This window comes from Periplaneta americana, chromosome 15, assembly GCF_040183065.1.
Source record: "Periplaneta americana isolate PAMFEO1 chromosome 15, P.americana_PAMFEO1_priV1, whole genome shotgun sequence".
Taxonomy (NCBI): domain Eukaryota; kingdom Metazoa; phylum Arthropoda; class Insecta; order Blattodea; family Blattidae; genus Periplaneta; species Periplaneta americana.
This window is the reverse complement of record NC_091131.1, coordinates 140130981-140191928: the sequence shown is the minus strand read 5'-3', so window position 1 is coordinate 140191928 and position 60948 is coordinate 140130981. Positions and strand designations below refer to the sequence as shown.

General features: G+C 36.3%; 1 protein-coding gene and 1 non-coding gene across 2 annotated transcripts; one reads left to right on the top strand and one right to left on the bottom strand.

Moving 5' to 3' along the window:
• Positions 1-270: 270 nt before the first annotated feature.
• On the top strand, positions 271-25739 carry LOC138715407 (junction-mediating and -regulatory protein-like). The gene is made up of 3 exons (XM_069848269.1): positions 271-1656; positions 3544-3726; positions 25070-25739. The coding sequence occupies exons 1-3, from the start codon at positions 1497-1499 to the stop codon at positions 25303-25305; spliced, it is 579 nt and encodes a 192-aa protein (XP_069704370.1). The 5' UTR covers positions 271-1496; the 3' UTR covers positions 25306-25739.
• Positions 25740-30230: 4491 nt separating this feature from the next.
• Positions 30231-30302, bottom strand: TRNAY-AUA (transfer RNA tyrosine (anticodon AUA)). The gene has a single exon. It is a non-coding gene; the product is annotated as a tRNA-Tyr (tRNA).
• Positions 30303-60948: the final 30646 nt, after the last annotated feature.

Below are 60948 nucleotides of genomic sequence, written 5' to 3'. Positions count from 1 at the left end.
AATTTATACCGATTTTTTTATAGCTTGTATATTCGAATGTGTGGAAATATGTAGATTTTAACGACTACAAAATAGTATGTGTCTTTTGGAGTTTAGGCAACACCAGTTGTTACAAACACAGATCTACGAGTATGTACAGATACGGAAAAAATCTGGAGTTTCCTTATTGTATAAGTTTCGCCTACAACATACTGCGCATGCGCAGTAAACAAGAACCCCTATATGCTATTTGTGGACAGTCGTGTGACATTGTTGCCTAGATACAGGTGGACTCCCATGAAGACTCACTCCATGAAAGAATTTTGAGTAGAATAAGTACTTAGTGCGTATGAGAATGCGTAATATTTCTTTTTTATTACGATTTTGTTGAGACGGGCTGTTCGCTCTTTGTAACGCCTGTTCAATCTGGTTAACATTTTAGTGTAACTTTAATGGATCAGTCGTGGAAATGAAAAGTGCTGTAATTTTAAGTATGCTTTTTATGATGTACACAACAAACACAAACAGCGAGAGTAAGATTATTCCAGTATTCATATTAAACAGTGTAACGTACACGAATTTACAACATGAATACTTAATACTAAGACTGGGGAATTCTGCAAAACATAACCTATAGAAAGTGTTGTCTGAGCGGTAGTTGTGTTTGTGCTGATCATCATGATGACTTGCAATGTTTGGACCTACCTGTCTTTAGTGTCAGTCCAAAGACAAGTGCACAGCACATAAAATAATTTTCACATGCAATTTCTCATCCACTCAAATGTGAGCTCTGCTAGACATATTTTCACTCAGGGACACCAAGATTCAAGGGGCTTTCATAGAACAATACAAATTATCCCAAGCCTACCTGTGTGCCCCCAATCCACACAGCATTTGTTTCAAAATCTCTCTTATCACTGCATAAATTAATAATATTGAAGTGCTAGTTTCTTTAATCTTCACATAAGTTTAACTTCATCTTGTTCCTGTTTCACATCTAGGTATTGCGCAAACTGAAAATTAATAATTAATGGTATTTGTGAATTTAAAAATGGTGTCGTTCTAATTATTTTATTCTTAATGTAGCCAGAACATCATGTTTATTTCTTAGTAGGTAATAATGTTAATTTCACATATCTAGTATTTCAATGACATAACTTTAATCATAAATCATCCTGGAAGCCTAACTTTCTTGGTATCATGTTCGATAAGGATCTTAGTTGGCCTTTTCACATCGATGACCTTCATAATGCTTTAGACTCAATAAGGGGGGCAAAGACTAATTGGGATTTCCCGGTCTCTGATCGGGTCAAAAACCCTGATGGAACTGATATTTAACCCTTGTGGTGAATTTCGGTGAAGTCCGGAGGGCCTAATTAGTCAAATCCACTCTCCTCACCTCCACGCTGGGGCCCCCTGGGATCTTTTAAGATGCGAAAGAGAGAGTGGTGTGCGGAAAGCAATGGGAAGCTTCCGCATTTATTTATCCCAAGAAGAATAGTATTACAAATAACTGCATGATGAGTTTTTCTCCCGTAAAAAATTCCGGACGTAAACTATCCCCCCAATCGGATGTCCGGGTGGGGGATACAGGAGAAGGACGATTCATGCCAGAACACGAAAAAGAAGAAAGAAGACTGACGACTGCAACTGGAACAGGAGCTACTCTGCAGCCAGGTAAGTTGGAAAATTTGAAGAAAGCAATAAGAACAAACAGAGTGGATGTGATGGGAATATCAGGAGGGAGGTGGGAAAATAGTGGGGAGTTGCAAAAGGAGGCTAGCAATAGCGAAGGAAGCTTTTAATAGAAAAAGGAACATCTTCTGCGGACCTTTGGGAAAAGAACTAAGAAAGATAGTAAAGTGCTTCGTATGGAGTTTAGCATTTTGTAGAGCAGAAATATGGACATTACGACGAAGTGAAGAGAAGAGAATAAAAGGATTTGAAATGTAGATATGGAGAAGAATGGAACATGAGAATTGGACAGACAGAATAAGAAATGAAGCTGTGTTGGAAAGAGAGGGTGAAGAAAGAATGATGTTGAAAATGATCAGGAAGGGGAAAAGGAATTGGTTGGGTCATTGGCTGAGAAGACACTGCCTACTGAAGGATGCAATGGAAGGAAAGGAGAAAGGGAGAAGAGTTGGGGGCAGAAAAAGATCTGAGATGATAGACGAGAATAAGATATATGGATCATATGAGGAAACAAACAGGCAGGCAGAAAATAGGAAAGATTGGAGAACGCTGGGTTTGCAGTGGAAAACCTGGACTTGGGAGAACAATGAATGAATGAATGAATGAATGAATGAATGAATGAATGACTGAATGACTGAATGTATTTTTTGTTACGGTTAAAGACCGCAGATTATGTAGAGGAAGCTATTGCATATCTGGCGAGGATAAAGCAATTTTGTGCATTAATCAATGCAATTGCCCACTTTCTACTGTACTATTTCATCTTCAAGTTTTTTTATTGTAAAAATCGGAGATATGCTTCCCCTTTACCATTTTTGATATCTTCATTCGATTTTGGTATGCCTTTTTTTCTCTTTTGCCTATAATTTTTAGGGCACTAAATTCAAATGCAGCCTTTTTTAAATATATGTAAAGTTATTTCATTCTTCTTCTATGTTTCCTGAAATTTTGATTTGTTGAAGGTGTTCCTTTATTCTACATTCATAAAGCCATTGAATACTACTATCTCTCAATAAATCTATTTTAAATATAGACCTAAGCCTATTATTTTCTTGCTTGAAATTTTTATTCTTTCTTTTATTCCATGGTTATGGTATTCTAATAGGGGATACAACTAAATGATAATCCGTGTCTAATTCTTATATTTCAAAGTGTTTAATATACACAATTGAATGCTTTGTTGACGTGAAGACACTTCGAGATATACGAGTAGCTTCTAGCCACATAACTTATCCTTTTCATTTGGAAATTTGAGAACTGTAACATAACACTCTCACTTATAGCACTCTGGTAATTGCTGGTACACAATCACACAACATTTAGGAGCCATCTGTGAATAAAAGAATATGGATAAATTAATTTCATTTTAAATGAAAGTCTAAACTTCCATCATTTCAGTTCCCTGAATGTATTTTTCTTTTAGGTTGTACTGTACCTATACTAGAAGTAACCGTTACTATGCGATTCATCTTTTGATTCCTTTTCAGACTTCACTTTTATGATTCACTTATTTTTAATAGTTTGGAGACGTACAAGTTACCGTACTACTGTCCGTCCGAGTGGTTATTTCGCAGGGTCGTCCAAACAGGGGAAATCACATAGCAGTTAGGCCTACTTACTTAACCGTGCCCTTTCTTTTAAATTATTTTAAACAGTTGTATAATACTACGTAAATTTCCAATTCTGTACAGCAAATATTTGCAGGGAAGAGTATCCACTAGTTCTTACAGAGAGGACAGGAGAAACGTTTGGGGCAAACCGGGATGCGACATAAGCATTCGGCTGGACAGTAGCTACCCATTTATCCTCTTCGTAGTTACCAATCAGTGTATTACGAAGATTTTAACCAAGAATTACACTTCCTTTTAGATCGACAAGAAGAAAATGACAAGATGGAAACACCGATGATGGTGGAGGCTTCGAGCAGCGACCAACAGCGGGCATTTAACAACTGGAATGCGGAGTGGGAGAAGAGAGTCAGGCAGGGGGACCCGCAGAATCTGAAGAATTTGGAGGCTGGACTTCATTATTTCCAATTCGATAGCCGGGAAGGTACAGTAACTGTTTACATCCCGAAGTATACAATTGCTTTCAGCTATGCACAAGCAGCTCGTGGATACCCAGAGTAGCGCAATCAGCTAATCGGCCGCCATTGTTATTCCATTTCAACACTCTTGGGATAGGAATATTTAAAGTAAAGCTCAATTTAGGCAGTGTCCGTGGCCTTTAAAATTAAGAGTAGGTTATTTGATTCTGACTTAGACTATATTATTTCATTCCTATACAACTGTAGCATATACGACAAATAGCGAGCGCTGCGCTGGAATTGCAATGACTGATTTGTCGGTTTTCCGGCGCAAAGGATTGTGGTACTCTGGATATCTACGGACTCTGTGCACAAGTTCAGGAGACTTGAATTCTTATTAGTAGCGAATATGGCATTTATCCAGAGATGTCATGTAACCAGTTCTCACTAGTCGCCCGATTCACTTGTTGAATTAGTCACAATTCGTAGAATCTATTCTTAAATGTTTGAAGTTTAAAATACATTAGGTTCTTGAGAGAAAGCAAGAACATTAAACATTTTAACATGAAATTCTCTAGCTTTTTAATATGACAGTAAATATAATCGTATCATATTTTTAAATCGTTGTTTCTTAACCAAGTGTGTAGACAGTCAGAGGAGGAATACAATATCGACAGCCCATTTAGAAAAGAAAACAACTCAAAATTTAAAGTTTTGAGAAACCTGAATTTTGAAGCTTCATGTTATTGTGAAAAATCATCAAAGGATTGTTGAACTTAATCCAAATTGAAATCATGGAAATAGGCCTACGTAGATAAATTAACATGGAACAACCTAAAGCTTAGTATTCATATCATGAAATAATGTTATTTAATTACTCTGTCTATTTAGAATCCCCTATAGAAGATTTCACTTTAAGAAAAAAGCATTGAACATATGGGGCTATTCCATCAAATGACCAGTTGCCATAGAAACGTCTACCTATCACATAGCTTGTACAATGTACAGAGCGATCCAAAAGTAGCGCACATCTTAATAGGTTTCTATGGATGAATAAATGGGTAGACCTTATTATAACAATTTTTTTGGTATACCGTCTGTATTTATGTCCTAATACGTTCACATATATTTATAAAGATGAATTTGTTACATTTACTTACATCAGGTTTAACTTAAGTTACATCATTTTTCACAACATATGCTGAAAATTGCAGCCCCGTTCAGTAACGCATGTATAGCTCGCGCAAGGAACGATTACCGAAAAGCAATGGTGGCGTTGCTGTCTGTTTTGACGTGTGTATGTAGGCACGCCGAGGGGGCGAGAAATGCTGGCCGATTGAAGTACTGTCTCTTCCAACAAGATGAACATATGAGGACACAGTTGTGGAAATGAAGAACGTAGCAAGAGAAAAATTTGAAGCTAATTAAACGCGTAACATATGTTTATGAATGAAATAATAATACCGTGCGATACAAGTCACGTATTCACATGCAACGGAACAAACTAAAGTCGTGATGTAACTATCATAACGCAAGACTCATTCTATAGATGTCATTTCTCTTCCGACTGTACTCTTGAATATCATTTAATCTATCTCATGACCTTTCCTGTCCGCCGCTCTTCCTTATCGCATTGTTTCATTCGCATTCCTTCCTTCGGTATTCTCTACTTGCGAGACCTATACCACGGTAGGTAGGCTATAACACGGTACTCGCCACGCGCAGACTACGAGGCAAGCCCCGCCCTTCTCTACGTCATCCGTTGTACAAAGTGTGAAAGCTTACGCGCCACAGACATGCATTAAAAACGGAGGAAAACAGTAACACTATAATATATGCATACACGCAGCAAAATACAATGAGCACTATTACTTAAAACATTGGCGTCTGGCTACGGAAATCTCCATAGTTAGGTGGCCAGCTGTAGGTGTCGGGGGCCACGGAGATTTCTGGTTTTACGTAAGGGTTTGTTTTGTCATATGTCAACTTTTGTAGATTAAGTCACAGGCTTTTAATTGTCGTAACATATTATTGAATAGGAAGTTTCTTATTACCTTTGGATCCTTCTCCCCTCCTTCCCCTAAAAATTTATAGCGTACAGACACATTCACAAACCGTCAATAAAATTTCAGTTGAAACTGTCCCTGAATGAGGAAATTATTCTTTAGAGAAGCCGTCTAAGAGTATGGACATGCAATTCTGGAAAATTAGTAAAACACGGCATTCTCATGAGAATGGTAAGTGAGGTCATAACAACGTATATGTAACATGGAAATATACTCATATGCTACTGAAGGAAAGAGATTAGAAATAGACACGATATACACTTTCTGGAACCGAACTTCTATCTACGGCATTTTCTTGAAAGAAAGACAAGGGTTTACGGTACAATAAGAAGCAACAGAGAGCTTCCGAAGTCTTTCGTTGAAGATGAAAATAATTTAACAGTAGAAGAGAGCGTATTATATAGGGAGGATGGCGTCTTCTTTAGATTTCGAAATACGAAAGAAGAGAGGAGTTAGGATGGCCAGCACTTTGTACTTGGTGACACTAGGAAGAAAGGAAAATGCTAGAGGAGGCTGTGTGAAAGCTCTCTTGCATCATTCAATAGAACAAATATGTACACAGAGTAAGTCAATATCTGTTCTACTATTCAATTCTGAGAAAAACTATAAAATGGAGCAGAAAAGTTGTGTTGTGATTCCTAAACTGTGCTTTAGGATCTATAAATTAAAAACTCTGACATGAAGCTGTTATATAAGAATAGGTCTATCTTGCTGGAAACAGCTAGCTACTGACGGAAATGATTTAATCTAGATGTCATAAGATACTTGTAGTTGTCTCTCTTCAGTTCCTCAAACACACCTCGAACACTCTTTATAAAAATCAAAAATCCTTTCTGAAATGGCAAAATAACTTTCTTACCACTACACGCATTAAGTTGAACAATTGAAATAATTAATCTAAAACTTGATCCTGTTTTTCAGTTTCTATGCCGTAGATGATCTTTAAATTATATTTAGTGGCTGGCTAGAGTTCAACACATCGAATCCATCATTAACACATTTCATGAATTTTGATACATGCTTTTCTTCGGGAATAAGGTGCAAAATGGTTTTGGATATTGTATTAGAAAGAACTTCTGCGACCTTTCTTACATTTTGCTTCTCCATTCCACACAGAGTTAAATGATCATTTTGTATCTTGTATGTGTATTTCAGATCTCTTTTGTTGTAATTCAGAAGTTTTAAAAATGTATTCTCATTCACAAATTTCAAAACCACTATCAAGAAGATCGTTTCTTAAGAATTTCAGCGCATGTGGCACATCACAAAAAGCCCATATACTTATTTCAGGAACGTTAGTATTCTGAAATTGGGTTTTATTTTGGACACGACCCAACTTTAACAGAATCCACATATTACACGGCCCCATGTCATTTACGAATCCTCTCATCCTTAGGCCTATATTCTTCAATTCATATACAGCAGTATGAAGAATGGCAGGGGTTACTGCGCTGTCGGATCGTAAAATATTATCTATAAGAATGCATATCATCATTTCCCACCGGGCGTGAAACGCTTCTGTCAAGTATGCTTTCGTAAGCCACTATCCATGTGAACGCGGTGTAGTAAGCTTGCCGGTGACGTCAAAAGCTCACGATTCGGTCGTGACGGGATCAAACATGTTTGATTTTCAGTCGTAAGCCGCCTGGCTTTAGTGAAGCAAGATGTCTTGTTAGCTTTGTTTTTAGATTTAGTAAGAGTGATACAATACAATTTTTGGAACTATAGGTATCAAATAAAACATGTTCTGTACAATCCAACATTGGGCGAGTATCGGGATCGTGATAAACAAGCAGCAGCGGATAAACGAATGTCTGCTACCCTAAATATACCAACATTTGGACCGAAGGAATTTATAATGAAATTTAAAAACTTGAAAAGTTTTTTGCCAGGAAATGAGGAAAATTTCTGAGAGTGAGAGATCAGAAAAGTCTACCGATGAGATCTACAAACCTAAAGCTGCCTGGTTAATGAAAATAAACTATTTCAAGTGACATTCTAGTTCTGTTTTGGCAGTTATTGTTTGTTTCATACAGTTTTTGTGTCATATTTTGTTATAAGAAGTCGAACTCGCTCAAACAAATCTTCAAATTGTACCTCTGTCATTCTTAACGAATTTTTGAAATCCTCAGGATGATTTTTAAGTTCTCCTTCAATAAATCTTCAAGCTCCCAAAGCTTTGCGTTGTAGTGTCCACTGCCTAACCCACCATCTCCTTCTCTTGTGTTTTCTTCTTTGCAAGAAACGATTTCATTCGCTGAAACTGAACATATAACCCAGCCGTCGGCAATTTTGTACTCGCGATGACATCACTGGACGCAAGCCGCAGTACGTAAGATGTAATATTAGTCGAGGAGTATAGAGCACTCCGTTCGGATCCCAGTGGCGGACTCTCAACCCAATCATCTGACGTAGACTACACAATATTGTTTTATAGATGAACAGATTGTATTGTATTTCACCTTTATGTTTGCTGTGCTACAACAACCTAGGAAAATACTTCACAAATTGCCACTCTTAATACAACTCGTAAATTTTCGTCTGCTAGTCACGATCTTTGTTTAGATTTTACAAGTTTTCGTTCAGAAAAAAATTGTTCGGAAATATATCGAATGTAGAGACAAACATAGCAGCTATGTAGGGTCGCGGCAGGCGACCTATGATAATACTATAGATATTTTCTATGGAGAGCATTTTAAATAATTCTAAGCCAGTCTGGTGTGTTATACAATGACAACGTTTAATGTCCTCACTTATTTCCAGCTCTCTTAATATCACGTTAGTCCACCTAGTAGACTTTTTTAAAGTCTTATTTCGAGTCCCGTATGTTACTATAGATACTAATTACTTTCTGTTCAGATTCGTTTCTTCTATATATTTTCTTCATGCTTGGCATAACTTTTCTCTTATTGTATTTCCTTCGAGTGTAATGACATCGAGCAAATATTCTTATACAGAGAGATAATTCGTAACTCCGCGGATGAACATTACCATTTATACTGCATCAATATCTGTGTTTTCACCTGAAACGAGAGATTAGACCACTGTTCATGCATCTTTGATTTTATTTCTCGTTCAGCTAGTGTTTCAATATCCCTTATCCTCCTTTGTAATGTCTGTGTGGATAATTTCATACTGTTAAAAACATAAGATTATTCGGGACAAATAATGTTAGCAACTTTATTCTGACATGTTTTAATGAATTGTCTTTTATTTTAGCACTTCAATGATTTTGCGATTTGTATGTATGTATTGTGAGTAATTTTACGGCTGTCGCCGTCTCCCGCTTCTCAACTTCCAGGTACTCCGGTTTTGACAATCGCCCATTTGTAGACCCCTGCAGACCATATCCTCCTGAACCTCCTCGCTCCATTTCTTCATTGGCCTTCCTCTTCTCTTTTTTTCCGGGGGAGTCCAGTTGAAGACCTTATTAGGCCAGCGGTCGGCTGACATTCTCTGGAGATGCCCATACCATATCAGGCGTTTAGTTTCCACTGATTGTAAGATATCTCCTGATACCTGCATTATATTTCGGACATCCTCATTCCTAATGTGGTCCATCCTCGAAACTTGACAACTACGGCGCCAGTAATCCATTTTTAGAGCCAACAATTTCTTCTTCATCCTGTCTCTCATTTCCCAAGTTTCAGATCCATAGGTACATATACTTTCTATTATAGTTTTATATATACTTGTCTTAGTTTTCCTTGTTACCTTGTCATTCCACAGGAGTGTATTTAATTGTCTTATGGCCCGCTTTCCTTGGCCAATCTTATTATTATCTTCATCACTTTTGGCCTGACTGTTGAGGGTAACACCCAAATATTTGAATGATTCAGAATTTTCTATTTGTGTATCCCCAGTATCTAAATTTACCTTGCTGCGACTACCCACAACCATGTATTTTATTTTATTGAAATTAATTGATAGCCCCCCTTCCTTATTTTGCGATTTCCAAAGCAATAATATAACTTGCATGGAGTTCCCTTTGACTCAGTTTGTTCCATCATAATTTAATACTGGAACTGTTATTTGAATTTCGTTCTTCTATATTTTAATTGCTTGACTCCATCTAGCCCTACGAAAAGAAAATTATTTTTATACTTATTTTCTACTGCATACATTTCCGTTTACAATTACATTGGATATGTTCATGCTTACCTATGATTTCGTGATAATCTTATGACGTGTCGTAATGTCGCTAGATGTTTGATTTTTAAGTGTCTATTATAATTTTAGAATAGAAGAGGCGTCTACATTGTCACCATATGCACACCTACTGTTCCTCCCATTCTTCCTTAAACACACGTTTCCGAACAGACGTTGAAGGTTTTGAGAAAGAAACAATCTAATATAATCAGGTATCCACTGATAGATGTCTGTGTACTGGAGTTGTAGGGGAGTTGATTGGAAGGGAGAGAGTGAAGCAAAGACAGTTTACTGCGCTGCCCCTTCGACAGCACTATTGCTAATGATCACGATGACCTTTTCTCCGATCCCTGCCATACATTCTTCAGCAACTAACCATGGCTACGTCTCGACTGACTACTTTGTCCTTCCGTGTGAACGGACCACGCTTTCCAGCAAGAAGGAACTGGCGTGGAGCAATCACGATATTTTTAAATTGACGCGAGCGTTTCACGCCCCGTGGGTACACAAGCCTGCTAAACAGTCAAATGTATTGTCGTAAGAAATGCTATGCTGCACTTGCATTTATTATTATTATTATTATTATTATTATTATTATTATTATTATTATTATTATTATTATTATGTCTTTTTCCATGTCAATCGTATTATTTATATTATATTTTAAGATTTCAAAACTAAAAGAGATCAAACCTACATGCATTTTATGGTGAAGAGATGCCTTTGTAATGTTCGAGGAGAAGGTAATGGATATTTAAGTTGTCTTTTAAAATCATAGGCGTTTTAGACAGAGCTTGTAACGTGACTGCTACAGCAACATCTTCGACTTTTTCCCCCTTCAAGTTACTGCTCTTCTAGTTATTAACACGGATTTTTTTGAGGACTGAAAATGGAGGATAATTTAATACTTTCATTTTCAAAAGTCTTAATACGGGCTTCTAAGTGCATATTTTCATGTTTTAATTCCTTCAAAGTTTCTTCTAGCTCTGTAATTTGGTCCGAAAGCATCTCATTTTCGGATTTCAACAATTTTTTTTTCAAAATATCAATTTTTTCGTGTCAGAGATACTAGGATTAGTGAACACTTGTTCATTTCCATTATTAATTGCAGGACAATAATTTTCTCCCGTGTTCGAGACGCTGGAATCCAACACATTTTCTAGGATCTTTTTGTTATTTCTCCTCTCCATGCGTTGGGTCCGGCGTTCTGAAGGATCATTATTTGATTCGGGATTAGAATTCGGTATAGGCCTATTTAGTTGGGGTTCAGCTCATTCACGTAATATCCATTTATGTTTCAAAGTTGGAAGCTCCGTTTTAAGATCCCTTTCATAATAATTTTCACCAAAATGATAAGATCAGACTGTTGCGTTTTCTTCATTGAAAGAATCTTCCCTTCTACACAAATATGCCCATCTTTTCCTACGCACATCTTATTTAGGGAATCTGTGGAAAGTGATACTCGCGCGGGCAGAAATCCTTGTTGTAGGCTGTTTGAGCAGGTAGCAATAGCGCATACAAAAGGCATTTTTTCTTGTTTTGTTTTCGCAATAGCTACTTTCAATAGTACGTCATAATGTTAGTCCTTAGAACTAGACCAATTAAATTTATATTTCAGTTATGCAATATACGGTCGTATGACATATTTTGACTGAGAAAGATAGCATAAACATTATTTATATTAACATTTTCCAGAAATTATTATTAAAACAAATGACCTTATGATGAAACTTACTTGTATGTACAGAATGAAGTAGCTCTATTAAACCTAACACAAAAATATGTACAATCACTATTTACAAACACAAAAAACAAACAATTTTCACTCAAACCCTCAAACTACTGTAAGACTGGTAATCCCCGCCACTTGAAGTGTACAGTACGATTATTTAGTCCTGACAGTCGCCGGAGATGTGCGCCTAGATCAGGCGAATCCATTTAGTTACGCCAAGGGGTGTATGGGTTATTCATTCGCTTGCCTTCGAAGCGATCGGGATGTCATGCGTGCGGTGGAGCGGCATGTTTCCAGTACAATTAAGCTGTACTGCATTCCTTTACCGACCGCTCGCCCTTATCTCTACTCCGGAACTTTTCCCCTCTTTCGCGTCGCTGAGCTGTCAGGACTAAATAAGCGGTCTGTACAACGGCTGACGCCAGAGACAGAGTTTGCTACCGCGCATCCAGTTCATGACATGTACCGTGTTATACTTACAGTGGCATGTACGAACTCTTTTTACCATGTTTGCGGCCACTTTTTTGAGCACGCATACACTGATGTTGTTAATCTCCGTTGTTATGGTACTCTTTAGTTCCTCCAGAGTGTGCGGTCTGTTTTTGTATACCCTTCCTTTAAGATAACCCCACATAAAGAAATCTGGGGACGTCAAATAGGAGGTCATGGACGCTACAATCCTCGAAAAATGATACGCTCACCCAAAAGCTCGCGCAAAAACTGCATGGTTTCATTAGATGTGTGACATATGGCACTGTCCTGCTGGAACCAACAATCACATTCATCACTGTCAAGAAGCGCAATAAACTGTATAATGATATCTATGTACACAACACTGGGCACTGTAGTTTCAAAGAAAGTGGAGCCCACTATACGACGACGTGAAACGGCACACTACACTCCAATTTCTTTAGAGTGTAAGGGGGTTTCATGGAACACATGTGGATTTTCGGTGGACCAAATTCGAGAGTTTTGACTGTTCATGTAACCACTAAGGTGAAACCACGCCTCACCTGTGAAGAACACACGGTCAAGCTCTGCAATTCCATGGTTGTCAACTAATGACCGCAACCATGTAAGCTACAGTACACTACGCGATTTTGTTTATTAGGCTCCTTGAATTCTTGAACACTGCGTACATGATAAGCACGAAAATGTAACCGCTTCATCGCTCTCTGAGCACTTCCACATGAACTCTAAGAGCGGAGCTCAGAGTCTCCGCGAACGTTTTGAAGGCGAACGCTCCATCACATTTCTCACCTCAGCCAGTTTAGCAGGAGTTAAAATGGCCGGTCTCCCGGTTCTCTTCTTGTCTGCAACTGATCCACATTCCCTGAAACTGACGATTACTCTCGTTATGGTCGAATTGTTGGGCACTACCACATCCGGATAATTCCTGCGAAATTCGTCTACAACACGTGTACAAGGACGACTGGAAAAATAATGTTCAACAACGAAACCTCGTTGCTCTTTGGAAAACGACATGTTTGCCGAGCAATAAACAAAGAACTATTGCAAGCGTCAGTGTATACATACACATCACAATGACGACAAGGTTTGTTGCTGTAGCAACAAGATGCGGTAGCCAATAGTACTTTCCAACTGCATTACTCAATATAGACACCATAATTTTAATGTGAGCGACTTTTGGAGCGCTCGTATTAGGCAAGACCCATAGGCCTATAATCAATGCTTTTTTCTTAACGTGAAATCCTCTATAATTACTTTCTTCTCACAAGATCTGGGAGTTATCTTCGGCATGGAGTTCCACCTCCTTGGCCACCAAATATCTTCATTGAGTCATTCCACTTCAAACAGGACAAATATAAAGGAAATTTAACCTTGATGTTTTTTATTTCTGTCAAATTTTTTGTTCGATTGAAGGAACAAAAATAAAATTTAAGGGATACAGGGTTACATACAATCTGTGAAATCATATCTTTGTAATTTCTCAGTCGTAGATTGGCTGTTAATTTCGCAATGTTTCCACCATCAATTAACAACTTTATATTCTCATGATGACCACACACATACAGACTGAATGAGTACTACTAGCTCCAGGAAGCACACATTGTTTTGGTCTTAGTTCCGCAAATTTTTAAAAACTAATTTGTATGTCTGAATATTTAACCTTAAAAGCTCAAAATGTTTCTTTTAAATCTGATAACAATAATCTTTTCTGTTTCTGTACTTTGTGGCCGTCTTCTTTTACAGAAACGAAGTTTTACTTTCTCGCCATGATGCGACTTATATCATTATTAGTGTAATGGTCAATTAAGTATTTTTTCCACTATGGATGTGTCTAAAGTTTATCCAGTTCTAGATTCTGGATTTGAGAGAATTCCCCTCTCTGCAGCTAAGTTTTTTGCAACACTGATCATGTGATTAGATGCATCACAGTGTTCCCTAATTTTACTGTATGACCACTCTTCAAATATATAGTATTGACAGAAGTCAGTAGTGTTTCCGAAACACTCTGGTAGCTTATTAATTATGTCACCGCTACTCTTCTCATCTGGTGTTGTTTCTACTTCCTTTTTTCTCAACGCGAAAAATCTTTTCCTTATGTGTCTGTTTTATTTTCTGATATTTCTGTTAGGGATAATTCTTCTGTGATAATTTCTTCTTAATTGATGTCTCACCCTTGACATCAAACTTTCATTAAAATTATCAATGTCCGTCACTGACACCTCTGACACCTCTGAATTATTTATCAATTTCCGAATTGCCTGTTGTTTCTTCTTCAATGTTCTGGACACTAGAACCGCCTAAGATATCAACACTGCTGGTTTGAACAGCACTTGATTCACTAATATTTGACATTAACAAAATTTTCTTACGACAATTTTCACAAATCCTAAGATTGTACGACAACTTAATGTGTTGCATTTTCAATTTTTAAGCATGTTGGAAGTCACGCACCTTAATTTCCCTTTCTTAAACCTACGACTATGATTGCTTATTTTGAAAGGATTAAAACACCGATCATGTCTAGGTTCTGTTATTACTCATTGTGATTAGCCTACACACTAATTGCACCAACTAAAAACAATAACAGAAACTACGCCACACACACTCGCGGTAATACTATAGTACAGTGTTATTAATGCCCTAACGTTTGAAAATCTCGGAACAAACTGAAGAGAATTCATTCCGCCTTGGACCTGGATTAGGTATGGTATTGTATATCCCAGCCAATCTTCTCCAGACATAAACAAAGAGGACTGACAGTCGCCAGTGTGATGTCGCATGCCAGACTTCAGCCAACAGTTAACAGTGTGCCGCTACAAGGGATTAAGAGCGCAACAGAGCTCTATGCGCGTATTTATTTAGTATTTTTTTACTCTGTCATTTATTGCTTTTCCACTATGAAATTTTGGTCTACTTACACATAATTAAATGGAGAACATGCTGATAATTTAAAAATGGTATTCTAAGTTTGCTAACATTATGAACAACAAAATTAACCTATATAATAATTATGGCATAAAGTACTGTGAATACATAAAAATGGAAAGTGATTATACACAGGCTAAAAGCCTGATATTTAACCTTCCAAATGAAACTAACCTCGATTTCATACGATACACATAATGGGAGAAACGAATGTTTGTATATGCCAATATGTACAATTTTTCAATAATTTTGATGCTGTATAGATCTCAAAATAACCAGAACTGGGGCCAAGAAAAATAATATGGGTCTCTTATTTTTACCCTTAGAAAGCATACAAGAAGTTTCAAACAATTCTAAAAATATGAGATCAAAAATTTGTCCGGTCTGTCGTGGAATGACTCCATTGCATATAAAGCCGACACCTTTACATTTATACTTTGCTCCAAAACATGACGCCCTTCCTTCACACCTTTCACCAATTAACTGTAGAAACGAGCAAGGGGTAAAATTTACAAGCGTCTAGCTGTAGCAAACAGGAGTCTCAATTTCTGCGTGTCTGATGGGTCGGGAGAGATTGGTCGAGATCGGTCGTCTGCCGTTGTAAGAGCCATCTCGTGTATGTGTATATATACGCGTATTAGACTGTGGTCTATATCGTGTAGGCCAATGCCATCATCCTGGCAGCAGCCTTCGAAATCTCATAGAATTGTCTGTGTTTCTTCTGTAATTTGTTAAATTTGTTTCTCTATTTATTTGTGCTATTTAGATGTGTATTGATATAATGTAACTAGTAATAACCATACTTTTTATGTAAGTTTTGTGGTTCCTCAGTTTTCTTATAAACGTAATGTACAAACTCATAAGAAAGTAAAGCATGTTGTGAAAGTAAGCAAGTCCTTCAAGTGCGATTATTATGACGCGCAGTTCAATCATGTGAAGAATCTTAAAAGGCATGAAATTAAAAAAAAAAAAAAAAAAAAACATAATATTGTATATAATAGGTTTAAAAGTGACAAAATCTTTAAATGTGAAATGTGTGATGCTCAGTAATCAAGAAAACAAACTCTGAAATAACACGAAAGTCAGGTGCATCAGTTAGAAGCAGTGACGCGTAAGAATGTATCAAAACATCATTGCTCTCTTTGTTCATATGAAACAACCAAATATGAATGATTAAAACATTATAATGAAATTCATAATATATCACAACTAAATCGGAAACATTTCTAAACTTAGAAGTTCATAAATGGAAGAAAAACACAGAAGTGGAGACCAGAGAAAACTTTATATACAGTAAGTTAGAGCGTGTCAGAAAACAGCAAGTAACATTAAGCATCACTATTTTTCCTGTTACCACAGTTGAGTATTACATGCCTATGTGAAACAGACAAAGGCATATATACAAATACAGGGCAGCAAAAATTAATGCTTTTTGTCCGGCCAGTATGAAAATAAGAGAGTTGGAAGTTATAATTTACGGACACACATGTTGAGCATGGAAGTGACCTTGGCCATTTGTTTCTCTCTTCTTCTCAGCGCCTGGAAACAGCCAGTAAGATAGCTAACAAGATACCATTTGACACCATATTGAATGAGATACGAGACTCTGTCACAGAATCCAGTTTAGAAACAGTACATCTCTTAACTAAAAAGGACTGTATAATACTGAGAAAGCCTTCAATCTTTCGGAAGAGGGGATGCGTAATGCTGGATACAGGAAGTTACAGAAAGCAGTGATCAGTGTATTCTGTATTATAAGTAGGGAAAGGAAGTTCATGTATTTGCATATTTATTCTCTATCATTGTTTGAATATGCTGAAAGATTATCTACATAAATCACACATTTCTGAATACAATTATATTACTTTTATTGTGCATTAATGTGCATATTTTGCCTCTATTTATAAAAGCATCATATTTTAACATTTATGCAGGGAACCTGCTTATTATGTATGTTTATTTGTCTTTCCCTCATTTTTAAAAGTATGTAACCTTGTAAACACGACTAATTTATGTTTATGAATTTTGAACATAACGATGGTGCCCCCATAGGGAGCCTCTTGAGTTAGCAATTAGTATTCCTTTACTGCAGTCTTGAGCAGATTTCGATAGAACAATATCCAGTTTAACATCAGTTCCAAAAAAATGTAGGAGATAAAGTGAATGAGAAAACAGCAAATATTCTTTCCAAAAACCCTGGATATTATCAACTTAAAGAAATTCAAGATATTCTCGAAGGAAAAACACCCCAAAAACCAACAAAATGTTCTGTAGAACAGCTCACAGCTTTTGTGCAAGCCCTTCTTACTTCTTGTGACGTAGAACGAAATTTATCGCGCTACAAAGCTATGCTTAGAGACAACAGGCAAAGAATGACAACAGAAAACATACGACACTGCTTAGTTGTGAACTGTAACAGCATAAATGGAACATTCAGCAATGAGGCTAGCATTTCAAAATCCATAGACTAAACGTAAGTTACCTATACCTTATTATTCTGTTAAAATAATCTCAGACTGATAATGAATACTTTGTAGCATATTTATCAACAATTTTTACGGCATAAATGCATACATATTCTTCACATTTTTAGGGCATGAACTTCCTTTCCCTGATTATAAGCCACAAGGAACTGCTCCTGACATGACAGCACATTTTTTGAAAGAAGAAGATTTTGTTCTTATAATACAAAGCCCAGGGAGAAATTTTAAAAACATATGGCTCAGAGAAAGTAATAATTGAGGGCTTTGCCGGAAGAAAGGCGGATAGACCTATATGCCCTTCTTCGGAAAAACGGTTTAAAATGTAGTGAATAATTCGCTAATTATAATAGCGGAATTTTGTTTTGATTGTACTGTACATACCTGCAGGAAAGGGCTGCATGCGTGTATAACATTTTATTCAGGTGCGTTTTAAAATCTTAGATTGCATGTATCTCATTTAGCCATATTGACGTATACGCCCTTTTTCCGGCAAACCCCTCAATTATTGATGGTAGGGCCTACCCATGGTATGGGTGATTATGGATTTCAACTTATCGCAATAATGACAGTTGATGAAATGAATCAGGGATTTCCAGGGACTTTCTTAATATCTAATAGGACAGATGAAAATGTGCTATCTTTTGTTTTTTAATTGTGTTAAACAAGAAATTGGTATCCTGGCCACAAAATCTTCATGAGTGACATGAAAGAAGAATTTTATAAAGGTTTACGAAAATGTCCAGCTTTGGCATCAAATTTTTTGGATTAGGACTCTAAATTATACCGGGAAGCTAGAAGGCGAATGAAGAACTTCCAAGTGCCTGGGCAATAGATATTACTACAGTGCGAGCGAGAAGTTTCTCCGCAGTGCTTCTGTAGCCACGGTGCAGCCGAGAATCCACCAGGCAGAGAATTCAAGTGGCAGCACTGGCCGCTAAGCATATGATTGACTGGGGATGTGAGGTTGTCAAACCGGAATTAATGGGAAAATGTCAACTTTCTACAAGATTACGTACCAGCTGTCTACAGGATTACTACAACTAATGGAGCTGCGGAGGGACTTTTGGATCGCACTGTATAAAGCTTGGGTAACTGCGATGGGCCCTCCCGATAAACGCTTGTTTTACACCTGGCACATCGAAAAAGTATGGAGTAAGAACATTAGGAATAAAATAAACGATTTAACCTAGCAGCCAGTAACATACAAGTATTTACGAGTTCTTCATACAGAAAATGACGAGAACACTTATGCTAAACTTTTGGTAGGAATCCTTCAGTATTTAACAGGTGATACTGAATTATCATTATTTTTTTAATATTTTACTACTACTGCATGAAGAACGTAGTGTGTTGGGCCCGCTGCCGTAGGAAATAATTGTGGTATAGATATTAATATGCACATAGAACGGATGCAACGTAGTGCTCTAAAGCACATATACCTGCACTGTAAAAAAAACAAGAAGACTAGACAAAGACATATCAACTCTCATAAAATTAACCAGAGATAGACTATTCGACAGACTGACCGTTTTGAACAAAAGAGAAATACAAAAACAAATCTGATATGAGCAAGCCAATCCGCAAAGAAGTTCTAAATATTTCTCTGTCACTTTTGCAAAGAAAGGAAGCAGATCAATAAAATATATGTACAGTTCATGTTTCTTTAGTGTTGTTGTTTGTTTGTTATTTAGTAATATTGTATTTGTTAAATTCGTTTCTTCATAAGACAGTTTATTCATTTTATCCTAACATTATCTATGGGTGGCAAGATTTATATACAGTGATGTACAGTTCAGCAGTGTAAAGTGAAAAACTGGTATCTACACATTCATTTGTAGATTGGATTTAAATGGTGAGTGACCTATATGGTATTTCATAACATACTATTAATGATGTTCTTATATTAATTATTTATGTTGGATTTAATCAATTTTTTGTGGGGATATTCATATTATGTTAGTACAATATAGGAACCTTACATGCAGGAAACAAGCATCGAACCAAAATCACACATGCGCGACTGATTTCACTCGACCCAACAGTACAATCATTAATGTTTTATTGTACAATCATTACTTATTAATTATAAATAAGATACATTTTAGAAGTGTAGGTCTAAAAGCAATTGGCGTACAAATGTATGTAACACTTATTAGACCACTACACCTATTCATTTCAAGAGAAACACAATATCTGAGACTTAGAATAAATCGACGCCTAATGTCAAAGGACACTAACTCCAAAATCACAACTTTACAAGGGAGGCAAAAAACAGTTTAATTGTGTACATTTTATTGTTACTGCTTTAATTTAAGAGATATGTTGATAAAATTTAAATCATATATACTGTATATATATCAAATATAAACCTAAAGACAATACAATACAGTACATATTTTCTAGAAATATTTTAGTATTGTCTTAAAAATTAACACATTTTGGAGATAGTGTTCTTTGTTACTAACGAAGATTTCAATTTAGTAGACAGTGTTAAAAATAAATGCCAAAATATTGAATTTAAACATTTTAATAAAAAATATAGCTATTTGACAATGCAAATTTAATTATTGTGGTGAGCAGCAAATATCAATTTCTTCTTCTTCATAAAGGAATATTATCTAAACTTAGAACATATCAGTAAGATTATAAAAATACCAGTTAATATTATTTACGCAGCATAAAAGCATAATATTATCATTATTAGATCAATTTATACTATTATCTGAAATAATAATTTTAACAGTGCATTTATAAAATAATAAAAGAGCAAAGTTATCTTCATTTTTACATTGCATTTTAGAACATCAGTGTTTTTAAATATTGCTAATGTTACTTTAATATACCACAGCTGATGAGGGTTTGGACGAAAAAGTTATTCAATTAATGATCAATTTATTTAAAAAATAATGAATTCTACAAATTCAGTTCATTTAAAAGTCTGTCTGCACGTAATGAAAAGAAAACACACTTAACTCAGAATTTGTGCCCTAAATGACATTGAATAAAATTATAATATGAATATATTATATTATATTTGATTCAGTATTTTATGTTTTGAATAGTATCAATATCTACACCTCTCATATAAAAATTTGAAATTTCCTCTTAATTTTATAATCACTCATTGCTCTTCATTTTGAGTACTGTATCTTATATTACGATTTCCTGTTCTCCATTTTTAAACTATTGTAAAAGAATTGGTAATTTCCTGGTAAAATATTCTGTTTACACAGTTGCAATAGATTTTTATTTTTCTAATCTTGTATATTTTTAGTGCTCCTTGATGCTTTGGTTTAAGCTGACGATTATCCAGCCTAAATCCAAGTGTAATCTTGCTTTGTACATTGAATTTTTGGAATTCTTCATCATACTTGTATTTAAATAATAAGTGTTCACTGTTACTTTTCCGATACTGGAACCACACTATATCCAGCCATCTTACAATGTTTCCGTTAGTGTCAACTTTCTTGTTCTTTATTAATGTCTTCTGAATTTCTCTTACATAATTAAATCACTCTGTTTCACTTCTATTTTTGATACAGCTTAAAGTATAGTGTATCACCCTGATGGATCAAATATTTCTGTATGTTTGGTTGTTTTTTTTTTTCAATGTTCGCGTGGACTATGTCCATTTGTGAATGTCCTGGTTAAAAAAAATATGTTCAATTTGAGGTATGTCAAAAACATTCGCAGCGTAGAGGAGCATGGTTGATATAAGCACATTCCTCCACAAGTATCGAACATGAAATAGAACCTTTTACCATTCTGCAGTTTTTTCATTTGAGCAAAGAGACGTGATGGTACTACTGCAGCTTCCCTTTCTGCAATTATCTCGTTTCATATAAAATTTTGTGCTGTTCTGTTGACTACAGCATACACGGTCAAATTATATAGGCCTACAGCTAATCTACGTTTATAAAACACTCATTCCATTTTAAAACTTGGATTGTAGCGCACAGCTTCGAAATAAAATTAAAAAAAGTAAAGAACGTTCACTGATGCCATAATTTTGTAATTTTCTTTTACTTGAGCTGCTTCCTTTCTTTCAATGTGGGACTGACGAACTGCCTCCGTTTCTATCTTCTTAAGTTCAGACATGTGATCATATTTATAACATTTATTGCATTGATGCTTTCTGGGATTATGAAAAGCTATATTAAAATTATTTTTGAAAATATGACGTTAATATGAAAGGTTTTCTGTCTGAACATTAGCATTCCTGAATTTCCCTCCCCCCAACATTTGGGCTCATCATTGATCCGGATGCACCGCAACCTTAGGCTTACTGTGCTACCTATGTTTTATCATTTAATACCAATTCATCAACCCTGTTACCTTGATTAAGGTGTACAGTCCAGATATAGAACGTTTATTACAAACTGTAAACTTCTTACAAACTGAATTGATTTAAGAATGCGTGTTCTATTAATAAAAAAATTATCAAATCTTTAACAATAAACAGTATGGTGATTGTATTATATTCTTGGTTGTATGTTCTGAGGAAGTGTCACCAATAAAATCTTAGAAATGTTAAATAATTTAGAGACAAAGAACACTATCTCAACTCAGTGTTCTTCTAGTTTATATTTTATTATTGTCAAAGAAAACTAAGTCTAGATAGTGTTGTTTGACACTCAGCATCTGTCTAAATTAACACAACACTATCTTAAAAAAAAAAAAAACAAAAAAAAACTATTACTTGTAGAGACATATTACTTTCACACTATTATAAAGGCTACTTTGTACAACATGATACTACAATAATTCAGAAAGTCGATTTTTGGCGATAGTGTCCTTTGACACTAAGCCGTCGAAATGTCAAAGTGTTTTGTAACTAATTCTATAAGTGAAATGAATTACTTTATAATCGAAATTGAAACGTTTATCTCTCTTCAATAGCACAGAGCGTACAGCTGATCGCGAAGCCCGACCTCTCTATGACGTCACATGGAATGTTTGAGAGCGACATTTCTATTTGTCTCCGAATCACACATTAGTCGATGGTAGCCAATAAGAACTCGACATACAATATAGCTAGCTACACCTGAAAATTTCTACTCCTCACAGCGTGACCGATCTCGACCGATCTCATCCGACCCAAATTAGACGTCTCTTGTATGCTACAGATAGACACTTATATAAAATTTAGCTGAGTTGCCAATTCCTGAAGTCATTATCACATTGTATTTATGCCATGCGCCTAAGGGTTAAGAAGATAGGGATTTACGAGGGTTTACAATTCCAGGAAGAAAGACCGTCATATATTTTGGTGCAAGGTATACCCTCACCATTATTACAATCTAAAAAGCGTCACATTCCAGTACAGTGCCCCGAAAACTTACATAGTGCGAACACTGGATGAAAGATTAAGTAACAAAGTTTACTCCGAAGACCGTTTAATTGCACAACTGGACAGTATTGCACAACACAGCATGACCTAATAGTCTATTGTAATGTAACGTTTATTGTTATAATTGTAACTAACAATAAAATTACAAAAATGGATAAGCAATAAAGAAAACTGGTAATGTTTTAGGCCCATATTCGAAAAATTCTGGGTTAAAACTCCGTGCCCAGCCAATTTGACTCATGTTTTTCATGGTTTCCCTCAGTCACGAAGGCATATACTGGATTGGAAATTTGCATATCATGATTCATAACACCCTTAATCACCAATATCATGAACATTAAAATAAAATCTAAATCAATTACATGAACACAAGCCATTTATAACACACGACAATAAAAACAGAGTCAGAACAAAAGTCCATGGCCTACAGATATACCCAAAGATCCTACACACGTGATACGATCATAGATGTTAGTGTGTATGAATAAACTTATCAAAAGAGATGCCAACTGAGAATAAGTGAAACAGGAGAAGGTGGTTATGGGATTTTTAAGTCAGGTAGGATAAATTTAATTTTAGACAAAATGAATAACACGACCTCAGAATAGCTCGAAATTAACATAGGATTGAAACGGATTTGCGGTGTTTCTCTTTTTCTGTTTATAATGCACACGAAAAAAATTATTCAGGAATGGAGAGCCATGCGATATAAAGAGTTGGAGATAAACAGATATTTAAAAATATGTTAATTAATATTTGTGGATAACCTAGTTTTAATAGCACCTACAGAAAATGATCTACAATACTCAGTACATTAGTAAAATATCATTGCAAAATATAACATGGAAATAATACAGAAAAAGAAAGTTTCGCCTTCTGGCGAAAATAGCTTGTCCCTAGTAAAATATGTTTGGAAGACAAAATTTTAGAAAGAGCAAATGATATTACATATATTGGCTACAAATTAACATTTGATAATTATTTAGAATAATGAGCAAAACTGTAAAACACTCCAAGACTATGTAAATGATCAATAGAGTAATGAAACCTTCCCTGGTACAGAAAAGCACTAGAATACGACTTCAACAAACCCTGTACTCTGTTATGGCAGTTCTTTTTATTTTATTGAGTTATTTTACGACGTTGTATCAACATCTCACGTTACTTAGTGTCTGAATGAAATGGAGGTGATAATCCAGGTGAAATGAGTCCGGGGTCCAGCACCGAAAGTTACCCAGCATGTGCTCTTATTCCCTTAAGGGAAAACTCCGGAAATACCTCAACCAGGTAACTTGCCCCGATCGGGATTCGAACTCGGACCACTTGGTTTCGCGACCAAACGAGGTGACCGTTACTCCACAGGAATGGACTTATGCTAGTGAGGCAAATATATTAAGGGGAAAGAACAGCTAATGAAATAAGATTTATGCGAAGAACAGTATTATATAAAAATGAGACCATAAGCGCAGCGATGAAGTAATGGAAGAACTCGGCCTGTAATCAATACTCAATTTCATACAAAATATGAGAACAATTGCATGAGACGTTTGCGATGTATGAGATCCCACAGAATCCCAAAAGCTATGCTTCACTATCTATCTTAGGGGAAAAGATTTCTGGGAAGCCCCATAAAGAGTTTGAGAGAAAATTACTCTTTATTATGAGATCTAATAGACCACATGACCTAAAACTTGTATGGATGATGATGAAGTCAGGTAGATAGATGTCTTTGGAAATGGTTCTTGTTGCGCAGTAGTGCAATGGAACAAATGCATAGTGTGATTGTTTTGGTTTTGCCAATCCACATTGCATATGCAAGGAATTTCCGCCATCGAGTACAGTTAAGAGAAAAATATGTGCTGACAATTAAGATTATTATTGTTTTTACCAAGTATGCTAATTTGGAGCTTTATGCCATGAAGTCCTGAAAATATGCTGCATAGCATGCTCAATAGTTAATATACACAGGAACGCCTGAAATATGAAAAAAAAAAAGATACAGTTAATTTTGTATATTCGTTACTACTGTCGTTCAAAACATGTACAAAATGATTTTGTATGACTTGAAAATGGAGAGTAAATTATGCAGTTGAATACGTATCCTCGCCTTACTACTAGGTCTATGTCATTCACTGAAAGCAAGTGAATGCAGTGACACATGCATAACAATCAAGTTTATTTTGCTTCTTGCAGACTTACCAGGATACATGGAAGACAAGCCAGGTACAATACCACAAACCACGCCAGCTACCATGACAGAACCAATCCCAGCTCACATGTTAGATCCCATGCCACCACCCGTGCCACATTCCGTGCCACCACCCGTGCCTCCTCCCGTGCCACCACACGTGCCATCACCCGTGCCAGCACCATCATTACAGAACCCACCAGAAGAAGAAGATGACAATAGAACGAAGAGTTGCTGCTGACGTTTTTTAAGGTATTTATTTTGTGGGCTACTTCCCATGTCGAATCGCAGGCCAGCATCCATGCCAGCGCCTATGTCATCTCCCATGATAGATTCAATGCCAGCTCCCATGCAAGATACCATATCAGTACCTATTCCAGAAACCATGTCAACTCCCACGCCAGAACCAATCCCAGACTCCATGCGAGCTTCAATGCAAGATATCATTCCAGCTCCCATGTCAAGTCACATACTAGATCCCGTGCCAGCCCCCATGCCAACTGGAATGCCAGCTCCCACGCCAAGAGCAATGAGCCTCTGGTCTCGTTTAAGATATAGGTTTCGTGGGCCAGCTCCCATTTCATTTGACATGCCATTTCGCAGGCCAGCCCGCATGCCATCTCCCATGCCAGATCGCATGCCACCACCATATTCCAATTACCTACCAGCAGAAGATAGGCACCGAAGAAAGAATGCCTGGTGGTCTTGTTTAAGATATATATTTTTTGGGCCACGTCCCGTACTAGATGACGAGACATATTACACGCCGGCACCTATGCCAACTTCTGTGACAGCATCCTTGACAGATCCCATGCCAGTACCCAGACCAGCACCAATTCCAGATGATATGCCAGGATCCATGACAGCTCCCATGCCAGATCCAATACCACTACCAGTGCAAGATTCCATATCAGTGCCTATGCCATTACCCATGCCAGCTTCCATGCCAGCAGAAGATAGGCACCGAAGAAGGAATGCCTGGTGGTCTTGTTTAAGATATATATTTTTTGGGCCACGTCCCGTACTAGATGACGAGACATATTACACGCCGGCACCTATGCCAACTTCTGTGACAGCATCCTTGCCAGATCCCATGCCAGTACCCAGACAAACACCAATTCCAGATGATATGCCAGGACCCATGACAGCTCCCATGCCAGATCCAATACCACTACCAGTGCAAGATTCCATGTCAGCGCCTATGCCAGGTCCTATGCCATTACCCATGCCAGCTTCCATGCCAGCAGAAGGTAGGCACCGAAGAAGGAATGCCTGGTGGTCTTGTTTAAGATATATATTTTTTGGGCCACGTCCCGTACTAGATGACGAGACATATTACACGCCGGCACCTATGCCAACTTCTGTGACAGCATCCTTGCCAGATCCCATGACAGTACCCAGACCAGCAGCCATTCCAGATGATATGCCAGGACCCATGACAGCTCCCATGCCAGATCCAATACCAGTACCAGTGCAAGATTCCATATCAGTGCCTATGCCAGGTCCTATGCCACTACCCATGCCAGCTTCCATGCCAGCAGAAGATAGGCACCGAAGAAGGAATGCCTGGTGGTCTTGTTTAAGATATATATTTTTTGGGCCACGTCCCGTACTAGATGACGAGACATATTACACGCCGGCACCTATGCCAACTTCTGTGACAGCATCCTTGACAGATCCCATGCCAGTACCCAGACCAGCACCAATTCCAGATGATATGCCAGGATCCATGACAGCTCCCATGCCAGATCCAATACCACTACCAGTGCAAGATTCCATATCAGTGCCTATGCCAGGTCCTATGCCATTACCCATGCCAGCTTCCATGCCAGCAGAAGATAGGCACCGAGGAAGGAATGCCTGGTGGTCTTGTTTAAGATATATATTTTTTGGGCCACGTCCCGTACTAGATGACGAGACATATTACACGCCGGCACCTATGCCAACTTCTGTGACAGTATCCTTGCCAGATCCCATGCCAGTACCCAGACCAGCACCAATTCCAGATGATATGCCAGGACCCATGACAGCTCCCATGCCAGATCCAATACCACTACCAGTGCAAGATTCCATGTCAGCGCCTATGCCAGGTCCTATGCCATTACCCATGCCAGCTTCCATGCCAGCAGAAGGTAGGCACCGAATAAGGAATGCCTGGTGGTCTTGTTTAAGATATATATTTTTTGGGCCACGTCCCGTACTAGATGACGAGACATATTACACGCCGGCACCTATGCCAACTTCTGTGACAGCATCCTTGCCAGATCCCATGACAGTACCCAGACAAGCACCCATTCCAGATGATATGCCAGGACCCATGACAGCTCCCATGCCAGATCCAATACCACTACCAGTGCAAGATTCCATGTCAGCGCCTATGCCAGGTCCTATGCCATTACCCATGCCAGCTTCCATGCCAGCAGAAGGTAGGCACCGAATAAGGAATGCCTGGTGGTCTTGTTTAAGATATATATTTTTTGGGCCACGTCCCGTACTAGATGACGAGACATATTACACGCCGGCACCTATGCCAACTTCTGTGACAGCATCCTTGCCAGATCCCATGCCAGTACCCAGACCAGCACCAATTCCAGATGATATGCCAGGACCCATGACAGCTCCCATGCCAGATCCAATACCACTACCAGTGCAAGATTCCATGTCAGCGCCTATGCCAGGTCCTATGCCATTACCCATGCCAGCAGAAGGTAGGCACCGAAGAAGGAATGCCTGGTGGTCTTGTTTAAGATATATATTTTTTGGGCCACGTCCCGTACTAGATGACGAGACATATTACACGCCGGCACCTATGCCAACTTCTGTGACATCATCCTTGCCAGATCCCGTGCCAGTACCCAGACCAGCAGCCATTCCAGATGATATGCCGGGACCCATGACAGCTCCCATGCCAGATCCAATACCACTACCAGTGCAAGATTCCATGTCAGCGCCTATGCCAGGATCCATGCTAGACCCCATGCTGGTTCCCATGTCTGATTCCATGGCGAATTCCTTGTCAGCAACCTATTCAGATCCCATGCCAGTACCCATAGAAGTCCCTATGCCAGCTTCCATGCCACCAACCAAGCCAGACCCCATACAAGCACCTATATTAGATCCCATGTCAGATTCCTTGTCATACCCCATTCCAGCTCCAATGGCAACACCTATATCAGGTTCAATAACAGCACCCCTGCCAGATCCTATACAAGCTTCCATGTCATCACCCATTCCAGATTCCTTGCGAGAACCCATGCTAGCTCCAGTGTCTGATGCCATGCCGGCTCCCATGTCGGATTCCTTGCCATCACCCATGATAGATGCCTTGTCAGATTCCATCTCGCCAACCAAGCCAGACCCCATACCAGATTCCATGCCTACTTCCATGCCGGATTCCTTGCCATCACCCATGCTAGATGCCTTGTCAGATTCCATGCCACCAACTAAGCCAGACACCATACCGGATCCCATGCCTGCTTCCATGCCGGATTTCTTGGCATCACCCATGCTAGATGCCTTGTCAGATTCCATGCCACCAACCAAGCCAGACCCCATACCAGATCCCATGCCGGATTCCTTGCCATCACCCATGCTAGATGCCTTGTCAGATTCCATGCCACCAACCAAGCCAGACCCCATACCAGATCCCATGCCTGCTTCCATGCCGGATTCCTTGCCATCACTCATGCGAGATGCTTTGCCAGAACCCATGCCATCTCCTATACCACCAACTAAGCCAGATCGCATACCAACATCCACATCATTTTCCATGCTTACTTTCATGCAAGATTCCTTGTCATCACCCATGTCAGATGCCTTGCCATCACCCAGGCCATATCCCGTGCCGGCTCCCATGTCACCAACCAAGCAACATCCCATACCAGCACCCATATTAGATTCCATGCCTGCTTCCATGTCAGATTCCTTGCCATTACCAATATTAGCTCCAATGGTAACACCCATACCAACTCCGATACAAGATTCCTTGCCAGTTCCCATGCCAGAAACCAAGCTAGATCCCATGTCAAATGCCTTGTTAACGCCCATGCTAGATCCCATCCAAAATCCTTTACCAGCGCCTATGCGAGATCCCTTGATAACTCCTCTGCTAGCATCATCGATGGAAGATCCCATGCCTGAATCCTTGCCAGGTTCCATGCCTGGACCATCATTGGAGCACTTAGCAACGGAAGATGAAGATGAGGAAACAACAACGACGTGTTGGTCTTGTTTAAGGTATATATTTTGTTTGCTTTGTTGTCGTTTCAGGCGTAAGTAGTATAAATATTGTACTTCTAAGAGCCATTTTCAGATAGATTGCCCTCCGAGTGTTCCCATGTTTCTCTCCCCACTTGTTCATAGTAAAGCTTCTGTTAGAGTAATAGTAATTTATATATACTCCTTAATGTTACCTATCATCAAACCTTTCATTTTATTTGGCGACCTGTTTCTTTATGTTCTAACAATATGTCTGAATATCACGCTCCGTCCCTTGGTTCCACTCAATATAGCGATAAATAGACACTTGTGGTCGCATTTTCCATTTAAATATTTTGTTTCCTGATAGGCACATCACGCTTAGAAACGTTTGGACCTGTACATTATGAATTAATTATATCTTTATGGCCATACAATAGGAAAGAGATTTACGTTTTTTCTTAGTTCTTTTTTTTTAACCTCAGTCCTAAGAAATCCTTTTTTCTCTTGCTGTCACTAGAGTGCACTGAAATTAATGTTTGGATGGCAATGGACTTACTGTAAGGTAAGTTCATACATTTGCTTTGTTTTCTTGAATGTAGTTAGTAATTATGAATGGCTAGCAGTTTTTAAAATTATGTGATATTTTGTCTGAAACTACATTAACAACTCCCTCAAAATCTGTGCTTCAGTGGCTGACCATGACAATATCTTTGAAAAATATTGGAGTGCAGGAAGTCAAGTGATTTTATTGTCAAACGCCTGGTATTAGAAAACAACAGCAACATTAAAAACTCCATCCTAGCTTTCAGTTTAATAAGGAAACATGGTAAAAGTTTTGAAATATTTTTTTCTAAACTCAATGTTTTAATATATATTATTTTAATGTACCGAAGTACATATGATATTTCCATGCAGATATTCTGCGTCATCATACGATGAAAGAGTAATGGAACGGAGAAAGATTCTCTCCGGCGCCGGGATTTGAACCCGGGTTTTCAGCTCTATGTGCTGATGCTTTATCCGCTAAGCCACACCGGATACCCAACCCGGCGTTGGACAGAATCGTCTCAGTTTAAGTTCCAACTCTTGGGTTCCCTCTAGTGGCCGCCCTCTGCACTACGTCATAGACGTCTATGAACGTAGGACTGAAGTCCACACATGTGCTGAGGTGCACTCGTTATGAATGACTAGTTGGTAGGGATCCGACGGAATAATCGCCGTCTTAAATCACGAAGTGATTTACGCATATCATATATATTATTCTAATGTACCGAAGTACATATGATATTTCCATGCAGATATTCTGCATCATAATACGATGAAAGAGTAAAGGAATGGAGAAAAATTCTCTCCGGCGCCTGGATTTGAACCCGGGTTTTCAGCTCTATGTGCTGATGCTTTATCCACAAGAGCTGAAAACCCGGCGCCGGAGAGAATTTTTCCTCTGTTCCATTACTCTTTCATCGCCAATGTTTTAAGGTGAAATTATGACCACTTAACCAAACCGAACTAATTGCCAATAATGCGGGAATATATTCGTATATTTCCCAGCAACTCTCACCACTATCCACCACTTGAAATGGACAGAGGTGAAATTAACTTCGGGCGTCATATTTTCTTTTTTTTACGTACAGTTAATGGATTATTCTATAAACATTCAGATTCCTGCTTAATGTTAATTAAATAAAAATAGATAAGCAATGAGAAAATAAAACTTTAATACAAAAAGAAAAGCAATAGGAAAATTCATTGCAAATGCTACTTGCGATGTTGAGGAGGGAGGATGGCTTTAATATGGTGGAAAACCATTGAATGAAAAATAATGTTTTTGCTGTAAAATACACTTTAATATGTGAGAAATATATATGGCATGAAATTTAATGAGGATATATGCCCTTGTCAACTACTGCAGCGCTATCTTTAAAACTATGATGCATAGGGTTTTCAAAGAAAAAGAATGGTTAAAATGTGGTGGAAAACGAGTGAATTTTTAAAAAGAAAAATTCTTTGTTTAAAATAATCTTTGAAATTTCAAAATTTCATCGCACAAAATTTAATGCACATTTATATAACCCTTTAGGCTGTCATTTTTAAAGCACAGAGTTTTTAAATTACACTAAATTTTAATTGCAATTTCTGGTAACTTTAATTTTTTGCTTCATTCTCATACAAAGAGTGAATATTTTTATATCTTCGAACTATTAATACATGGATTTTATTTGAAACACACATTCTTAGATAATTAGGAAACCTTCTGTGTAACAGAGATTTGTTATTTTGTTGCATTTGATAAAATAATATCCTCACATGTTTCTCTAATGGTATCTCCAAAATTGATTCTTAAGATGTATTCTTTATTTTCACATTTTGAAAACGAATATCAAATTTATGATACAACCATTTTAAAGAATGTTCTTTTAGGAGTAAAATGACAAAGAGGTTTTGAACTTATCTTAAAAATGGCTCAGATATATTCACTATCGTGACCTACAGTGCCTTGATACTCCCCCCCCCCCCCAACATTTCTGCCCCAATTATTTTTACTAAACTCAAATGGGCGACTCCAAAATGAATATAGATTGTTAGTTGAGAGGCTTGAGAGAAATAGATCTTTGGGAAGGCCGAGACATAGATTAGAGGATAATATTAAAATGGACTTGAGTGATGTGGGATATGATGGTAGAAATTGGATTATCTTGATGAGGATAGAGGCCGATGATGAGCGTATGTGACGGCGGCCATGAATCTCTGGGTTCCTTAAAAGTCATAAGTAAGTAATCTCAAATTTAAATTGTTGCAGCAATGATATTTATATATACAAAAATGAAGAAATTATCATAAAATAGGTAAGAATTCAATTTATGCAACATCTCCCCTTAAAATAAGATTTACATGTATCGGAAATAATCTATGAAGGCCAGTGACAGCTTGTGTCTGTCGTGTGCATGGGTGGGTAAGAGTGTGTATCGGTTATGTGAAGATTATAAAACCCGTTCCATTAGTGAATTGAGGCGTATAGTTGCAAAATCAAAACATAATTTTTCAGTACGAAGGAAAAACGTTTGCAAGGAACTAAGGATTTGCAACCAATTCTCTTTTTCATTACACAAATCCATGTTATGTATCTGGCTTTGGAGCATAACAGTGCTATAACAGTTGTAGAATCATATGAAGATATGAAATACAACATTAACTCATTTCGGAAAAAAAGTGATGTATCTGATTTTGCAACTACACGTCTAAATTAAAGTATTAAATATGTTGTTGTTGTTATCTAATGCCGGGCTTTGGCAACGAAGCCATTAGCGTTCTTGCTCTCCAATATTTCTCTGTGGTGGATCCATCAGGTAGAACTTCACAGATTAGCATAAGTGTAACCGTTTTTTAAGTGGGCACCAATTTTTTGTTTGTAATGGTGGTTACATCACCCACTCACGTAAACCCCCAGTATGACTGGAAGGCCACACCTGTCGTTGGTTAATGGGTCCATCGGACCTGGCCGGGAGGAGTTTTAGAGTCCACCGACCTTTCTCACAAGTACCACTTGTGAAACATTTCTACGCAGTGGCAGGCCAGCGTAAGAGATGAAATAGCATTTCCTCTATTCCTGATGGTGTGGTTATACCGCCAATACTCGGTCCCCAGAGCCTCATCTGTAAAAGCAGGTTGCACCACGAGCAGGTTGAGGTTGGGTTTTGGATAGGAGAGGTTATGGAATGCACTTCACTGTCCCTTGCAACCCAGTATTAAATATTTAAGCCAGTATAACTGATTCAGTGAGAATATCAATTCATTTCCAGAGGGAGACGAAGACAAGAGTCACTACAGAAATTAAAAAATATATTACTATTAAGCACACGTTAGTGAGTAGCTGTTAACCGTTTTCGGAAATCACAGCACACTTAAACTTTGAGATAAGTGCAGCAAAATTCATTTTAATAACAATTATTTTCTTTTTATTTTGGTACATTGAAAAGGGTGAACTATCTGATTATGGCTCTTAAGTCGTTTCATTGTAAAAACAAATAGAAAACAACAATTTATATTAGCAGCAATAGCAGTAGTAGTTGCAATAGTAGTAGTAGCAGCAGCAGCAGCAGCAGTAGTAGTAGTAGTTGTAATACTCTTTATCTTCTGTCTATCCTATTCCTGATAACTATGCAATACTTGTGTACATTATTCTTGTTTAGAAACACTCTCGGCTACAATCCAACTAATCCTCTTCTACTGTCATTGCTATCTTTTATTACTATTATCCCTAATTTTTTATCTTCAAGCATATTTATCTGACTAAAATTCACTAATTTTTACGTATCTATATTCTATGTTTTACTGTACTACATTATTTTCCCTATTTTTCACTGACATTTTCTCAGAATTTTACTCTTGCATTCATTCAATGTTACAAAATTCGAATGTTTGTAGTAACTTCCTTAGTAGTCTTCTTCAATTCACTTATATCTCTTTCTGTTTCATTGGTATATCTTCTCCCTACTTGCACTCACTTTCATTTATTGTCTACTGCACTTCCCAGATTCTTCCTCTCTGTACTACATAAAACACTCAGTGTTGGTTATTTACCATTTATGACTTATTTTAACTCTCTTTACTAATTTCCCTTTCACTGGTTTATTCTATGCGTCTTCTCCTTAACACTTAACTAATTATTCCTAGATCTTTTCCTCAGCTCCACTTCAGTTACACTTAACGGTGGAATCCTCACATTTCAGTTCTCTAGATTAGCTCGCTCAAATTACACCACTGAAATTTATATTAGAGCAAAGGATTTTAATGAATGACATCTGAAAAACAGGGATTTTTGAAAAGTAAAAGGACGATTTCTAAGAAAATATCCCAATGTTCCCGTTCTACATAGAAACAGATAATAAGTACATTTAAATTTAGTGATACCAAGGAAAAACATAGTTTAGGCTCTTTCTCAAGTTCGCACCATTTGTATCAATGTATTTAGAGCCAACTGAAATTAGTTATACATCTTGATTACACAACTTTTAACACTGTATCACTTCGGAATATGTATGATAAGAACTTTGTGTTAAATATTAACGTACCTTGTTAACATGTTTCGACCTATTTTCAGTAATCTTCGGAACTGGTCGTTGTTGGTCTTGGCGCCTCTTGTTTCCTGTGTTGGTGCGTTCGTAGTGTAGAGTCAACACACAACTCAATTTCAAAACACATACACTCTTTGACTCTACACTACGAACGCACCAACACAGGAAACAAGAGGCGCCAAGACCAACAACGACCAGTTCCGAAGATTACTGAAAATAGGTCGAAACATGTTAACAGGGTACGTTAATATTTAACACAAGGAAGTTCTTATCATACATATTCCGAAGATGAAATTAGTTGTACAATCTATTCCACTCTACAAAGATGTTTTTTAAAATAAAGGTTAAGTAACTGTATTAGATGTAGTGAAACCGTTGAAAGCATACAGTTCGTACAGTTTATTTTTGCAAATTAAATAAGTTACAAAGAATAAAGAAAAGGGACTCTGTCAACTTCCCTTTACTATCATAACTAGTTTCAGAAAACTTACAAATCATTTTTATTGAACATGAGTTCCGTAATATTTTATAATTTACGAAATATCATGCAATACTCGCAGATCAATGTTTTAAAAAATTACCCATCAATGGAGCACCACAGCGAACTCTGAGCAGCCGTTACAAAAACAATTAGATATATAGTTAAATATAAATTATTTACATAATTATGAGAAGAAAACAGCGTCCAGAATTTTCTTTGAATATTAGGCCTATTTGGATTAAAAATCATTTAAAGTAAGTTGATAAATCTCTTTGTCATGTTCTTTTTTTTTTTTTTGGAAATGTAAATTAAAGGGAACAATTAAAGAGCGATTAATAGTCATAAATGTAATTTCGGACTAACAATGTTATATCAAAGGCAACTGAAGCATGTATCCTTTCGAGAAACGCTAATAAAAATAAATTATTTGCGTTTATATAATCTAAATGGTTACTGTACCAATATTTTAAGTATAACACTGGATGTTACTTAATGTTACCGATATTAAATTTACATTGTACACAAAATATTGAGTTTTCTTGCAATTAAAAAAAAAAAACATACGAAATGGCTTTGGGCAGATGGTAGGTGCCTGAAATAATATACAATAATCGGCATTAACATAACAACATTAGAACAGTTAAATAAATTATTATCAGCTACACAATGTAGTTTCCTATTCGTATCCATTAGGCCTACATGAGTGCATATGTACTGTACATATGTGTGAAATAATTTTGAAAAGACCAATTTAATAAAGACAAATTCTAGAAAAATTAAATATACAGCTACAATTGTAATCGCACCTTAAATACAGGAAGATAAAATAGTTTTATAATATTATAAAATTAGTATAATGTTTGAATGTTGTTAAATCATAATTTCATTTTCCAGATAATATTAAATGCTTTGGCATATCATAGTGTTATAGAAGTTTCCCGTTTTCTGAATTACTGTTGTGAACACTGCATCTTGCTAACTGAGAATTAACTGCATTCTGCTATTGCCTTCTCGTGCCGTCGTAGTTCTGTAGCTAAAATTGCCCTCAATTCCACACAAGCTTCTATTCAGTAAAATTTGTAATTTTTATTTACCTTACTCTAAATTACTGTACTTCCTTGATAATTAATCTCTTAGTATTATTTCTCGAAAAACTTATTGCTATATAATTCCTAATCAATAGGGAAAACTCGGCTAATTTCGATACACGGATAATTTCCTGGTATTTATTTTTAAATTTACCATGAAATTAAACTAGAAATAAGTGTAACTTTGGTGACATATATAAGTGACAGAAGTTGTACTATAAAATAGATTTTGTTCACTGCGCTCTTGCAATAACATGAGCGGTTCTTTTGGAAATTACTTCAAGAGATTTGTAGCTTTGAATTTGTGAGTGAATACAACATCCGATTTCCTTTGTTAAATGAAGAATATTTGCTGCTTTTTGTGGTCCAAATAATTTTAAATGATAAGTATTACCATTGTATACTTCTTCGTGAAAAATATATGCTTATCAATGCACTGATTATGTAGCAGTATTATCTTGGGATGTTATTTTCTTAGCGTTTTTCTCATTCCACAAGACCATTTTTTTTTCTTTAAATTTCTTTATGGTATAACAATACTGTCTGGTGGAAGAAATAAAAACTGCATGAAACGTACTTACAAATTACAGGTAATCAGGGTAAAACGTAGAAAGAAATACAACAAAAATGATATGAAAGGGCAATTTAATATGTTTGAACAAAGGAAAACTGCTGTATCCAGGACCAGAACCAGGACCAGGACCAGGACCCAGATCAGGACCAGGACCAGGACCCGGACCAGGACCAGAACCAGGATCCGGACCAGGACCAGGATCTGGACCCGGACCAGGACCAGGACCCGGGCCAGGACCAGGGCCAGGACCCGGACCGGGACCAGGACCAGGACCCGGACCAGGATCCGGGCCCGGACCAGGACCAGGACAGGACCCGGAACGGGACCAGGACCAGGACCCGGACCAGGACTCGGACCAGGACCCGGACCAGGACCAGGATCCGAACCAGGACCAGGATCCGGACCAGGACCAGAAGCAGGACCAGGACCAGGACCTGGACCGGGACCAGGACCAGGACCTGGACCGGGACCAGGACCAGGACCAGGACCCGGACCAGGATCAGGACCAGGGCCAGGACCAGAACCAGGATCCGGACCAGGACCAGGACCAGGACCGGGACCAGGACCAGGACCAGGACCCGTACCAGGACCAGGACCAGGACTCGGACCCGGACAAGGACCAGGACGAGGACCAGAGATAATACATAGGCTACTTCTTTCAACCCCCCCTTTTTCTCTAATATTCACTAAAATCTTAATTTCACTTTGTCTATACATTATCATATTCTGTCATTTACCCTAATTTTTTCATTGACCTTTTCTCCTATTTTTCTTTTATATTATTTTACTGTTACAAAGTTCAAATTTTAGCACCACTTTCTTGTTGTCACTTATTCAATTCTCTTAACACTTTTTCGCTATTATTATTCACTCTTGCTATTTGCGCTCATTTTCAGTTTTTCACTACTCCACCTACACATAAGTTTTCTTTCTCATTATTCTCACTTCCAATAAATAGGCCTACTTATATTTTTTCTCTATTCATTTGATTCTACACTTCCTCTCTCTCTCTCTCTCTCTCTCTCTCTCTCAAACTTATCGATCTTTATACAGTTCCACTTTAGTTGCATTTCTTGATCACATCCCTACATTTCTTTTATCGCATCCTTTGCAATTTTAATATCCAAATCCTTAGTTATCGCAGATTTCTGGCCTTCCCCTACTCTTAATCTGAGCTTCATTTCTATATCTGTCTTTTTTTCTATTTGTTTGTTTTTATGTATTGCTTGTTTGTAACTTCTGTATAAATTTATTTGTGGTAAAAATGCTGACATGTAACTTCGTGATATCTAATAATTTACGTACATTAAATACACCCTTTATTTTAATCTGAACCTTATTTTTGCACCAAAACCTTAGTGTCTGATCTGATCTGCCCTATATTAATTTTAAATTTCTACAATCCAGTAATGTATCATTACACAATCAGTTTTGTCGATTTAAAAATAAATTGTAGTCTTTTCAATAACTGGATCTTTATGAGATATTTTTATTCCACTGCACGTTTCCTTTATTAAAATTGTAAACATTTCAAGTTGTGGCAGCAAAGGTACTGGGCTGCATCTGTTCTAAGTTCTTCAAGTTGAAGTTGACTTTACTACAGTGATTACTGAGTGGACAAAAGTGCAGAGAGCTTTTACTGGACGTGTAACTGTGATAATCAGATATCGCCAATTCATATTAATATTACGCAGCTCATGAAGTAAGATTATGTAAGTAACAAAAATTACATCATATTAATTGAATGTTTTGATAAACTAAATTTGAAAATCGGAGGTGTGCTCAGGCGTGGGTTCGATTACCACTTGAGTTGATTATCTGTTTACTATTTTCCAGAGGTTTATACTAACTATAAAACGATTGTCAGGTAATAAAATGACAAATCTCAGAATCAACTTCGCCAAATATCATCTCGCTGACACTAATTACATTGAAGTGAAATAAATTATATTTCAAATTCTTAAAAAAATGTGTCGTTTATTTTCTGTAATAGTTTAATAGTAATAGCTCCTTAAAAATAATTATTATAAGGAATCTTCGGTTTATGAAGCGTCAGCTGAATATTTTGTTGCCCAGTCAATTTACCCCAAAATGATACACACGACACAATTTTTATCAAGAATAAATCAATTCTTATTTGAAATTAAAACATACAATGGCCATCCACTTTGTGACACGACGATTTCGTCATGAAAAATAATCAGTGATATTTCATGTTATTCTTACGCATCTACCACATTTTTCGACATTCAAAGAAGTTCCTTGCAGTGTAAGCACTATTTAAGTGATCACTTCATTTAAATTTCGGCTATTTTCATTTGTACAGACACCATTGTTTACTGCAACCCTAATGTAGAGCATAGCTACCAGGTGGCCCATCTGCGTCCTCTTTTGTTGAACGTGACTTCCTTTCGTACATAAAACGCTAAATAGCTGCCTAGTTCTGAGGCTTAGGGAACGGATTGACTCGACTGTCCTACTGGTTGAAATGTCAAGTACAACTAGTAACAGGATTATGAGCCCGGTCCATTTACTTTGTTCCTGTTTTGTTACTAATAAATGATAAAAAGGAAGATCCTGGTGCATTTACGAATGATGAGGACACTGACTTTGTTCTGCTCTACGGTGAAACAAAGCAAAATGCAACTGCAACTCGAAGGCTTTACCGGCAGTAGCTTGAAAGTGATGTTAATAAATAATAATAATAATAATAATAATAATAATAATAATAATGATAATAATAACAATAATAATAATAATGATGATTATAATAATAAACATAATAATAATAACATTAATAATAATAATAATAATAATAATAATAATAATAATAATAATAATAATTACAAACTACAATTCTTTTTCGGTATATTTAGCCATGGATCTAAACCAGCAACAATCGCTATCACATTGATTTAATGAAAGCATTGTCCCTGAAATTTAGAAAATCCTTTGTGCTCTCTTGTTGATAGGTTTTCTATAACCGTTTTCAAAACGGCGCAGATGGGACACCTGGTATAATTCTCTTCAAATATGTTGATCGATAGCGATCGTTATAGTGAAAGTGGTTGGTACCTAATGCGAATGCGTTACATTTACATCTACATTAGCTACAATACTTCAGTTGAAGTATGTACTATTTAAGTTTACAATATGTACTTGATGGTAAGCTGTTAATAAATTAAACTGACTCTTTTATAGTGTCTAGTTTCTTTGGATACGACTGTACGATCGATAAAGGAAAGAGTGTAATGCTTTTGTTTTCACATGGACGAGTAATAGTAAACTGCAGAGTTAACTTCAGAGTTTACAATTCCGCTCTCTAAATTATTTCATCGAGTATTCACTGAATAGTCACTGTCACTGCAATTTTGTAACAAAAAAATTTGTTTACCTAAATTTTGAGGAATGACTTCAAGAAATCTCATTACATGTTATACAAATGTATTAATCTTGTATTCGAGAACACTTATTTTACTGAAGAAATATATGGACGTAATAACGGAAATTGGAATAAGAAACAGAACTAAAATTGTACCCAACAGAGACATACAATTCACAGTGTATACAACTTGAAATATTAAACAGTTGATCATTTATCGACCTACACCATCGCAATGCAAACTTTAAACTTTGATATTGCAACACCATAATAAAGGACATAATCGTAATTTCTAAAATTACAATAAATTTTACTATTGTCTGCAATAATCAATAATCTTTTATGCTACAAGAATGCAGAAATTTTAGATACAAATAATTATTATTAATACATCCGTCTACCATGATAGATGACCATATAGGTCCGGAAAACAATGCCAGAAAAATACATATATGGAATGGAGACAAATAAGGGATATATCAGTACAATAGGTGGTTATCATAGTAGCCCACAATATGCAATTTAGAAAGTTTAAAAATTAAATATTATATAAATGATTATGTAAAATGCCTATGGATTTAAGAATATTAATTTTTTTAATCAGTATCATTTGCATCATCAAGAAAGTTAGAATATCTAACATTGAAGATTTGTTCGAAATTTTATACTTGCAATCGAAAATTACGATTCTTCTGCTGAAACAGAAAAATCACAAGAATTTATTAAACGTGTAACTAATTCTGAATTTGGACTGAACTGCTATAATGTTCAACGGAAATGTGACTTACGAAAGAGAACAAATGAACTCTGGATGAAAGATTGTTGTAAAACAAGGAGAGACTTCGTCGTTTTATTCATAATGACAAAATATAGTGTGAACTACATGGAAAACATCTTCATCGTCTCAATATAACATACTCTGAAAGTAACTCCTGATGGTATTGTGATTAGGACCATCTTGTACAGTACGACAACCTGGATCAGTAATAAAAGGAATTAAACTTACCTAAATTCATGTAAAAAATATTGTCCATCGTACCGAAAGTTACCTTACATTTAACTATGGTGTATACATTTATATGCACGGTCCTACAGAAGGGAAACAAATATATGACAGACTAAAAGCATGACATCAAGCATTTCTTCATATTTTTCGTTGTACTGACATGCAGTGCTTGATTATAGTACCTTAATCATGTGACTTTTATAAATTGAAACAAAAAAGATATGAAATGGAAACCTAAATACTGATTCAAGTCGAACATTAATTGAAAATGACGAAGAAGGAATGATGGAATGCACTTGCCCACATGGTAGGGAGGTTGGGATGGGCAGGGCGGGACTCGACATGCAGCCACCTCCACGTGGTGAGTTCTGGGTTGTTTCAGTTCAAGAGAATGAAACAAGCAAAGAGCTGCATCTCTTCTGTGAATGGTGGTACGAAAATTCATGCAGAGTGGAAGGTGTTCAATAACAGTAACTTCTCACACTAATTCCTTAAGATAAGAGGAATAGGATCTTCCTTCGCCAATATGTGTTCTTTTTTTATTTACTACGAAATCGATTTTGTTTCTAGCAGTATTCTTCCTTTCTTTCCTTTTTATCTTTTTCCTTCAACAACAACAAACAAGGTTTATTTTTATTTAAATTTGTTTTGCACCACATTACTACTTAAGCATTTATGTTGCACATATCAGGATGCAATAGAAACTCGCATTTTAAGATTATCTGTCAAGAAAATTGTCAGCGATGCTGTAGGTATCTCGGTAAGCTATATCTTTATTTAAAACTTCCTTTCTTTCAATATAATTTCTTATCGAAAAAGGACACTCTAACAATGGATTAAATACATCATCATTATTCCTAGCGTCTATTTCTGTTTATATTTTCCGAAACACATAACAACATTGAACCACCTCACTACTGTACTATGAAATACAATAGTACAACACTCTCGCTTAAGTCATAAACTAAGACATAACGGGTGAGAACAATGTGGGTCTCTGCCTGCTAAAAAGCGGAAATTTTTATGTTCTTTATGGCCTATTTAGGAAGACAAGTCATCACTGCTATACCCAATCCATTCCACCCTTGAGACAGTCCTTGGATGGGAGGAGGGAAAGCTGACCAGGCCACGAGGCCAGACGAATTGTTTCTCAGATACAACGTTTCAATTTCAACCACAAAGCCCGCGAAAACTTATGAAATGCAGAAGTCAGAGTCGACACGAGCGATTCTGGCCGCAGGAACAAATTTTTACTGCAAAACAGGTCTATATACATCACAAAGTTTTCAAATACTTCTGCAGCAATATATGCTTCATTCAAATGACTAATACAGAATATTATATAAAAACACAAAATTTCATTTCAGTTAAGCCAATTGACTGAGACCTGGCCTCACTTGCCTCAGTTAATCAGCAGCCACTGGTTTATAGAAAAAACTGCTACATGGCAGTGAATTCAGTAGCACTTGCCACTAGACGGAAACAATCTTCCCTGCAGCATTGATGGCAGTGATGAGGAGACTGCCATTACACTCTGTCCCCGCGGTACTCTGGCTTAGGGTGAAGTACGCATCTTGTAACAGCGTTGCAAACTATTCATTACTTAAACTGAATTATTATTAATGAAAGTATTAAAATAGTTACTCTTAAAGGCCTTGTCAACTTAAAAAAAATGCACTTTTAGGTAGAAAATGATTCTAACAGAGTAGGTGTAGAGATTAGTTTCTGTGAAAACCCGAGCGTCGTACTATTAATAGTACAGTGACAATCCACAGTTAAAACCCCAGAGTTACAGAAGTGACGTCACAACTCCACTATGCCGAGTATGCCAGGCCCTGAGTAGCAGCAAACGGTAATTGTAAGCTTCTTCCCGCATCAGTCTCTTCCTATTATTAGTGTAAATTTCTGGTGTCTGGTGTCATGTCTTACATGAAATAGTTATTTCCATGAATCACGGCTGGAATCAGGCCATATCAATTTGAGCCCAGGAAATATAAAATTGTAAGAATATGGAAAGAAAGCAGTGAGAATATAGAGCGGACTGGTGTTTCTTCAGCAACTCATCGAGAGTGTTTCTGTTGCTGTGGAAGTGCAATGGTAAGGTATGTAAAGGAAAGTGTTGAGTGTACGAGTATTATGAGTACATAATTTTCATAATGCATTTCACGCTGTTGTACTAAACAGAGACACGTTGAATACTACTAGGCATGTTATGATGGTGAGGACGAAGTCTTAATTTTGAAAGGGAAGATTTACGGGAGGTAAATAACAGGAACATACGATATGTAGCTTACAAACTGTTTACTGGATTAATTCTTGGAATACCCTCGGAATAGGAAACAGAAAAGTCATACCTTCATGTGTAATAAAATAAATTCGTCACGAATACCCCGACCTGACAATGAGTAGAGAAACTTTCAAACTGCCGATAGAAGGGAAATTTAGAATTTTTATTAATTAGAAATTGTTCTTAATTTAAAAAAATCACCATAATTTATTATATTTTGCAACCAACACTCAGAACATTAAAAAATTACCTTAATTGATACATTTTTAACCAATAAATTGCTCCTTCCATTTATAAGGTTTTAATAACTTTACCTCCTATAAACATATTGTTGGCCATTTATAATAATTGTTTCAATGTTAGTGTTAACTCGATCAGAAAAAAGTAATCAATTTCAAAAACTTGTTACAACCTGCATTTTTTAAAGCAAATTCAAAGTTTTAACTGATAAATTTGTATCAATATACACATCGAAATTTTTATTGGACAAAGGCCGAATAGAGAGAATAAACATTTCTACACAATAAAAAATATGGCACTCTTGTCTATTTTTAAATTGTTATATTTCGGTAAAACCTCTTCTCCTATGGAGTCAGTGCACTCGTCACTACTGCTACTAGTTGTTTCACAGAAGGATACATCGATATCATTTACTTCCTCACTTTCACAGTTTGAAATACCCCTAAAAATTTCACTCCCCAGCCCACACTGCACACCTAATTCATTGCAATTTGTATGTGTGTTTAAATTGGTATCATCACTTGTTGGTCCCTGCTTCTTCGTTCACTGCCTCACAAAGTTCGCTGCATGAACTTGTAAATGACTAGTCTATTGCTTGTTTTATAATCTTCTTCCTTACATATGCACCAGTCTTTCTCTGGCATTGATGAGGTCCAATAATTTCATCCGGTTTCAATTTTGAAAGAAGGAATTGCACTTTTTTTAAACCGATCTATTTATTTTGATACGCAGAAGTTCATTTCTAAGCCGAGATGTAATTTCAAAGTCTTCTGGTGTGAAGTGTTCAGAATAAACGACAGAATTCCGGGTGGGTTCGAAATTACACCGATTTATTCGATTCACACACGCTTTGAATCTAATCGGTGATCTTTGGCGATTAGGAAATACATGAATGTGTTCGTAATATTTGAACACCCAAAAATAAGACAATGAGGCATTTCCGATAGAATAGCACACAAACTTATGTATAAAATAATAAGACACTAGTTGCTTCACCGTACGAAACGCTATTGAGTGAAGCTCAAGAATCGCAGTGAACTACCTGGAGTTGTGACGTCACGACTACAGTCTGTGTATCATTATACACGCAGTTTTAAGAGAACGGAAAGTCGTAGAAACTTGCGATTTTCACTGTTATATTTCTCTAAACGAAACCTTTATTTTGAACACCTCTTTATTTTTAAGTTAACAGGGCTTTTAAGCCATAAATGTAACAAAACCATTATGAAAAATTATTTTGTTGCAACTTAAAAGTGTTATATAGACGTAAATGTGTTTAAAACAAAAGGCCCGGTTAAGGAAGTAACTGACATGTGATTTCCCCTGTTTGGACGACCCTGCGACATAAACACTCGGACGGACAGTAGTATGACAACATGTACGTCACCAAACTGTTAACAATAAGTGAATCATAAAAGTAAAGTCTAAAAAGGAATCAAAAGATGAATTACACAATAACGGTTACTTCTAGTATAGGTACAGTATAACCTAAAAGAAAAATAAATTCAGGGAACTGAAATAAAGGAAGTTTAGACTTTTATTTAAAAAATGAAATTAATTTATCCATATTCTTTTATTTACAGATGACTCCTAAATGTTGTGTGCTTGTGTGTACCAGCAATTACAGAGCGTACTGTGAGACTGTTATGTCACAGTTCTCAAATTTCCAAATGAAAAGGATAAGTTATGTGGCTAGAAGCTATTTGTATACCACGAAATGTCTTCACTTCAACAAAGCATTCAATTGTGTGTATTAAACTGTTTGGAGTAAATGAAGTATCCCTATTAGAATACCATCACTATGGAATAAAAGAAACAATAAAAAAATTCCAAGCAAGAAAATAATTGACTTATTTTTAAAGTAGCTTTATTGAGAGATAGTAGTATTCAATGTCTTTATACTTGTAGAATAAAGAAACAACTTCAACAAATCAAAATTTCAGAAAATATAGAAAAAGAATGGAAGAACTTAACAGATATTTAAAAAAAGGCTGCAGTTGAAAGTATTGGCCTAAAATATTCTAGGCAGAAGAGAAAATGAAGTATACTAAAATGGGTTGAGGATATCAAAAATGATAAACCAGAAGCATATCTCCGATTTTTACAATAAAAAATTAAAGATGAAATAGAAAATAAAAGAAAGTGGGCAATTGCATCGATTAATGCACAAAATCACTTTATCCCGCCAGATATGCAATAGCTCTCTCTGCATAATCTGCGGCCCTTTACCGAAACAAAATAATAATAATAATAATAATAATAATAATAATGTATGTATGTGTGTATTTATTTACACTGCAAGTGGGCAAGCACCCGGTGGCAGTGATATACAACAATATAAACAATACACAAAAAAAATGATAAGCAATACACAATAAATTTACAATACACAATACAATTATACAATACACAATACAATTTTATACACAATACAATAAGAATACACAATATAATTTAACACAATAATAATAAAACATAAATAAAATACCTAATTTTACATTACAACCTACATAATTATGTATAGGCCCTACATAAGTTTCAATAGTCTTTCACTTTATTCTCATCTCACTCACTGTAGTGGCACTTTGACGCATTTCACTGACACTTTAGGGCACATTTTACTGACACACTATAACACATTTCACTGACACTATAGAACACATTTCATTGACGCTATAAATTATCACTGATAGGAACTATTCACTGCACTATAGAACCATAACTTCACTGACTCACCTCGCTTCACTGATACAACAGTTCAAATAAGTCAAATAATTACACCCTTATGCATACTGTACATATAAACAGAACTACATTTAAACTAAACATTTCTAGTCTAAGGCCCTCTTACACGCTTTTTTTTTTAAATAATTTACAATTCAAACCAAGGAAGTAACTCGTCAGGCTAAATAAATACATGTCACCTTAAAAAATTAATGTTAAATGTCACCTTAATTTTAATTTGCACTTGATACACAACTTTTTAAATTATTCTTGAAACTCCTTAAGGAAGGACAGCCCTCAAAGACCGCTGCAGGTAGGTCATTCCAATCATTTATAGTTCTATTTAAAAATGAGAATTTGCCTACATCCGTTTTCTGTTTCCTACATTTGATTTTAAAATCATGATCGTTCCTACCATAGTACGTTGGCTTTTCTAACCGAGCCGTTATGTCTACCCATGCTTTCTGACCTAGATGTGCTCTATACAATGATGTTATTCTAGTTTTCTTACGTCTGTTTTCCAAAGTTTCCCATTTAAGTTCTTTTATCGTATCGTTTCCATCTTCTCTTTTACCTTTAACAAATTTCGCTGCCCTATACTGGATTCTTTCTAAGTAATTTATCTGATATATTCTATAGGGATCCCAACATGTAGTTCCGTATTCCATTAACGGTCGCATTAACGTTAGATATGCTATTTCCCTCGATTTGGGGCTAGCCTTTCTCAAGATTTTCATAATAAAGTGAAGTGCCCTCCATGCCTTACCCGTAACATTATCAACATGCTCTCCCCAAGAAAGTTTGGAGTTTAAATACACTCCTAGGTATTTACAACATTGTACTTGCGGAATTACAACACCACTGAATTCGTAATTAAGACTAGTTTCCCCTCGGGTTTTACAAAATGTTATAGATTTACTTTTAGAACCATTTATTTTCATCTTATGCATTAACGCCCAGTTATAAATTTTATTCAAGTCTGTTTGAATAGCATCTACATCTGAATTATTTCTAATCTTTCTATAGATAATGCAGTCATCTGCAAATAGCCTCACATTTGATGTAATATTAATATTCTGGCATAGGTCATTTACGTATATTATAAAGAGTAATGGACCCAGAATGCTGTGGCACCCCTGAACTTATATTTCCAATTTCCGATATTTCATGACCTACTCTAACTCTCTGGGTTCTACCTTTTAAGAATTCTTGGATCCATAGCACCACTCTTTTATCTATTCCTAGCCTACTTAACTTATCTATTAATATGTCATGTGGCACCAAATCAAATGCTTTCGAAAAATCAATCACAACTGCATCGATTCTTCTGCCTCTATCTACCCCTTCAGCTAGATCCTGAACCAGCGACGTAATTTGACTATCACGTGAGAAGCCTTCCCTAATAATAATAATAATAATAATAATAATAATATATAAACTACTAAAAATAGGGATTTTGCAATATCAATTACTTCCAAATATTTTCTCGAAATAATTATGGTATTATCATAGTCTAATATCATACAGTCACGAAGCTTGAGGTGAATTTTTGCATTTCTCTCGATACAATGCTCCAAGCGGTTAGCAACTGAGAGTACTAGGAACAATAGACTCCGCCGGTACTATTTCATATTGTCTGTGATGAGGCGATAGTATCGACCCTAGTGGCTAGCAACTAAAGTACAACTGTTATTTGCTAAATATTCCCTACGTATTAAGCTTCGTGACTGTATAGCCTATACTAGACTGTGGTGTTTGGATATGAAAACAACTGAATGTTGCATATCAACAAGAATTTGAAGCCTAATTCAATTGTTTATTTGTAAATAATCACAATTTGTGCCATCAGATTTCACACATCCAAGTTCTAATTTAATTTTAAATTGTGTTTTAACATCAAGATTGCTGTTTTCATTAATATGCTTTGAATGAACATGCAGAGGCATCATTTGTCAAGCGATCAGATAGAAATGGTAGTTCGATTAGAGCAGCGAGGTGAACGTCAGGTTGATATAGCAGATTTGATACGTACATCCCAGAGTGTGATTTCTAGAGTAGGAATACTTTCTCGTTTTCGGGGGACAGGTTTGGTAACCAGAAGACCTGGCAGTGGATAAAATCGTAAGGCTACGCCTCGACAGGACCAGCAAGAAGAACACAATTTGCTACAGTTAGACATATACAACAAGACCTTCAGAACGTCACTGGCCTTTTGGTATCTGATCAAAAGATTAAGAAATAGATTCTGGGAAGAAGGTTTGACGTCCTATAGACCGCTAAGATGTCTATCACTTGAACCAATACATCGCAGACAAAAATTAGCATGGGTCAATCAGAGGATCGAAGAAGGTATTCTTAGGGGAAATGTCCTTTATACTGGCGAGTCCAGATATTGCCTCTTTAATGACAACAGACGTCAGAGAGTATACAGGTCTGCTGGCAATCGCAGTTAGCCGCAATATGTCCAACGAGTAGTTTCTTATGGTGGAGAAGGTGTTATGGTTTGGGCAGGTTTGTCCTTAGGCTGTCGAACTGAACTTCATATAAACGATGGAGCACTGAGAGGTCAAAGTACGCAGAAGAGATGGTGAGGGAGTGCATTTTGAACAGGCGTGATGCCGTTGGTCAAGAGAGATTTATATTTCTTGATGATGATGCACGTGCACATCGAGCTGCAGTAGTTATGGAAGCCTTGGAAGATTTTCAGATCAAAATAAATTAAATTATGATTTATTTAAAGACGCTCGCAACTGCCGAGTTTATACCAGCGTCGCCGATGTGCCGGAATTTTGTCCCGCAGGGGTTCTTTTACATGCAGTAAATTTACTGATATGGGCCTGTCGCATTTAAACACACTTAAATGCCATCGACCTGGGCCTGGATCGAACCCGCAACTTCGAGTACAGAAGGCTAGCGCTATACTAACTGCGCTACCCAGGTCGACTCTTCAGATCAATCATCTTCTACTTCCACCTCGCCCAGACCTAAATGCAATTGAACATGTCTGAGAATTTGCTTCAGAGGCAACTTGACAACCATCTACCACACGCAGCTATCATCAGAGATACTACCCATAGCATTCAATGAAATGTCATAAGACCAGATTGATAATTGCATTCGAAGCATGCCAAAGAGATGTCAAGCTGTTGCAAATGCCCGAGTAAATCAAACTAGTTAATAATGTGACAAAAGACCTGTCAATCTGGTTCTTATTGTAATAAATACTTAACACAGATACATCCCAACTTTTGTCCCTTGTTTTTTTTTTCTTTCTGTTTGGTAGTATTGTGTAACAAATACTCTAGAAAACCTTCAATTTAGTTTATTATTTAATTAGCCTATATGTAAAAATAAATAACAAGTGATTAAGATTTTTATTTTGATTGCAATGTCCCTATTCATTCATTCAATGTTCTGCCCAAGGCCAGGTATTTCACTGCAAAACTAGTGTGTTCTCCAATCTTTCCTATTTCCTGCCTTCCACTTTATTTCCTCATATGATCCGTATATCTTAATGTCGTCTACCATCTGATATCTTCTTCTGCCCTGAACTCTTCATCCGTTCACCATTTCTTCCAGCGCATCTTTCAGTAGACAGTTTCTTCTCAGCCAGTGATCCAACCAATTTCTTTTTCTCTTCATGATCAGTTTCAGCATCATTCTTTCTTCGTCCACTCTTTCCAACACAGCTTCATTTCTTATTCTGCCTGTCCAATTCACACTTTCCATTCTTCTCCATATACATATTTCAAATACTTTTCTCTTCACTTCGTCGTAATGTCCATGTTTCTGCCCTATACAATGCCACACTCCATACGAAACACTTTACAAGTCTCTTCCTGAGTTTTTTTTTTTTTCAGAGGTCCGCAGAAGATGTTCCTTTTTCTATTAACAATTTCCTTGGAGAATACATAAAGCTCTATCATCATCATCATCATCATCATCATCATCATCATCCTTAGCTCGACAACCCATCATGGGTCCTGGCTGTCCATAGGAGTTTCCGCCATTCATCCCTATTTCTAGCAACACTCATCCAGTTTTAACCCAATAGTTCTGGCAAGCTCTATCATTAATTATACGAAAACTACTTTCATGGTCCTAACTCGAAGAGGACAATCGGTACCAACTAGATTTACTAATGTCAATAAAATGAAAATTTTAGGGATGGTATTTACATCCAATGTCATGGATGTTATACAGATAAACTGGAAGGATATTGTTAGAAAAGTCAGATATGGAATCCAAAGATATCTCAGTCGAAATTTAAATGTTATTCAAAAAGTGTGGCATATAAACACGTTTATTTTATCCAAAATATGGTACCTTGGACAAGTTCTTCCGATATCCGAACATACAGCTCAACAAATTGAAAAGATTTTAGGATTCTATTTATGGAAAGTTTTCGTATTTCGTATCGCCCGACCTCAGTGCAGATTGTCGATCAAGGAAGGAGGTTTACAGTTGATTAATGTAAAATCTAAATGTGATGCTGTATTTATAAAAGATATATTACGCGCTGACCACAATATAGACACAGTATAGTCGGGTAGGCGCTCGGATTTTTCCGTTTGGGGCTCAATTTATTGTTGAAATAACAGTCAGCTTTCCTTTTATATGGTATCTATGAATCTTTGTTTATTAACCTGTAAGTTAAGAATTAAAATGTATTGTGAAAAACTCATTAATCTCGTGGAGAAATATTCATTTTTATGACGAAATTTGGTAAATTGTTTTATGAAATTAGGTTCAAGAAAATTACACAGTTCTTGAAACTCAGCTATGATTATACGAACAAAACAATAGTGATACAATATTAATAGGCCAAATCTTCATTTCATATAAGGTGACTCAGTATATCAACGAACACAACACAAAATACTTTCGCGCCCCGACCACTGATTGGTTCCTATGTTCCCATCTCTTGTGTTTGAGTTATATTGTGAGTGGTGTCGCAGCTGCATGTCATGTCATCATACCTCATTTCCAACAACAGTTCGTTCTTGCCCCACCTGCAAATTATATTCTTTCTTCACAGACATATTAATTAGTTTTCGGGTTTTCATATATTATATTTAATTTCCTTGTTTAGAAAAACAGTACGTTTCCTATTAGGTCTTCATAAAAATATTGGGAACTAATTAACTTAGCGTTCTGTGTGCCATAGAGAGATTTTTTTTGGCTCTGCAGCCAAGAGGATTCTATTCAAACATTTGTTTACATGCGGAGTCACGTTGTATGGAATGATGATTATATTCTTAATATATTGAGTATTTATCACAAATAATAGTAACCCCAACACAAACAAGAAATTTAATTGAATGATTACAAAATGTAATCGAACATAGTATATTAGAGAAGTGCGCTAAATTTATTAAGCTAATGGGTTCGTCTAGTATCGTGCGTTACTGGCGCTATGTTCGTTTCAAGTTTGTCGAGTACGGTAAAGTTCGATATTCGCCGATGTTCACTCTGCAGGAGGAGGAGATCTGTCGTATTTGTTTCAACCTGTTATAAAAATATTCGCTATCTTCCATTTCCACCCCTTGCCCTTAACCACACACCAGAAAAAATTTTGGAAATATTCAACAGTTTTTCCCTCCATTACTGTATCTTGTACAACAATGAAAATTTGTATGTGTAAAAAACTGTCCTTCTGCTATATTAAAAATTATTTTTGCGATTTAAATATATATATATACATATATATATATTTTTCAAAATTCATAATGATGGCCAGTCGTGAAATCTGTTCTGCTCTATACTGTTCACCCAGTATATTAAGAAATTAGGTATGGATACTTTCTATAAATAGAGGAAACAGTACGTATATACTGCAAATTGTATCATATGATAGACATAAATATTGTATTCAGAGACTTTCTTACAGTGAAAGACACCGTGAAGATCCAAATATGAAGACATAGGATCACTTTCTCAAGCAGTTTCGCTTAGTCAGAAAGACTTGTGCGATATGATGGTACATGCTAATATTCCGTTCAATAAGGTGGAGAAAAAACATTTAAAAGAATTTCTTGAAAATTTCGAGAGTCAACAATATGGAAAAACGTGTTTACCCGCTTGCTATGACGACACTCTAAATAACTTGTGTGCGGCTGTAGGGGGAGACGGTAAAATTTGGATTTCTATGAATAAAACGGAAGTTGTTTGTGTCATACTTATCCCAAATCTTATAATGTGTATATTGTCACCTTATCGTGCTGCTATTACAAGATCGAGAATGAAAGTAGAAAATATTTTGAAGAAAATGTTGGCAATGCAACTCTGTGCGATATTCCTTATTTCCGATATGTACCAGTACCGTCATGTGATATAGAGAGAAGTTCTTCTCGATACAGTGTTTAAGGGATAATAGGATACTTTTAATACAACAATATATTGTAACTCATCGTAATTAATTTCATTGTAAGGCAATCAGCACTAAATGAGCATTATTTTTTCAATATATTAACTTATAATAAGTAAGTTTCTGTAGAAAAGTACAAAGTTATGCCTTATAAAGTTAAATATCCAACAAGAAGTAAAATTTGTATTGAAAACAGAATCCTACAAAAAGTGAACACATTTAACTGTTTAGGGTACCACCTTTCATACGAAAACAAAAAGGATGTTGATACTAAAATTACTAATTTTGTAAAAGTTATCGGCATTAACTTATAAATTCAGTTTTGAAATCTAATTTTGTACAGAAACATACAAGATTAAAGGTGTAGAACATTTTAGCACGACTTATAGATCAGAAACTTGAACCCGTGGGGGGGGGGGGGAGATTCATAGGAAAATGGTGGGATAAACACTTTGCGATATAAAACGAAATACAGAAATTTTGGAAGAATTGAACGTCCAACTTTATAAAATTGTAATGAATAACTTCAATAATTTCAAGGGAAAAATTTTTCCGGGGCCGGGTATCGATCCCGGGCCCTCTGGTTGAACGTACCAGCGCTCTACCAACTGAGCTAACCGGGAACTCCACCCAACACCGTCTCAACTTTTCCCTTTATATCCACACAACTCTTTATATCCACACAACTCGCGTGGGCTGACGAAACGCCAGAGACCCACATCGAGTGCACACAATCTCTGTGTGACTTGGAATTGTGGTTTTCTGTTAACGTACACAGTGACGTATATATTATGCAAATCTAGTCTTTCAGGTAAAGCTCCCTGTAAAGCAGATTTGAATAATTTCAAGGGAAAAGGTGTCCGGTGGAGTTCCCGGGTAACTCAGTTGGTAGAGCGCTGGTACGTTCAACCAGAGGTCCCGGGATCGATACCCGGCCCCGGAACAATTTTTCCCTTGAAATGATTCAAATCTGCTATTCAGGGAGCTTTACCTGAAAGACTAGATCTGCTTTATAAAACTGTATTCAAAACTACAGAATTAATTGGAAATAGCATGTCGAGAGAGTGCCAACAGAAAGATGGCCAAAGGCGGTAGTGCTACATTACCGCCCTTCTGGACGACGATCTGTTAGAAGACCATTAAAAGTATTGCATGAGACCATTGAGACCGCAGTAAACTATGCTGGGTTGCAAGAAAGCATTTATAGGTTCGTTAAACACTATCGGTTCTAACTGTTCATTTAGCGTCAGTAAGCGATGCAAGAATGATCTTTAAAGCTATTGGTTCGTTAAAGCACTCTGTAAACTATAGGTCGAAAATCGGAGCTGTAAACTGTTAGTGAATCGTTAGCCGCCATATTGTACGTAGGCCTATATTTCTTGTTTTTGTATCTGACAGTATTAAGTAAATTCGTGGAAATCATCAGAAACAGGTAAGTAAAATGTAATATAACTTACATATCACAATGAACCCGAGATTCATGTGTGTATAGGAAACGTTTTGTGAATAAAACAATTTTATTACTATTATAGAATCGTCTGACGTATAGGTTATGTTTGATATGGTACAACATCTAACAAAACCAAGAATACTGAGAGACAGATCGAATCCTCTAGAAGAATACGATAATATTGATTTTAAGGTTACATTTAGATTATCGAAAGACACATTCATGACTCTCTTGAATGAAATAGGGCATCATATTGGAAAACAAAGCGCACGCAGTAAGACAGTATCAGTAAGTAACAGCTGTTGAGTGCCTTGCGCTATTACGCAATAGGAGCGTTTCAGAATGTGAAAGTGAATCATATTCACGTTTATAAATCTACAGTTTGTAGAATAATAAGATGTGTGACTGCATTGAAGAATGAGAGAACAATACATTACTATGCCTCAAGGAAATTCTGTACAAACAGTAAAACAGAATTTCTTCTCAATTTGCAATTTTCCCAAGTTATTGGTGCATAGACTGTAGCCATATGAAAATTCAAAGCCCTAATGGACACTTGAATGAGATGTACCGAAACAGGAAGGGTTATTTCTCTATCAATCTGTACTAAGAATCGTTGCAAGTTGGCCTGGGTCAGTATTTGAAGCCTGTCTTCTACTTGCGAAGTTTGAAAACAATGAATATCCAAAAACACAATATTACCACAGTCTAGTATATACAGTCACGAAGCTCAATACGAAGTAAATATGCATCCATAGATAGTTGCTAACTACTAGGATCGCTACTATCGCCTCATTACAGACAATGCGAAATAGTATCTGCACAGTCTATTGTTCCTAGTACCCTCATAAACTCAAGCTTCGTGACTGTATATACTGCCGGTGACTCGGGAGAAGACAAGAGCGGACTGAGGAGGAAGGGATGTGAACAGATAACGTATGACAACACGTGCAATATTTGTATTGCAGTAAGCGGAAACATTAGGTCTCCTTCTGTTCAACTTAGCTATAATTTCCATACGCATTGTTACTCATGTTTCCTGCACGAGTAATAACCTGGCTACTGGGATGCTTATCTGAGAGATGTTTATAATAATCAACAGCGATAATCAAGAAGGTCACATTCTTTCCGCTCGTCTTCTCCTGAGTAACGGACAGTAGTAGACTGTGATATTACCATAGCGACACGCACGTATAATAAGGGAATTATTTGCACCGGCTACGATGGCTCTGTCGTTTTGATTTTTTTCCGTTTAAAGATGAAATAGCTAACAGATCGTTAAATATCACATTTGCAATTACCTATACTTTAAAGACTGAAATAGTTTAAAGGTCATTTATTTAACGAGAGAATAGTAATTTATGGAACAGTATAGATCCCAGTATAGATCTAGTGCTTGAATTGGATGATGATGATGATGATGATGATAAAGTAAGTTTAAGAACTTGGAAAGTTGTTTTCGGGTGTTTAATATAATATATACAGAATGTAGCGAAAATAGTGGGTAAAACTTCAGGTAACGCTTCCTCATATGTAGAGAAGAAAAAAAGGTTATATAAACATAAGTCCGGAAATGCCTGGTTGCCGCTCTATAGGGGTTACAAGGAGGATTATTTCGAACTACAAAACTGATGTATTAGTTTCAGTTTCTGTATATTTGTTTACAGGAACTGTTCAATATGTCACCTCCTGCCTGAATACAGGCACCAGTTCGTCGCATTGACATCTGGACCTGCTCCCAAATTCCTGGCGTAGCACATATTGTCCGACAGTGTTGCTCCATTAGCACACATTTCAGTTTGGATGTACGTAGACATCTTAATGCAACATTCCCTGGCCGATGGATAGGGCGAGGTGGAACTGCTTGGCCTCCACGCTCACCAGATCTCAACTCACTGGACTTCTACTTGTGGGGACACTTGAAGTTGCTTGTGTATTCGACTCCTGTGAACGATGTAGAAACTCTCCGCCTGCGAATTGAACAATTTTGCTCGATTTTAAGTCCTCTACACATTTCTCAAAATTTTTGCACATATTTGTTAACACACTGTATATGCGTGTATGTGTATGTAGTGGACAGATGGACAAGGGTCTTACTGATTTAACACAGCTATTATGTGAGGCTGGGTTGATTCTCAGAACCTCACTCTTTATTATGCTAGTACACATTCTAATTTAAACTCTACAGTAAAGTTCTGTTATTACTTTTCTTCGGCTTCTTTCGAAGCTTTAGTCTTTTCCCGGAATTCTTCCTAAATTAAAGGAAGTTTTTGTTGATAAGGTTTCACGTGTGTCCTACTTTTCGAATACTCTAGTCACTCCTAACTATCCTATCTCTGTGAGCGCAGCGACACTTTAAGCTTTTTCCTTTCATGCCAACTTCAGCTGAGTTTGAGGATAAAATGCGTGAAACAAAAGTTTCTGCCAAACTTAAGGAAGCTGTACTTCGCTATTCTTGGCAAGATTCCAGAACTTACAGTACATACACTCAAATTATTTTTCTTCCATCTCTTGTTCCGAACATAATAGGCCTAACTTGTAAATTACAATTTATCATGATGTGTCAAGGTTCTCTTGCAGCTCAATCGTCTCACAAATTCCAATTATAAAACCGAGATCCTATCAGTAGAAATATTTATCAAACATGTGGTTAAAAGAAGTGCTTCATATCATAAAATTCTCTTCATGTAATGAGAATCTCAAAGGCAGACAAAATTTTAGACAAAAATTTTGAAATTTGTGGAAAGAGTAGCGATTTTCCAAGATGCCATTTAAATTTACAAAAACGTTAGTAATTCTTATATTTCTTAACCAGATTCGATTAAACTTTCTACAGAGAATATTTATACAGCATTATAACTGTAAAAATATTCAGGTCTTTAGTTTGAAAATTTTAGGAAATTGAAACTACACTTCAATGTATTCTTAAGTTAATATTTAATTTAAATATACATTTATTAATTTATTACAATTACAGTTAGTAAAATAAGAAAACCACAAAAATACGTATAAAATGTAACAGACACAAAGACACATTAAAACTATTAGATACATAAAACAGATATATGAGTTAAAGAATTTATCCCCGTATGAAGAAACGATCATGGTCGGGAGTTCAAATCCGCGCTGCAGATAAGCAGAAAGAAGAAGACAAAATAAACAAATTAATATAAGCAATAAAATAGCACAGATTACACAAACAAGAGCCTATATGATAAAGAGTATTCACAATTGAAAACGTTCATAACCAATATTTACTAGTATAATAATATAAGACTAATATTAACAATTAATTATCTAACCTTATGTTAAGTTCTCTTAATAATTTATTTAATTTTAAGTTTAAATTTAATCATACTTATGTTAATTGAAATAGGGTACTGAGAACTTAATTTGCTGTAAAGTTTTAAGCCGCAATTGAAGCCATGTTTAATATCAGCAGCCGCTGAACTTTTGGATTCTGGTAAAATGAAATAATATGTTTCTTCTCGCATTATAATCATGCAAATATTTGTTGAAAATTTTCTTTTTCTTATGAAAGAAAGTCAGTAATGTATATTTATATATCAGCTCAAATTTGAAAACGTAAAAATCCAAATAATGAAGTTTAGTAGGGTAATCAAGTAGTTTTTTTCAGACAAATTTTGATTATTCTCTTTTGTAGTAAATCCATCGACTTTCTTATGGATTTAGAAACACTGCTCCAACCAACATGCCATAACGTAATACAGATTGCACCAAGGATAAATAAAATTAATCTTAAAATATTAATAAGGAGGTACGCACGAAGCATAACAAATCTATATACAGGGACATCATTTTATTTTTACTAACATTTTTAATATTAACCTGGCTATACCTTTAGAGAACCGGAAACACCGTTCGCTACGCCCTTCCACTACTGGAGTTCGATATACTGGCGTAAAACACAAACAAATCACTTTACTAGGTATAGGAGGGAAGAAAAGTACTTCCACCATATACGTAAACTAGGAAATATCGCGATTTTGAGTTCGATAATTTTCATTAGGTTTTTGTTTAATCAAAATGCAGTACTATATTAACAATGAGTGTTTTTACTCACGAATTGAGTTAACCATGCGGACGTATTCATTATGCAGTGTATATTATACTGTCTACAGCACATTAGCGTACAATTTAGAGAATGAATTTAAATTGAAAAATAATCATAATATGGATATTTAAACACATTTTTTAAAATGGTGGCCATTCATTTCGATACAGGCTTCAGTTCTAATGTGCATATTATCGCACTGTAGAATATTGTACAGCTGTAAAAAGAAAAGGTGGCCGCTCTCCTGAAACAAAGTTCCCTTCGGGTATCTTCGCTACAATTCGGAGACAGGCGATGTTACATGTTGTTGGACCACGTTGCCTGATATCTACAGTTATAACTGAAGTATTTTGTATATTATTCGATAGCGTAATGGTATCGTTCAGGCCTCTTATTCATGAGGTCCTGCGTTCGACTACAACCTCGTGCTTTTTATGTTCTTTTTGTTCTGTTTTTGAGAGAGGCAAACCATACATAATGGCTCCTTTCTCTTTTAAAATTATTTTAGTAATTAACATCAGGTTCATTAATATATTATGCCATGACTTTATCATTATGATATTGTGGCTGCAAATGGAAAGAAAAAAGATTTTATTCTCAATAAAAATATCTTTCGTGGCATAAACAAAACAAATTTACTGGCGTCGGCCTTAAAACATTCAAACAATTAAGCGTTCAGAAAAGAAAACAAAAAACTACAATTCAATATTTAGTCTATCTTCCTCTTATCTCGATCATCTTGTAGTCGAGTGGGCATGGAATTGACTAGTCTTTGCAAATAACGACTGTTCTTAGACACGATATTCCAGGCATTCTGAACATACATAGGTGTTCTGTCCATTGGCATGTCTTTCATTGCAAACCCAGCAATCTCCAATCTTTCCTATTTTCTGCCTTCCTCTTAGTCTCCGCATATGATCCACATATCCTAATGTTGTCTATTATTCTTTTCAACCAGAGACCCAACCAATTCCTTTTTCTCTTTCTAATCAGTTTCAGCATCATTCTTTCTTCACTCACTTTTTCAAACACAATTTTATTTCTTATTCTGTCTGTCCACTTCACACGCACCGTTCTTCTCCACATCCACATTTCAAATGCTTCAATTCATTTCTCTTCATTTCGTCGTAATGTCCATGTTCCTTCCCCATACAATGCCACACTCCACACAAAGCACTTCACTAGTCTCTTCCTTAGTTCTTTTTCCAGAGGTCCGCAGAATATCCTTCTTCTTCTATTAAAAGCTTCCTTTGTTCATGTTTGCAGATTTTTCTTGGGAAGGATAGGCCTAAATGCGGTAACATCCCGTTGCATTCCGCACACCACTATCTCTTTCGCATCTTATTAAATTCCAGGGGGCCCAAGCGTGGAGATGAGGAGAGTGGATTTGACTAATTGGGCCCTCCGGACTTCACCGAAAGTCACGGCAAGGGCTAAATATTAATTCTATCAGGATGTTTGACCCGATCAGAGACCGGGAAATCTCAATTAGCCTTTGCCCCCCGCATCCTGGACTAGCTTCTACGAATCATCAGAAAATCTTAGAGTGTGATTGGGCCAATTTTTCCGAAAATGTTTCCACACTTTTGCCCTCTTAGCTCAGCGGACGAACGTCGGAATTGAGATGTCAACGCCTCAGGTTCAATTCCTCGTTACTCCTTTTCATTTTATTCTGGTTCAAGATAGTATAATGTAATAATACAAAAAGAAAAACTAATACCAGTATTATGCAACTGGATTTTTCCAAACCTAATATTAAATTTATGTTATTTATATCGCTGAAGAACGATTACAATATAAATAACTTGAATATTATTTATACAGTTTCACTAAAGAACGATAACAGAATATAAATGATAAATATCGGTTTGTTTAATTAATATAAGATATTATATAATACTTATTTAATTATCTAAATAAAATAACCTATTTTACAAAGAAAGATGGTTATTTGTGTTATAATAATTACATAAAATACAGATTATTTACATTGCGAAAGAACAATAACAATATAAATAAATTGAATATTATTTTATAATACTAATGAAGGAAAACAGAATACAAATGATAACTTGAATATTATTTATATCGCTAAAGAACGATAACAATATAAAAATCGTGAATATTATTCATATCGGAATTTCACAGATTTATTACAGATGTATTTAAGAAATTGTAGAAGAATAGTAATTAGTAACAGTGTCCTATTTATTCTTCTTGGAGCCAAATTTGTAACTTTTAAAAGTGTGGTTACTATGTTGAAGTATATGTGTTGCAACGGATGCTTGATTTGTTATGTATGTGAGTCAGTTATGGGATGCTTGATGTCGTTGCAATGTCGTAATTATAGTTTGATTGTGTTTGTGTGACTATTGTGTATTAATTTATGATGTATGGTACGGAAATCTGCATATTTGTGTTATAGAAGTGTTACGTACTGTATGTGTGTTGTTAATGTTTTTGTATGTTTCAAATTGATACCTGATATTTGTTTTGCAATCACAATGCGTAATTTACGGATTGTCTATGTTTTGTTTACATCGCGTAAGCTAATTTAATTTTCTTTTCCATTTTTCTTTATGCTTATCTTTTTTGTGTATAAAACTATAGCCCTAACATACATATGTAAAATAGGGCTAACCCCCATTGGAGATACAATAATAATTATTATTATCCATATCGTTATAAAACGATAACAGAATACAAATGATGACTTCAATTGTATTCATATCTCTAAAGAACGATAACAAAATATAAATAACGTGATATCCATAAAGAACGATAACTGGATATAAATGATAATTTGAATATCATTTACATCGCTAAAGAACGATTAAAAAATAAAATGAAAACTTGAAGAAGGCCCGAACCCACAATCTTTGAATCATTAAACAAGCACTCTACCGCTGGTCTACGAGGCGCAGATATGGAATAC

Coding starts and splice junctions, on each gene's coding strand:
- LOC138715407 (XM_069848269.1), top strand. CDS start 1,497: ATGATGAGTTTTTCTCCCGTAAAAAATTCCGGACGTAAACTATCCCCC. Junction 1,657..3,543: donor AGGAGCTACTCTGCAGCCAG/GTAAGTTGGAAA, acceptor ACTTCCTTTTAG/ATCGACAAGAAGAAAATGAC. Junction 3,727..25,069: donor CCAATTCGATAGCCGGGAAG/GTACAGTAACTG, acceptor TGCTTCTTGCAG/ACTTACCAGGATACATGGAA.